Raw genomic sequence first — 72,089 nt, 5'->3', positions numbered from 1 at the left:
TACGTCAATTCTATGTGAAACCTTCTTGCACATGCACTAACCCCTGATGTTCTCCTGTTAATCACTGTCTGTTAATTTGTCTATTCGCCTGGCCTAGAAGAACCAAGCAGCCACAAATAAAGGACTTGTATGCATGCATATAAGCAAAACCAATGGACATAAGACACTGGGGGGTAGGGGAGGCCAGGGGATTGTCAAGGGTGGGGGGAAAAAATTAGACATATGTAATACTCTTTGTAATACTTTAAGCAACAAAAAAAAAAGGAAAAAAAATGTTAATGAGGTATTTTACCTTCAAGTTTTGCACAAAGTCTTCTTAGTTTGATGTCTCTCACAGGCCATCTCACTAAGGATTGAGTACTAAATTGTATCTTTTTAAATCAGGAATGCTGAGTCTGTATTTGCATTCCCTAACATTTGATAAAATAGATTCATTGGCACACTCAAGGTGTTCTAAACAATAACCAAAGTATATGTTACCTTGATAGATTAAAATAAAAACTCAGCTCCTCAAGTGCACTGCATATATTTCAAGGGCTTAATCATCACATGGGGTTGGTGGCTACCGTACTGGACAAGGAGTCCCTGACCATCTGCTATGTGCAGCACAGGAGGTACTACAAGGCTGAGTACCTTGTTTCCAGGGGTGGGGAGGGACTTCTGTTGGTGAAACTGGTCCCAGGGGAGATGTGGCAAGCACTGGTCAAGGGGAGACACTGCAAGGGCAGATGCTGCAGCTCTGTTTGCCTGTGTGGCAGCTGCAGCCACAATTAGGGACACAGCAGGGAACCTTTGTTTGGGCCCCAGTGTCCCCAACCTCAGTCCAGGGCTCACTAAGTTTTGTGCTGAGCAGAGGTCTCTGGGCTCTGCAAACCTCCAAGTGGGGTGTGTGTCGGGGGTGTGGGGTGAGGCTCCGGGCTCCCTAAACTGCTCCTTATATTTGATTTGCACCCATAGATGAGAAAGTGAATCATGCACAGGTATCATGAATGTTTGTTTACCAGCTGTTGTCAACCTCTGGGTCAGGAACAATGGAACTACATCCTGCATATCAGATATGTACATTACTATTCATAACAGTAGCAAACTTACAGTTATGAAGTAGCAACGAAAATAATCTTATGGTGGGGGGTCACCACAACATGAGGAAATTTATTAAAAGGTCGCAGCATTAGGAATGTTGAGAACACTGGTTTAGACAGTTGTGGAACTTTGGAACAAACCTTGGCTCACACTTATTGGGTCCTGTGGTCTCAGCTCTTCGCCCTGAATAACTCTGCTCAGGGGCCTTGTCTCCATGGGGAGCCGCTCCCAGATTTATTTTTAAACATATATACCAGACACACCCTCTTGGCCAGGTCCCAAGGAGGCAGGACACTCTCTGAGGTCCCACCTTTAGGGGTCTGAAGTGAGGGGGGACAGTGAAGACAGTCCAGGCTCAGAGAAGGCCTCTGAATGAATAGGCATGAACACCTTCCCACCTCCACCGCCAACACAGGACACCCTGCTGAGACCAATAACCCCAGGGGTAGGCTGCCCTGTCCAGCTCTGGGCTCAGGAGGCACTCTGAGAGCCTCTAGCATGTCTGGGTCCCTGTGCTCCTCACCACCCTTGATTCCTGCACAGGCATAGTTTGTTTCTTGGGTGACCAGTTATTTCATTGAGGCTCAACTGGAGCCATGGTCCTGGACTTGCAATCTGCCTGTGCCTTTGTCTTCATTTTCAAGTTCATGAACTCTCTCTTCATGACTCAACCTCCCTCAGCATTCAGGTCTCTGAAGCAGAAGCTCCAGAAGAGCCAGTGACACTGGGTGGGGAGGAGTGCGGGTTATAATGAGGTGGCCTAGCCCCAATAAGGCAGGGCCACTGCCTCTCAACTTCTGATGGATCCTGTCAGTTTGTAGCCTTCAGGGATCTCAGACCATTCCTCTGGCTACCGGTTCGGCACTCCAGCCTCTCTGATCATCTCTAGGCTCCAGCGTGGAAGGGGGGTGATGTCATTGTTTCATATCCCATCTGTGGCACTTACCACAGTGCCTCAAGGAACTGGGGGAAATGAGAGCAAACCTGCCTGAGCTCCCAGGATTCCTGCTCACTGAATTCCTGTTTCCCTGTGTCCAGGGACATTTATGTCTCCATGGCTGGAGTTCTCTCTGAACTCCTCTCACCTCTCATCATGGACACGAGGAACCTACTCCAGTTTGGTGGCCCCTTGAAAAAGAAGCGTACCACAAGAGACACCACAGATGAGAACTTCCTTTAGGCTCTCTGTCTCCTTTGACACAACAATCAGTCAATATTTCATGAGGACTGAGCTGGGGGAGAGTTGGAGGGACAAATCCTGTGCACTGTACAGAACTGACCCCCCCCCCCCCAAGGCCCTACCCGCTGCCCTCGTACCAAGCTTGGCACAGTATCCTTTCCATCTTGATGAAATATTTCCCAATTGGCTCCTTTGCCCCATCTATCAAAAGATAGCATGGGGCTTTGTCTGGTGAGCAACTTCCTCCTAACTGCATTCACCTAATTTGCCTGGATGAAAGCATGAAGAAATTCATCCACCCACAGGTGTCATGAATGTGGAGTCTATGAGGAACTTCTGAACAAACTTGGGCTTGTGCTTCTGGAGCCTTGTGTACCCGGTTCTTCTCTCTTCCGTATTTTCCCAAACTCAGAGTATAGCCATCAGTCCCAGCTTGAGGAATCTCCTTGCCCCTCCTGGAGCAGAGCCTCACAGGGACCAGGCGGAGCCTCTCCTCTCTCAGGTGGAGTCACACCCTGATCACCTGTCCTTCAATTCTGTAATGCCAGGTAGGTGCTGTGCCCAGTGCCTCCTTAGACATCAAGGAAGGAAAGGGCAGAAAGTTGAGAGGTGCCAATGGATGTCACCCAGGCTCCACATGGAAAGCATCTTCCTGCCCGTGATGGGAGGGAAGGAATTCCTAAAACAAAGAACCACATGGGAACCAGTGTGGGAATTCATAAGCGACGTCCTAAAATGTCTTTGATTGTAGGAGGAAAATGTCCTCTTTGGTTTATGGTAAGGCATAATTCAATGGGAAGCACTAGCTAGACTGTGAGCAAGGTTATACTGATGGATATTTTTAGGTCCTTCCCTTACTTTGTGTGCAGTCCTAAGCAGTGGGAACAGACTCTCAGGTTTCCATTAATATTAAAAGTATTTCAAGAAAAGGACAGCCAGGTCAATTTAAACGCTGTTTAAAAGTTGGTTTGGGGTAGCTCCTGTGTCTGGAACACCTCCATGTGCTACTGTGCAAAAAATCCTGAGAACAGCCTCTCAGAGCCCTGTATGTGTGTGTGTGTGTGTGTGTGTGTGTGTGTGTCACTGTGCAGGACTGGAAGGCTGGTTCCAGAGCCTAGGTAATGAGGCCACAAAGATATCCTGGTGTTAATCCCTGGGATCTGGGAATGTTACCTAATAAGGCAAAAGGGAGTTTGCAGATGGGATGAAGGCTTTGAGATGGGGACTGGGATTGTTAATTGTATGCCTTGGTTTCACAGCCCACAGGAGAGGACAGCAGCCCAACCTAAACATGATTTCTGGGTGTGTCTCTGAGCTAGTTTCAAGAGAAGTTTAGCATTTGAAGTGGTGGACCCTAAAAGGATATCACCCTCCCTATGTGCACAGCATCAATGCACTGAGAACCTGACTAGAACAAAAGGAGGAACTCACCCCTATATTCATGAATCACTGTAGGGTTGGGACATCACATCCCATCTCACAGGCCTCTGTCCTCACACTGGATCTTAAACCATCAGCTCCTCCGGTTCTCAGGTCCTTAGTCTCAGGCCAAATTAGACCAACAGCTTTCCTGGGCCCCCCAGCTTGCAGATCTTGGGGTTTCTCAGTCTTTGTAATCACACCAGCCAAGTCCTCATATACTCCTGCTGCTCTGAAGAACCCTGACTAATACAGTGGATTACCAATGTGTGCATGCAGAGTTGGGGACAGAAGATGAGCAGGAGATGGGACCACAGAGCAGAGATTGGAGTCATGTTGCTACAGCCATGGAATGCTGGTGACCTAGCAACTGGAGGAGCCAGGAAACAGACTCTCCCTGGAATCTCCACAAGGAACCAGTGCATCTCTCACCTTGACTTCTGCTATTCTAAGCCCCTGGGTCTTCTCAATCCCACAGAGCCTTTGCTTCTTTGTACAATATTTTTCTCCTCACAATTTGAGAGGTCAGTGTGTCTTCACCTGGCACCATGTTTCTCATCCAACCTTGCTATTCGGTGTTTTTAGGTAATGTGTCCTCAGCCTTGAGCCAAGAGCTGCCTCACAAGCAGCACCATGGTGCCTAGTCTATGGTGGGGCATACTAATAAGCCCTGATAATAGCATCTGGGCCACCTGGTGTGGCAGGCAACACCTTCCAGTCTAGAGGAAGTTGATGGACAAAGGGCAATGGGCTCACCGGGAAATAGAAGGGGTCAAGGAACCTGGTGCTGAGCTGGAAGGGACAGAAGATGGGAAGGAAGTAATCTGGGAATTGCCCCTTCCCCCTCAGCTGCCTTCCCTGAGGAATGCAGTCTTGGGACCCCAGGGGGATGTATAGTCTTAGGACCCTAGGGGCACAAGAGCCTGGATGTGGGGAAGGTACTTGCTGGGCTTTATGCTGTCCTGGGATGAAGTTTGAAGTGCTGCTTCCCTGCGAGCCCATGAGGTCCCCAAATTGTTGTGCCCGATACATCATCTCTTAAAAGAGCTAATACATTCATGGGCTCTGCTTCAGAATAAAACAACTGCAAAGACAGAGGATGGAGCCATGCAGAGGAGCCATCCTCACTAAGGGGAATAAGAAGGAGTGGAGGGCAATATGGAGACCCCAGCTCTGCCATTGACACCCAGGAAATGGAGTGCCCGAACCTGCCTCAGTCAAGCTGTCTTTACCTTTGCCCACACCACACAAAGGGAAGTCCGGGGATAGCTCATCCAGGAGACACCAGGACTCCCCGAAGAGAAAAGGTAGGTATCCCTTGACTGGCTCCATTACTGCATGCTGTCCTGGGCTCTGTCTGACCTTACTTAGAGTATATGAAAGAGTTTGACTGTTTTGAAAGCATTTACTGATTGAATTTAGGGAGAGAGGGGAGGAGAGAGAAGGACGTGGAGGTTTTGTTCTGATTTCCTAAGCACTCATTAAGAATTCCTGTATGTGCACTGGCCAGGCATCAAACACCCAACCTTGCCATACCAGGATGATGCTGTGACCCACTAAGCCACCCAGCCAGGGCAAGAGCTTCATTCTTGGGAAAGCTCTTCTTTCCAGGGTTGCAGGTGTATGTAGACTCCAGGTCAGTATGGAGTGGAATGTGTTGAGGCAGGTGAAGGAAGCAGATTTGCATGGAGGCCCCTCCCTCCTCTGAGGCAGGGGAGTGGATAAGAGAAGTGTGTGGAGCCAGGCTCAGGCTTGGGGTGTCAGAAGGCAGCATTGTTGGTGTAGCTCCACCATGACCTGGCCTCTGCTCCTGCTCACCCTCCTCACTCAGGGCCCAGGTGAGGCCTCTGTGGAAGGGACCGTGGGTTCACCTTGGCCTGATTCTTTGCCTCCTCTTCAGGCTCACCAGGTCCCCAGCACTGCACCCACCAGTGAGGGCTTTTGCTGTTTTCAGGGCCCTTGGACCAGTCTGCCCTGACTCAGCCTCACTCAGTGTCCAGGGCTCTGGGACAGGCAGTCTCCTCCACCTGTGCCAGACACAGCGATGATTTTAGTTGTTATGATCATGTCTCCTAGTAAAAAGAATGACCAGGCATGGCCCTAAACTGCTGGTTTATAAAATCCAAAAATGGCCATCAGTGATCCCTTATTTATTCTCTTGATAAAAATGTGGAAAAAGAGCTACACTGCCCAGGCCTGGGCTGCCATTGCAGGATGGGGCTGATTAGTACTGTTGTTCTTCACATGAGCCATGGCACTACCCACTGCCGGAGTCCATTCATTGTCTTCACTAGCTGAGTTTAGACAGAGACCCCCCCAAAAGCTAGTAGCCCTTGAAAGTCCTAGTAAAGGTCAGGGCTTGAAAGTCCTAGCAAAGGTCAGGGCTGTGTACCACCCAGTTAATCTAGGAACCACTCAGTTAATTTAGGTAATAATAGTTGAAGCATCCCCACCTTAGTTCCCTTAATTCCTTAGATACTTATGTAGATCCTTCTTGATTATTGTTAATCAGATACTCCCAGAAATCTATTGATGGGCTAATCAGATACTTTGTCTATTCCTGGAAATTTTCTGCTGATCTGTGTGTCATTGAAACCTCCTTACCCTAAGGGCTACTCCAGATCAATAAAAGATTGGAGCTGCCTGACCAAGGAGGAAGTCCTTCAGGACTTGCCGCCTGGTCCCCCAATATTGCAAAATTATCTCGCGTCTTTTTCTCTCATTTGCTGTGTGGCTCCTCTTTCAGATACCGAACCCTACTCCACGCAGAACGTGGAGGGAGTCTCACTCGACAATCCACAGTGGTGCTTGTTTGTGGGAACGTGAGACCAACACCTGCCCTGCGCTCACAGGCTCCCTCCTTGCTCTGAAGATGCTTCACCACCCCGAGCAGGTGCTCATGCAACATGGCTCTGAGGAAAATTCATCCTCTCTCTGTCCTTCCTCCTCTCACAAAGCATTGAGAGCACAGTTGTTTTCTTCAGATAGTGTTCTCTCTCACACACAATCCCAAAGCAAACTCTCCGTTACTGGCTGGTTGTCTTTACTTGTGTTTTGTGCTTCCAGATGACCACTCATTCAACCTTTCATTGTAACAGCCACAAGGAGGCCCCTCGTGTGCTTATTGGGTAGGTTTCCCACAATCCTCTGGGAAATGCCCACTTTAAATCCCTTGGCCTCTTGAAGGGACAGAACGGAACTTGAAAGAACTAAGCAGAACTAAGCAGCAATGCACCCTACTCCCTCTTCAAGGACGAAGCAGGGACATACTCTTCTCCCTCTCCTCTATCTTGTCTTGCAAGGCTGGGCCCTCAGCCCAAGCCGCTCCCCCCCGAGAGTGACCCACAAGAATGCTGGTATTGTCCTAACTCTCCCAACCACCCACCTGAGTGGACCAATGAAGCTCCAGAAATGTAGCTACGGTCCTAATAAGGCTACAGTGGAGGATGGCTCCAACCTTCAGAATATGATGGTCACTTCCTGACCCTTATGCTGCAAAACCCTGACCAATCTCTGTAACTCACGCCACCCCTAAAGCCCACCCCAAATAGCTAGCCCTATATAACCTTGTTCTCCTGGGACACTCTCTCTCGCCTCACTGCTGTGCCGGATAGAGGCTGGGAGCCAATTCTAGAATTGATCAATAAAGACTCGTTGCTTTTGCATTGGAGGAGGCTTCCTGGTGGTGGATTATTGGGGACCCCGAGCTCTGGGCATAACACTCTCATACCTGTGCAGACCACCTGGATTCAGTTCTCCACAAATGAAGTGGGAATGAGAATAAAGGAAAAAAATTTACTTCCTTCTCTTCCTTCCTCCCCTCCTTCCAATTTGATTTTCTGTCTTTTTATGCTCCCAATACTTCCCAGAACCTAGGAAGTTTTGAGGCTGGGTTTTGAGTGAAAGCTTCTGTGTCCTCTCAGAATCACCTCTGCACTCAGGTATCTAAAGGATGCTTCTAAAAGCAGCCCATGGCAGCTTGGATCTTGCAGAATCTGTGGGAGGTGGCCCCATTCCTCAGGGGTCCCCACAGATTTCCGTGATGCTGCAACACATTTCCAGTGATAATCCCAGTTAAAGTGCATCAAACAGTACAAGTACACATAACTATCAGGCCAAGAAGTTCAGGACTGTTGAAGGAAGCTGGGCCAAGGTGCCACAAGCCCTGGTGTGTGACCTCATGATCCAAAGGCTGTAAGCCATCTCTGACTTCCAGCCCTGCAGATGTCAGCTCTTAGAAATGACATGGATGATCACCCTACCTGGAAGTTAAGTCTTTGCTATAATTTTCTCCATTTAAGTCACTTGGTGACATTTTCCCAAGTACTGCTTTGTATACCATCATGCTTTAATCGCCCAAGCTGCAACAGTGACCCATGTGGACCCTCTCCAGTTGTATCACAGTGCAGTGGGAAAGGGTCCCTGCTAATGAAGATGCGGAGAAGATCCTGAGTCACAGCCCCACATCTGTGTAAAGCCGGTCAGAGGGGTGAGCCTGCCTGTAGGGTGTGTGTGTTTGTGTCTGTGTGTGTTTGTGTGTGTGTGTGTGTGTGTGTGTGTGTGTGTGTGTGTGTGTGTGTGAGGGGGCGGGGGGCGAGCAATGTAGCTATGCTGGACACCAGTACGAACCAGAGAGTAATGGCTCTGCTGACCCTCCACCGTGGCATCTGAGATTGGTTGTGGCGCCTGACTGTAACAGCAGGGCCCATAGGTTGCATGTTATTTCGATGTTCATAGGACTGTGGGATCCCCCACTGGTCCTTCTAGTGTTTCTCCTCAAAGGTGGACCACCATTTCCTTTTAAGAAGGTAGTCACTATTTCCTAAGAGGGACTATTACCAGGAGAACCAGGACAAGCTGTTGGGTGCTCAGGGTCTCTCTGATGAGACCTTGCTGGAATAAGAAGCACACTGTTCCCTGGGTATTTGGGGTCTCAGATGGTAGACATGGTCCCTGCATTTCTCAAGTAACAGCATTGGACACCTGTTTAATTTTTATTGGATGTGGAAGAAGGGTCATTTTTGATGGAGGGATTAGAAGTGCTTTAGGTGTCACTATGGCCAATGTACTCATCACTCTTCTCCCATAAGATTCAGTCAGAGACTCAGCACCACAGAGCATGACCTTTCATGTGTCACAGAACCTCCGTGTCAGGTGCCTCTCTCTTTATCATGTACTATTTCCGGATGTTTCATCTTTCTCCCTAGTTGGCATTCTGAAAGGAAATTATTACATTTCTTTGACCTGAAAGTATGGGTTTGGGAATAAATATTAGTGTGTTTAAATGTATTTGTTTAGCTCTATTGGTTATTAACTATTTTAGCAAGGGGTCCTTTTGCCTGCTCTGGCAGCCATCATGCTTAGCATGTCTACGTCACGTGTTATCATGTGGGCACATGGGTAGAGGATGGTGTTAAATGAGAGTGGTTACTCCTGAAGCACTGGCCCTGGGTCCCTGTGGTCCTGACAGAACAAGGCGCAATGAACGAGGACAAGGTGCAACTCCATGAAGGTCAGAGGTCTGCTTCCTGCAGGAAGGATGAGGATAACTGGAATGTGCCCAGGGCTTCCCACACTTTTCCCAGGAGATGAGGATTCAGTCTACTTGGTCCACAGGTCCAGCTGATGGATTTAAGAACAGGTCAGGGATTAGTACCATTTCACTGTTATCTCACACCAAAGACATTACTGTGGAAACTGACTTAATGGAGCACATACAGGTTTAGGCACTGACACTGAAGCCATGGTATCACATAGAATATTGTCACTGCCTAACATATCCAATTTACACGGCTCTGCTCCATCACAGATGTCTGACCTCCCTTAGCCAAGGTGTCACCACCCTTTGCTCTTCAGAATGTCTGTGCTGTGGTATGAACAATAATACCAACTTTGTGCCCTAGCTTTGTGGGAGCATCTTGATCCATAGGACTTCCAGTCATTACCTGAGTACAGTGCCATGTCAATCTGGCAAGGACCACTCGGTTCTGACTTGTCTGTTCTCCAAATCCAACTCTTTCCAGAAGAATACACCCCGCCAACCATCTCTCTGTGCATGAGGCAGATTTTGCCACCAGAATTCACATGGCTCAGAGGTGAGGATTCCCAGTGGATCATGTTGGGGATACAGTGAAGAACATGGTGTGCCCCATTTGAGATCCTGCCACACTCTTAGGAGAAGACCTGGGGTTAGGTTTCTTGCCAAGTCACCTCCCTGAATCTCAAACTCAGGATCCCACTTCGTGTTTTCCTCTCAGTGCAATCAATCCTACTGAGCTCTCTCCATCATGGGTATTGTGACCTTCAACGTTGTGGGAAGTCATTCTGTCTTCCCTTGATCCCATTTTCTTTTCACCCACTTGCCCTCCTGCAATTGATTTTACTCAACGTCTAATGTCTCCTCAGGCAAGGCAAAGAGCTACCTCAGGAGCACTAACCCTCTGCCAAAACTACCTAGAAACAAGCAAAATGGTCCTAAGGGGAGGGTCTGGTCCACCTCCTGTGGCCGGTGACAGCCCATGCGAAAGGAAGTGGGATACAAAGGTAACTGAGCTCAGATGCATGTAGGAGTTATCGAGGGGCCAGGTACTGAGCTGGATTGGACTTGAAAGAGTAAGAGAAGCAGACAGAGCAGAGTCTTCCACCTCCCTCTCAGCTGCCTTCTCTGACTCTCAGGTTGAATCATCTTAGGCTGTCAGGGGGCACCGCTGTCCTCATATGGGGAGGAAGTTGGCTGTGGTTTACCCCTGACCTGTATGAAGTCCTCACTGGTGTTTAACAGGAGATTCTCTTGAGTCTGTGTCTGCCACAGAGGTGTATGCCCTGTGTCTGCTGTGTCCCAACATTTCAAATTCCCAATATTTCTACTTCTGGAAGTGGCAATAACGGGCCCCGAGCATCAGACACTATGCAGATTGGGACAAGGGGGGCATAAGGACTCATTGCAACTGAGAGTGTCAAGGAAATGGCTGAGAAAGAATAAAAGGGTCCAGATTTGTCCTTGGTTCTGGAGTAACCAAGCGATTGGATGTTTTCCGAGACAACCTCAGTCACTGTCCGCACTTTCCTCCCAGTGTCACATGAGGGAAGTCCTCAATTCCTCAGTCAAGTACCATGTTGATGCCCACAGGAGGAAAGACAAGGACATCCGAGGTTGGATCCAGTCACCAGGTCTCAGTGTGTCCTGAGTAAGAAGAAACACTCAAACTATTCCCATTCTCTCATGTTGGCTCACCAGATTGTGTTCTTGGTCTTTTCAGGGTCCTGTGTCCTTGTCTGCCCTCAGGGTCCTGTGCCTTTTCTGGCACACCTGGAAAGTAGGTCACCATCTGCTTGCTGGAAGAAGTAATGGCACTGGGTGTTACATTTATGTCTCCTGGTACCATTTATGTCTCTGACATGGCCCCTAACCTCCTGATTTATGGGGTCACACTGGCCCTCAGGAATCCCTGAGCACTTCTCTGGCCCCAAGTCTGGCAACACAGCCATGCTGACCATGCCTGGGCTGAAGTTGGAGGACAAGGCTGATCATTACTGTTGCTCACACACAAGGAGTGACACTCTTTACACAGTGGAGCCAGCTCATGGGACAGTGGGAACTCAACTGGCCTTGTACTCACAGGCTCCCTTCGAGCCCTGAAGATGCTTCCACAGCCTTCATTCACAATGGGCTGGAGAAACATTGCAGGAGCCTCTCTCACCATGGCACGCAAACCGTCTCTCTAGCTTATTCTTTTGGGACAGTGACAGTTTCCTCTTTACCAGTGTGTCAGAGTCCAAGAACATGCAACTCTTTCCACCTCTTCAACTGCAGTCATGGGGAGAAGAGGGCGAGCATGCATGGGGCCATTTTACAGCTCTCAGGAGAATCTCCACTTTAAGTGCTTTCATCTCTACTGCAGAGCAGAGCGCCAGAGATGGATTTTCTTCTACTGTTGCCCACTTCAATTCTGAGTGCCCAGGCTCTCTTGGCAGGATGGCCCTCCTCAGTGGGTGGTCCCTCTCTGGGCCCGTTGTTGAAAGAAGAGCAACTGAGAAAATGGGACTGTGTTGCTGAGGGACTGAGGAGAGTCAGGTGCTCTCAGTTTTTTGGGATACCTCATTGTGACACCATATCCAAGGAGGCTGAGCAGTAAAGGTCTGGAGTTGCAACTCTGTTTTACGGAGAATGTCCTCTCCCTTAGAGCAATGGACTCCTAATCTGGAGGCGGTTCTCACAATGCCTGTCTCCCTATCACCTGGCCTCTTTCCAAAATGGCTCCTTTTTCCCCACAAGGGAAGAGATACCGGGTGTGTGTGTGCCCTCTTTGCAAGGACCCTCAAGGGGTCTGCGATACGTCGATGAGTTTCTACCTGGCACATATGTATTTCTGCTGTGTATATACAATGCCAAGAACTGTATGCATGTCTCAATCAGCCTGGCAGAAGCACTGGAAAAACTGCACTGTGACCGATTCTTGCCATTTTTCCAGGATTTCCCCGGTTTTAGCACTGAAAGCGTATATCTTAGCAAGGTCCTCATTCTCAGGGCAATTAGGATAGGTGTTCATGGTGAACATTAATTTAATGGTGATCTCGAGTGGGCTACGGGGTTCTGGGATTACACATTATTTCTGGGTGTATCTGTGAGGGTGTTCCTGGCTGTGACCGACATGTCACTGGCTGACTCAGTTTAGCAGACACATTGCCCTCCCGTGAGATTGAGCTCAAACAACCCGCTGAGGATCTGAGAAGAACAAAAGGCCAGGTAAGAAGGATCTGACCCCCCCTGTGTCTCATGGATTGAATGGGGACATCTCATCTCACCTTCTCCTGCCCTCAGACTGAAATTTACATAATCTTCTCCCCTGGTTCTCAGGCCTTTGTAGTGAAATTGAGTGGCAACACCAGCTTTCCTGTCTCTGTAGCTTAGTGGGCAGCTCCTGGGACTTTCCTGCCTCAGTAATCAATAACCATGTGAGAGCCTATTTTATATATCCAGGGTGGAGCAAAAGTAGCTTAACAGTTGTTCATGTGGAAAAGAATACCATGATTAATAATACAGGCATAAACTCTGTGTTTCCCATACTCATAGCTGTAAACCTGCCTGTGCCCCATCCGTGTGTTTCTGAGTCAGGACAGACGGAGCCCAATGACAGAGCTGAGGGAATCAAGCCCGCCTTAGTGTGTCCTTACTTTCCTACTGCAGGAGTTACAGTGCTGAAGGCAGAGGAATCATAGGACATCCCCCATTGCTGTGTGGGACAAAGGTAACAAGAAGATCACAGGATGGCTGGGGTTAGGGCGATCCAAATCCTGCCCTTCTCAGGGACCACGGGCAGAGCTGGAGATTGGAAATTCTCCCTCAACCCCTTCTTGATCCCGCTCTGTTGGGAGATGCTTACTGGCTCTTCCAGAAAAGGAATTATCCTGACACAATCAACATTGATACAAACAGTAAACATTCTTTGTGTCCCACTTAGGAAGGGCTCAGCATGCAGCTAATGAGACTCTACACAGCAAAGGATAAGAACGAAAGTACCTTTCCCAACTACAGGCCCTTGCTGACCCCTTGTGGCCTTAGATAGTGAATACCGAGCACCATGCTCTGCTCCTACTCCTGTCCTCCCTCCCCAGCTCATGACCAGGGCCCGGGCCCCTCTGATCCAATTCATGATCCTTTAAAGTCCGCCAGAAAGGCTTATGTTGGGCAAAGATGTGTCGCCCATGGTAAAGCCTTTCTTCTTTGAAAGCAAGGATATACCTTCGCACAGACCCCAGTCCATTTTGAGATGTGTCAACAGCACCCTCTCCTTAATGGTTTCCCCACCTTGGTAGGAACACCTTGGAACTTAGAGGGGATGGAAGCCACCTCTGATGCCCAGAGAAGACCTCTGACAGAGCATGGAACTATCGACTCCCCACAGGTCTCTGGGTAATGAGAATCCCATGGAGCTTGTCCTAGAGGTTAGCTCATGTCAGCTATCCACAAACCAGTGAACCATGATGATCAGGGTTGCTACCTTCTGGGTCTAGTTCCACGGCTTCTGGTTTAGCAGTGATGGCAACTAGAAAACGTCACCTGTCTTCTGTGCTGACAAGGGTAGGTGTCTGAGAAAATTGCAATGTCAGTGACTACCCAAGTCAAAGGTATTGAGAACCTATGGATCGGGAGCTAACATCAGGCCCCTGTCCTCCTGAAGTGTACACAGCCCCTGTCCCCTGAAAACGTATAACATGTCCTTTTTCTTTCCATTTTTTTTTCATGGCAGTTATTTTTTAAAAATCTTTATTGTTGAAAGTATTACATATGTCTGTTTCCTTCCCCCCAGCGACCCTTCCAGGCCACTCCAGCTCCCTTCGCCAGGCCCTGACCACCCCCATTGTCTGCTTCTGTGGGTTGTGCATACATTCACACAAGGTCCTTGGTTGGTTATGTCTCAGCCATCACCCACTCACCCTCCCCTGCCTTCCCTGTGAGTTTCCACAGCCTGTCCATGCTTCCATGTCTCCGCCTCCATGATTTTTAAATCAATGTATTTTGTTCATGAGATTCCAAATAAGAGTGAGATCACACGATACTTGTGTAGTTCTGGCTTGCTTATTCCCTGAGCATAATGCTCTATAGGTCCACCCATGCTTAGCAAATGAAAGAGTTCTTCCTTTTTTTCTGCTGAGTAGTATTCCATTGTGTCAATGTACAGCAGTTTCTTTGTCTTATCCACTCACCTGTTGATAGGCACTTAGGTGCTTTCCAAATCTTAGCAATTGTAAATTATGCTGCTATGAATATAGGGGAACATATATCCTTTCTGATGTGTGTTTTGGGTTTCCTAAAATATATTCCTAGAAGTGAGATGGCAGGGTCATATGGGAGTTCCGTTTTCAATTTTTTTATGGACATGCTATTTTGTTTGTCATTATGGCTGCACCAGTCTGCTTTCCCATCATCAGTGTTCTAGGGTTCCCTTTCCTCCACAACCTTGCCAGCACTTGTCATTTGTCGATGGTACCCATTCTGACAGGAGTGAGGTGATTCCTCATTGTCCTTTTAATTTGCTCAATGTCCTTTTGGTTTCTGGTGTGTTGAAGGTGCTCTTTACATATTGACCTTTATACTCTACGTTCATATTTAGGGTTTTGTAGTAGCTAATAATTAGATTTGCCTCATAATTTTTGTTGAGTTCAAAGATCCATTTATTTGACTTATGAAGAATAATTGATGGTCATTCCCTTTTTGCTACTTTCTAAGCACAACAAAATGTAGTTTGTGTAGACGTTATTCCTCAATTTCTTCTTTCAACAGATATTTACACGTGTGCCTTCTGAGTGCTAAGTACGAGAAACACCATATTTTATTCAGCAATGAGTTTTGTGGTAAAGACAACAGATATTCAAGGAAAAGAAAGTAAGTACTATTATGCACAAGAATGTTGAGAAGGAAAATAAGGGTGGTAATTTAGGCGGAATCAGTGGGGGCACTTGAAAACGCTTTTATTCATAATAAATCAAGGGAACCAAGGGGTATTAGCTAAATCTTGAATGTTGGGGATGTGGCAGAGGTGGGTAGATCTCGAGGGAATATTTTAGACCCAGAATATGTGAATGGCTCTTATGGCTGTCACTCTGTATCAGGGCCCCTGTGTAGCAGAAATTTTATTGGGATTTGTTTACAAAAGAAATACCAAATTTTCCTTCTGAAGTTGTTTATGTGCATCAGTTACTATCCCATCAGTTATGTTTACACAGCCAATTTGACTTTGGGACATCAGCGAATTTAAGCATTTATGATAATGAAAATGCTACATTTTAAAATGTTATATTCATAGACCCATTTAAGTAAAAATAGCTGAGTGATGTAAACATACGATAGATTATGTAATGATTCTATTTCATAATAGAAGAGATGAAATCATTTTAAACTGTAAGCAAAGAATGCAATTCAAATGGAGAATTTTTACTTCTGGCATTTTAACCGGAGAAGTAATAAAAATAATACAGACTATAAGTAAAATAACAAATCACTCTGAACGAATGATTCAATACTTTATTTCCAAGCTAGTACACACTTGTTGACCACCTGGGCACACTTTAAAATGAATAAAAGCTGACAATGCAAAAATGAAGAGAGGGCAATGCATGTAATCTCTCATCATATGGGAGACATGTAAAACTTTGCTTATTTCTAGGGGGCATTTGCATAACTTTTAATAATCAATATATATGGCCCACACTTTTTCCTCCACCTTAGTGGTTTCCTGAGTCCGCACCCCATCTAATTAGCAGCTCCAGCCAAGCTGTTTGTAGCAGATTTTCCATATGCATGGCCTGGCCTGGCTCAGGCTTCTGACTCTCTAACACCTATCAAACAAGGAGCAGCTGGCATCAGAAAAAAATGTTAAAAACAACCCAAGATCCAGCACTAGCAGAAATCTGCATTGCTTCATGCTGGGTTTCTCCAGGGCATTTCCAAGCCCAATGAAAATAGCAGCTGGTGGTGGGCATGGTTGGAAGGTGCTGTGTCCAGCTTCACAGACCCCTCTCTTGCAGGATACAGGGTGTCCCGTGCCTCACCCATTCAGTGGTACCAGCATTGTGAATGAGAAGCCTCCATGCACAGGCACCAGGACAGGAGCCCCAGCTTCTTCTACTGGTTCTCTGACCACAGTGTGGCAGCATCTGGCAGGATTGCTGAGGTGGGATGTTGCTGGCCATGCCAGCATGCAGCTTCCTGTGTCAGCCTGCTGCTGGGGATTCTATTCGGGTCCCTGTGCTCTCCTAACCCAGGTCTGTTTGCCCTACCAGATCATCAACAAGGACCTGTGGCTCAATGCCCTGAAGAACTATGAGTGGGCGATGGCCCCCAGTGAGCAGACAACTCGAGTTAGGAGGGGCCGCCTGGGTCTCCCCCGGTGTGCTGCCAGGTTCCTGGGCCATTGCTTTTCTCTCACAAGGACACCTGGATGCTGGGAGGGATACAGCCTGTGACACCAGGGCTGCAGGGTGTGTGCCTGAGACAGGAACTACCAGTACAACAAGGGCAGTGCAATTCCAGCTCAGCCAGGGGGCTTAGGCAGGAGGAGGGAGTGTGCATGTCCACTGTCACTCAGAGTCAAAGCAGATTCCTTGAGCCACTCCTCTGCGCTCTCCCTCTAGGCGGCCCACAGCACCTTCAGGCCTTGCCACCTGGCCCTCAACAGGGGCTGCCATGACATGTTCTTCCTATACTCCTTTCCACAGGTGTCGGCAAATCCTCCTCATGCTGAGGCCTAGGCTGCAGCGGTGCCACGCCACATTGCACTATTGCTGCACACCACCATCTCCTATTTCCCCAGGGTCTCCTCTTCCTCCTGGGGCCACTGGGATCGGCCTGCTCCTTATCAGTATCTTAGGGGGCAAAGTGTGGGCCACAGAGCTGGAGGAATCCTTGTTTTGCAGCCTTGTCAGAGGTTCTTCAATCCGTTTATCCATTTAGGTTTTCCAAGGAGAATACCTCATTTGTGTACCCTCCCTAACTGGAAAACAGGGCAGCATGCCATGACGAAATAACACACTGCTTCATTTTTTATGCAGTTCACTTCAAAGACTTTATGTACGTATGGTCATAGACACCCTGGGAAATCTGGGCCATGAATATAACTCACCATCCAAACACATTGCTTTGTATGTTTGTAGTAAAGTCAGACAAATTCAATTTTGTGGGAAATTTTATTCTGAAAATTTTAACACAACAAGTATTCAAATTAAACATTAAGTATATTGTAATTAAATTAACACTTATGAAAAAACCTTGAATAATTCAAATTTTGCATTCTCTGCAGAAATTTCATAAAGGGTCGATAATTCTTGCTTCTTCCCCATCCCACCGTTTGCTTTTAGTCATTCTTAAATAAAAGAAGGCAATGTCTTTACAAATTAAATGTCAACCAAACCTTAGCATTATTTTTTATTTCAGTGTCTACTTCCTTTGTCACAGGGGCTTCCCCTATGACTCCTCCAGAGGAGCTCAGTAGTTTAGCTACTGCACTGTATGATTCACTCTCTCCTGCGTAGATGGTGAATCCTATGATCCCCGCCAGCACCACGCTCAGGACCTCTTACAGGGGTGTCCCATCGGCTGTTGCAGTAATTGTTATTCCCACTCCATCATATCCACCTCATCTGCGGCTGTAATAATCATCCCAGCGACTCCTTCCACCATAAGTCAGAGGGGCCCTCATATTGGTGGTGCTCCACCTGAGCTTCCTGGAAAGTCAGTGACCAGATAACAATACTTTAACATCTTAAGGAATAATTTTAAGTCAGTATGACATGACCCTAGTAAAGCCTTAAATAGTTGGAAAACCTATGCTTTTATACATACACCTGTGCTAAAAATATGTCAGTATTGCTGAGGCAGGCAAGGGAGCTTACATTTATCTAAAATACAGCTGAAGAATAATGTTTTAACTGAAATAATTGATTATGAATATATGTGAAGGCACATTTTCTGGAAACAGGCTGAAATCCTGACCTTCGTATTATTTCTATGCTTCACACTGTCAAATTCTCCTTCTGAAAAAGAAAAAAGTGAAAAGAACCCCCTGGATGTTGTGCCTAAGTGTGTCGAGCACCAGCCTTTGCACTGCAGGATACCGGGTTTGACTCCAGGTCAAGGGCATGACCCTGATTTTCAGGGTCCATTCCTGTCGCTGGATGGGGATTGTACATGAAGAAACGAAACAAAGTATCTCTCTCACATTGATGTAGAGTTCTCTCAGCCCCACTCCCTCCGTACCACTCTCCCGAGGTCAATGATATATATCCTCAGGTGAGAAAAAAAAAAAGAAAAAGAAAATGTTGTACTTTGTTTCATTAATAAAGACAATAAATGAGTGTGATCCTTCACCCCTGAAAGAATTGCACTGTTCCAAATGAACTGCTAACAAAAGAAAACAAGACCTCCCAGATAATACAAAACCCATACTGCATATAGTCCTCCCTGTGGCAAATGGAAGTAAAATTAGAGTAAATCACAAGGTGGCCTGTTAAATCCAATCCTGTCACTTACACACAGTCTGTCTGGACACTTACCATAGCTCTCATATGAACCTCTGTAAGAGCCTCCAGTTCGATATTCAGAATAATATCTACCAGGACTGCTGCCACAGGCATCACAATCACTACGATAAAAAAACACGGTATTAACTTTGTCCAAGTTAACAACTGCAGTGTGCTACTAGATAAAAAGAGAGAAGGCTTTTAAACACCCGTGTCTCCTACAGGAGTGCTTATCTCCAGAACCTGAAAGGCCATGGTCACAGTGTGCATCCTCCCTAGATGGTGGGCCATAATGCTTCCTGACTCGGGAACCTGGATCAGCTCTGCCGGAATAACTGAAGGAAATAAAGCAGAAGTATTTTGAAATCACCTTCTAAGATACAGAACAGGGACACACTCTGACTACACAGATAGGAAAATGCCAATGGGCAGAAGGCTTCAAGAGACATTTCTCCAAAGAAGATACACAAACAGCTAACAAGCTCATGAAAGGATGGGTCATTAGGGAAGTGCCAATCAACTAAAATGAGATACTTTATTCCTAAGTAGGTTCCAATGTTTGAAGAGGAAAACATCAGGAAATGTTGGGGATTTAGAACAACTGGAATCCTGTGCACAAGGAACAGGAAGGTGACAAGGTCTGGCTGCTGTTGGAAATAATGGAAATTAGGACTCTGAATATACTACATGCTACTTAGTCGGTCAATGGTAAATATTTAGTGTTATGATAGATGAATTTCACCTCACCAACAACAGTACCTAGCATATATTAGGTGTCCTTATGTTTTGTTGCCGGTTACCTATAACTAGTAGTGCCATCATCATTTCTTGGAGACAAATGGTAATTTCTCCTGGAAGGGGTTTTCTCTTTGCAAGGAACGCCTGCATAATTCTCTCTCACACATGACAGCTGTCCTATAAATGACAAATACTTACCTGAGGGTATCACAATGGAGATCAGTGTTTTAAGGAAAAAGCAACTATTCAAAGCACCACTTTATTTCCTCTTTCAATGAAAATGTTTACATTTCCTCTAAGACTCCAATAAGCTCATGGTTAAATGCACTGTAGAATGTTATTCTGGAATGTATTATCTTTTGACATCTTGTCCTCCCTCTATATCTTCCTTAATTTCTTAAATTACCATCGGTGGGAAAAACCTGTCCACTCCTGAACAAAGTGAAAGCAATTTCCATGATGTCCACATACATATTTATCAGTGCCTTCCTATATCTTGACACGCATTTGTCAATTTTTCTCCTTCTCTACTTTGCACTGTCTTTCTCACAATCTCTTGTCGACATTACTAAAAGATTCTTAATCGTCCTGCTACACTCACTCACCATGCACTTTCACTGATGAACTAATAATTTCTTCATTATGCAAGCATTGAATTATTAGCTTCTCGGTGAAAACACTTTCCATTGCTCCCGGAAGTCCATAATATGCCAAGTAATGCACATGCAATTTCAAAATCAACTTCCTCACTTATCTAAGAACATTTCAAGGTATACTTTCAAAAACATTTTGGACAGAGGACAAGCCTTGTGCTCTTGTTGTGCACTTGGGTATATCTATATATCCTATCTAATAAAAAAACAATATGCAAATTAATCATCACTCTGTCACAAAGATGACAGCAGCCACAGAGCTGGAGCAAGCAGGAGGCTTGGGTTTCCCCAGGCGATGGAGCAAGCCAAGCTTCCCATCTGCCCTGGCTGGCCATGGGCTCTGCTCAAGGCTACAAAGTTTCACTAATAGAAGATAAATAAATCCCCAATATCTGCTTCCAGCCAGCGCTGGTTTCCACTCAAGAAGAGTCTGGGAGCTTGGGAATCCGGGGGGCGTGGCCAGCCTGAACATGGCTTTCAGCCCCTCACCCAGGCTGGCCAGGCATGCCAGCGGGAACCCAAGCTTGATCCGGGACAACCTTCAGGGCATACCAGACAGCACCCACCCATGCACCAGGCCTCTATCCTATATACTAAAAGGGTAATATGCAAATTGACCCTAACAGCAGAACAACTGGGAATGACTGGTCCCTACGACACATACTGACCACCAGAGGGCAGACGCTCAATGCAGGAGCTGCCCCCAGTGGTCACTGTGCTCCCACAGGGGGCGTGCTGCTCAGCCACAAGCCTGGCTGATGGCTGCCAGCACAGCGGTGGTGGTTGGAGCCTCTCCTGCCTCCTCAGCAGCACTAAGGATGTCCGACTGCGGCTTAGGCCTACTCCACACTGGCAAGTGGACATCCCGGGCTGTCAGAAGGTTGTCTGACTGCTAGGTTAGGCCCAGTCTCCTGGGGAGTGAGCCTAAGCCAGCAGGTGGACATTCCTCGAGGTGTCCCAGACCACAAGAGAGCACAGGCCAGGCTGAGCGACCCCCTCAGAGTGCAAAAATATTGTGCACCAGGCCTCTAGTCTACACTAAGAAAACAGAAAGATGCAAATCAACCATCATTCCATCACTCTGCTACACCCACAAGACACGCCCACCAGCCAATCGGGAGGAACTATACAAATGAATCCAAGTAAGATGGCGGTGGCCACAGAGCTGGAGCAAATAGGAGGCTTGGGTTTCCCCTGGCGATGAGGAAAGCAAAGCTTCCCACCAGCCCTGACTGGCCCTGGGCTCCGATAAAGGCTACAAAGTTTCAATTATAAACTACCCCCAAAAAAACAATAAATCCCCCAAAAACTAAAAAAAGGAGAGTCTGGGAGCTTGGGTCACCAGGGGGTTAAAAACAGCTCTCAGCCCCTCACCCCGGCTGGCCAGGCATACCAGCAGGATCCTCACCCTGATCCGGGACACCCTTCAGGGCAAACTAGGCAGCCCCTACTGGTGCACCAGGCCTCTGTCCTATATAACAAAAGGGTAATAGGCAAATTAACTCTATCAGCAGAACAACTGGAAATTACTGATCACTATTACACACGCTGACCCCCAGGGAGAAGATGTTCAATGCAGGAGCTGTCCCCCTGGTTGTCAGTGCACTCCCACAGGGGGAGCTCTACTCAGTCACAAGCCAGGCTGATGGGGGCCAGCGCAGTGGTGGTGTTGGGAGCCTCTCAAGCCTTCTCAGCAGTGCTAAGGTCGTCCTACTGCAGCTTACGCCTTCTCCCTGCTGGCAAGTGGACATTCCTGAGGGCTCTCGGGTGGCCAGAAGGATGTCTGACTTCCAGCTGAGGTGGACATGCTAAGCCAGCAGGTGGACAACCCCCGAGGGAGTCCCAGACTGCAAGAGGGTACAAGCTGGGCTGACGGGCCTCCCCGAGTGAACAAATTTTTGTGCACCAGGCCTCTGGTCTACACTAGTAAAGGACAAACTTGCAAATTGACCGTACCTTCACTACACCTAAGCCATGCCCACCCGCCAATCAGAGTGACTATATGCAAATTAAACCAACCAATAAGGCAGCTGGCAGCCATGGAGCTGGAGCGAGCAGGAGGCTTGGTTGCCCCAGTGATGGAGGAAGCCAAGCTTCCTGCTTGCCATGACCGGATCTGAGCTCCACTCAAGGCAACAAATTTTCAATTATAGAAGATAAATAAATCCCAGATTCCTGCTTTAAGGTGGCCGTGGCCTCGGAGCTGGAGCGAGCAGGAGGCTTGGGCTGCCCCTGGTATGGAGGAAGCCAAGCCTCCCGCCCGCCCTGGCTGGCTCTGAGCTACACTCAAGGCTACAAATTGTCAATTATACTAGGTAAATAAATCCCAGAATATAAAAAAAAAACAAAGACAAAAACAAAAAAGAGGAGAGGCTGGGAGCTTCCATCGCCAGGGTCTTGGCCAACCTAAAAGCAGCCCTCAGCCCCTCACCCAGGCTGGCCAAACCTTCATGGGGTTAGCGTATCCACTGGGGTGGGGCTTGACCAGCCTGAAAGAGCCATCAGTCCCTCATCCAGGCTGGCCAGGCACTCCAGTGGGCACCCCCACACTGACGGGTGTGTGACCTGCTGCAAACAGCAATCATCCCCTCATCCAGGCTGGCCAGGCAGCCCAGTGGGGACCCCAACCCTGATCCAGGACACCCTTCAGGGCAAACCAGCTGGCCCCCACCCGTGCACCAGACTTCTATCCTATATAGTAAAAGGGTACTATGCCTCTCAGCACCGGGATCAGCTGAGCCTCGAGGCCTCCCGGCACCGGGATCAGCGTGACAGGGGCAGCGCCCAAACCCCCTGATCACCCTGAGGCTCTGTGTGTGACAGGGGGCGGGGTCATAACCTCCGTATGTGCCCTCTCTGATCGTGTCAGGGGAAGGTGCCCTAACTCCCCAATCAGCCCTGCTCTGAGCCCGACCAGGGGCTGCACCTAGGATTTGGGCCTGCCCTCTGCCACCCGGGAGCAGGCCTAAGCCAGCAGGTCGTTATCTCCCGAGGGGTCCCAGACTGCGAGAGGGCACAGGCCGGGCTGAGGGGACCCACCCTCCCCCTCGAGTGCACAAATTTTTGTACACCGGGCCTCTAAACTATATATAAAAGACTAAGTGACCAACTGTATGTCTTTGTGACCATCAGACCCACAGCCAGTATACATGATGTGCACTGGCAATCTACATTTATAAAAGGCAAATATGCTAAGTGTCCATCTGGGTAATGACATCATGTAGCAATGCCCGGCTTCCTCTCCCCAGCAACTCACCTCCTTGCAGTTTCTTCAGTCCTGGAACATGACTTGGTTTAGAGCCAGGTGGGAATATTTTACACTAACCAAATGTCTGTGAAGCATTTTCCCGTGTGTCTTTTGATCCTCACAGAAGTCGTGGAATAGATAGATGGTAGACTCGGTGGTATCCTATTTTCTCTTCATTAGCCAGAAAACAGAGATTTAGAAAGCTGAGAAACTTGACCTGACTGAAAATAAGGAAGAAATGATGGAACTTGTAAATGACTTCAGGTTTTCTCACTGTGAAGAATATAGTCAAACACTGCTGCAGTTAAATGGTTTACTCTTTGTTCTCCCTGGGTGAGCTACAATAATAACCTGCTTTGTGTTGAAATTTACTGCTGTGTTGCTCACAATTACCTGAAAGAGAAGTTGCGCTGCTTCACTGGGTTGGAAAAAATTTAGCTACCTTAGACAGCAGGTCTAATTAAGCAAGTTTACACCCTCTCGCGCTCTCTCTGTCACTCTAGGTTGACCTGCCCATGTGCGAAACATATGCAGCTCTTGCTGGCGCCAATGGTATGCATGTGTTTCAATTTGTCATGGTCAATCCTGAATTTGGTTGACACTTCTATTATAGAGAAAGGGCAAATAGCGGCATTACAATATTTCTTCTAATTAATTCCTTAGTATTAATTAGTATTTCCTTAGTATTAATTAATTAATTAGGGCCACAAGTATTCTAATAGTGGCAAGATGTCATCTGTGAATAGTAAGGTTTTATTGGGCCCAAAGCCTAAGGGACCATTATGAGTCGTTGCTATGATGCACACTGACCAGCAGGTGGCAGATGCTCAACACAGGAGCTTCCCCCTGGTGGTCAGGGAGCTCCCAGAGTGGGACCCTTGCTCAGGCAGAAGCCAGGCTCATACCTGGAGAGTGCAGCTGTGGCAGCAGGAGCCTTCGCTGCCTATGCCACAGTGCTACCAATTGGTGGTGGCAGGTGGAGTGGGGCTTGGATGAGCGGGAACACAGCACCTGGCTCCAGCTTGGGCTCCTGCCCACCTGCCTGCCGTTTTGTGCACTGCTACATCCCTCAGGAGATGTCAGACCTAACCTGGCAGTCCCACATCTCCCAAGGGGTCCCAGATTGTGTGAGGCCGCAGGCCAAGCTGTGGGATGACACCGGTGCTTGAATTTCATTCACCGGGCCTCTAATCATTTCATAATTTATCAACCATTTAGCATGGTTCTCTTCTAATGCTGAATAATTTAAAGGTAGAAACTGAATTTTGGTAATGATGGCCATTGAGATTTAACTGCTCTTTAGCGGTATTATTTAATGGCTTATATGAAGGGCACTAATCTCCTTCAAAGATGAGAAATATTACATTCCCATAAATATTACTATGTTCCAGTGCTAATTTTCCACTAATGCCACTAAGTGAGCCTTTCACTAATTTTCTTTGCTCACTAGCTCATCCAAAATTGAAATGGGCAGGCTGCTTGACTATATTCAAGTGCAGAGGCATATTCTTCTTAACTACACTGATGCTCTCAATACTTACATTTTTCCAACATAATTTATAGTGAGGGTCTCTATGTTAGATTTTAAAACATCTCTTTACTAATATGAATAAGTCACTTTTACCTGATTTCTTCACAACTATGTGCATGCAATGATTTGGAACTTGCAATGCCTGACTCTTTCAAGTGTGCCTTCCCACCCTTGTTTTCATTAAAACACCATCAGAACCCACATTAATCACTTTTCAGTCTGTTAAGAAAATGCAGACCATCCTCGGGTTACATTGGACTCGAAGTACATCATTTTGTGGTTACAGTGCCATCCTCTGAGTATTTATTTTAAAAAAACTTCCATCATTTATATGTATTTACATATGTGCTTTATGTTTTTTATTATTTACTAGAGGCAAGGTGCACAAAAATTTGTGCACTGGAGTGGGGCCCCTGAGCCCAGCTTGGCCCCTATCACATACTGGGAGCCCTCAGGGGATGTCCTACTCCCTGCTCCATGCTCCCTTTGGGGAGTGGGCCTAAGCCACAGCCTGGCCTCCCTTTGTGGGCGGCGACCGGGCTGATCAGTCGAAGACATCAGCTCAATCACCCCGCTGTTGCAGCCACTGCCAGTCAACCTCAGCCACCAAGGTGTTTTCATCAACACGGACTCCAGTCCCTTTACTATGAAAAAAATGACAACATTTTTTAGGCATTCTCAAGATGTGTCTTTCATAGGATATGACATTTCTTTCTTTCTTCCTTTTCTTCCTTCCTTCCTTCCTTCCTTCCTTCCTTCCTTCCTTCCTTCTTTCCTTCCTTCCTTCTCACCTGAGAATATGTTTCCATTGATTTTTCAAGAATGTGGAAGAGAAAGGGAAAGACAGAGAGAAACATCAAAGTGAGAGGAACACTTTGATTGGTTGCCGCCTGCATGAGCCCTGACCTGGGCCCAGGCCAGGGAGGAGCCTGCAACCTATGTACATGCCCTTAGCCAGAATTGAACCAAGACTCAGCAGTGGGCAGGCCAAGGCATTATCCACTCAGCAAAACCAGCAAGGATAGGATATGATATTTCTTACCCCTCCAGCAGTGGACCTTCCTTTTCTCTCCAGGAGTGCGGTAAAAATCCCTACATCACCTATTTTGATTCTTATTACCCAATTTACTAAGAATATTACCAGTGGCATAGAGGGAGCTTAACCAATGAGCAGTCAGAAAAGGTGTTTCCTCTGGAGTTCACACCAATTGCCGGCTTGGTCCCTGCCCAGGCCTAATGCCTGTGGTCCAGTCATTAGCTCTGGGCAGGGGACCACCAACTCCCTCAATCGCCTGCTCAGACCCTGCTCCCCATGATCACTGGCTCTGCCCCTGCTCCCCGCCTTCGCCAGCTGCCTCCCTGCTCCCCGAAATTGCTGGCTCTGCACCTGCACAGGGCTAATGCCTCTGGCCGGGGCATTAGGCCTGGGCAGGGGACCCCCAACTCCCCAGGATTGCCAGCTACACCCCTGCCAAGGCCTAATGCCATGGGCAGGAGACCCCATGCTCCCCTCAATCACAGGCTCCTCCCCTGCTCAAAACTAACGCCTCTAGCAAAGGCATTAGACCTGGGAAGGCACCAATAGTACCCCTGCAATTACCGGCTCCAGCCCTCCCCAGGCCTAATGCCTCTGGCAAAGGCATTAGGCCTGGGCAGAGGACCCCCAGCTCCCACCATCGCCAACCCCTCTCCTGCTCCCCACCATCGCTGGCTTACCCCCTGCTACCCAACATCCCAGCTCCGCCCTTGCCCAGGCCTAACACTTCTGACCAAGGCATCAGGCCCTGGCAGGGGAACTCTCAGCTCTGATTGCAGGCTCCAATAGCCTATAGCCATTGGGCACCTACTTATGCAAATTAACCGCCATCTTTGTTGGTGGTTAATTTGCATATCATGCTGATTAGCCAATGGGAGGTTAAGGGAAGATACTGTCAGTTACCCTGTTTGTCTATTATTAGATAGGATTTAGCACAAGTAAAGGTCAGGAATCATTATTTTACTTTTAATTTTTTACTTTTATATTTTATTTTTTTTTTATTGTTTCACCTCATTACTGCTGTGTATGTGTGCTCCATGTGAGTGATGTAGATGCTTATCTAGGTGGGTTCTGACTTACGGCAAAAATCATTATGACGTGCTGCAGGAATAGATCTTAAATGTAACATGAGGACCTATTGTACTTATATTCTCCTGATTAAGATGTCGTTATTTGGTCTTCATATTTCCTCATTAAGTACATGATTGTTGGAAGCACAAAGTATATCTTTATATATCTATGTGATTCTTAGACTATTAATTCAATAAGAAATAAAAACTGGGGTGGGGGGGAAGCTGGGAAGGTCAAAGGGAGAAAACAAAAAAAAAAGGACACATCTCTAATACGCTTTGAAATACTTTAAGGAATAAAAAAAAAATAAAAAAATGAAAGCCATATCCTTATAAAAAGATCTGGCCTTATAATTAAATGGCTTAATACATTTTAGAGTAGGGAACCTTTCCAAAGTATTCTCAGAAGAACATGGCTTGAAATCCAGGGTGTATCCTTTAACACCCTATTGGAAACAAGAGCCTTAGTTGGGCTCCATCATGATCCAAACAGAGACAGAAACAGCAAGAGACATGGCAGGTTTCTGTTACTATATTCCTACTGAGCATCCCTCAATGCACATTTCCTGATGGTGCTATTGATCAGAATGTGCACTCACAGGACATTAGGGCCTTCATGCACAACTCCGTCATGAAACCACATGAAAGAGAAGCCTATTGGACAAGAATGTTAGCAGGGACTTTACAATGCAGAGGGATTCTGAAGAAGATTGAAAAAGGTGGCAGAACCCTAGCCAGTTTGGAACAGTGGACAGATCACTGGCCTTCAGCCTGAAGGGCTCAGATTTGATTCAGGTCAAGGACACTTGCCTGGGTGTGGGCTCAATCTCCAGTCTGGGGCTTGCAGGAGGAACTGATCAAAGAATCGCTCTCATCACTGATGTTTCTAACTCTCACAAGCTCTCCTTTCCTCTCTGAGATAAGTACAAATATATTTAAAAGAATGGTGGCAGAATCATGGATGATGCAGGGACATGCTCCCAGGAACAAACTGTATTCCAACTAAAATACAGAACAACTTCCTGAATAATCAATGGAAAACTCACAGGAGAGAATCCTGACACCCGAGGACTGAAGGTGGAGGCCACTTAGACACTGGTAGGAGGAGAGGAGGCTTGAAGGGGCGGGCCTGAAACCCACAGACAGCAACTGAAGTCTTGGAGAGATATCTCAGCTGTGGAGGACTGCCACTGAGAACTCTGGGTCTATTCCCCAAGCTGCGCCTCCTAGCAGAGAGCACCAGAACTGAGGAGGGTACCCATATAACCTGTGGATGTGAATAGCAGCAGGGCACTGTCTGCCAGGGAGAGACAGCTAGAAATTCAGGTATACTCTTAAAGGGCCAGCACACAAATTTCCCTGTGGATCCACACACCTTGTGCCCTGGCAAAGGGAGGGTGAAGTGGACTGAAGCTGTGAAGGAAAAAGCCAGAACTGGGGAGTCAAGGGTTCCAGCACAGAAGACAGACACTTCAAGTTTCCTGGGAGGAGTCATTTCCTCATGCAGCAGAGAAAATCTTTCCCATGCAGATATTTGCCTTTCCTGGAGGAGTGACAATTAACACACACTACTGGGAAAAACCTTGCCCGGAGGACACTTAAGAGATTATAAATAACAATAAACCTACACACAAAAGCAACTGCCCCACCCTGTTGAAACAAACTCTTGCTATAACCTGAGGACCCTTGCCTTGGAAGCAAGTTAAGTTGGAATCCTATCAGTCTATAGACAGAGGAGGTCTCTGGAGGCTTTGAGTCTTTGCCTGAACAAATTAGTCAGAAACATCCTTTAACAATGTTCTGCACTAGAGACTGAGAGGCACAGAGGATCTACCTAACTTGTCAGCACACACCCACACAGAAAGCCAGAAAGAGGAAATAAATAAACAACCCCCAAATGAGAGAACTAGAGAATTCCCCAGATATAGAGGGAGATGAAGCACAGAGAAGACATTTATCTGAATCTGACTTCAGGGTTATGAAGGTAAAAGAGCTCAACAGCATGAAAAAAGATATAGTGACTATGAAAAGAAGAACAGTCCTAGATATAAAATGACATAATACAAACAGGAGGACCACTTACATAACAGTATTAGAATAGCGAGTGTGCCAAAAGAGGCAGGAGGGGAGAAAAGCGTAGAGACGGTCTTTGAAAAAACAATGGCAGAACACTTTCCAAACGTGGTAAAGAAAAATCCCACACAAGGTCAAGAGCCAAAGAGAACCCAAAAGAAGAAGTACCCAAACACGTGCCCAGACACATCATAATTAAAATGCCAAAAATTAAAGACAAGGAGAGAATCTTCAAGGCAGCAATTAAAAAGAAAACTGTTAGCTACGAAGTCGTCCCCATAAGGATGAGTCCTGATATCTCATCTGAAACTCTACAGGCCAGAGGGATTGGCATGAAGTACTCAAGTTAATGGAAAGAGAGGATCTGAGACCAAGATTACTATATACGGCAATTCTTTCCTTCAAAATAGACAGTCAAATACAGAGCTTCATAGACAGAAAAAGGCTAAAAGAGTAAATTGTCACCAAGCCAGCATTACAAGAAATGCAAAGGGATTGCTGTAATGAGAATGAGAAACAGAGACAGAAACTTAGCCATACAGAAAGATAATGGAAAGAAATAAATACCTATCAATAATAACTCTAAATATAAATAGGTAAATGCTCCAATCAAAAGGCATAGGGTATCAAAATGGATACAATAATATGATGCAACTATATGCTGTATACAGGAGTGCCATCTGAAAACAAAAGACACACAAAGGATTGGAGTGAAGGAATGGGAAAATTTCCATGCAAATGGAAAGAAAAAAAGGCTGGAGTACCAATATTCAAATCAGACAAAATAGACTTTTTAATAAAGGCCATCACAAGAGACAGAAAGGTCACTGCCTGATACCAAAGCGATCAACCAGCAGAAAATATTACCCTAGGAAATAAATATTCATCCAACATAGGAATATATGTATATCTCCTATCTAATAAAAGAGAAACATGGTAATAGGCATACGACCAGTACTCTTCCCTTTGGCTATCAGCGAGATATGCAAATTAGCTGCCTGCCAAGATGGTGGCCGGCAGCCAGGCAGCTTGAAACTAACATGAGGCTTGCTTGCTTCAGTGACAGAGGACACCAACGTTCCCAGCCTGCCTTGCTGGCCTCTGAGCTTGCAGTTTAAGAAACATTGTAACAAATATAGAAGCTAAACAAAGCCCCAGAAACATGCTTTCAGTGAGCCTGGGATCTCAGAGCTGGAGTTCTATATTGTTTCGATTATAGAACCCAAACAAACCAGATATCTTCTTTCAGCAGCAGAGGCCTCAGAGCTGGAGCCAGAGCTAAAGCTGGCCCAGAATAAAAACAAAAGAAAAAAAAAAGCATTTGGGAGCTTCAGTCGGCCAGAAAACAGCCCTCAGCCCCTCACCCAGCCTGGCCACGCACCCCAGTGGGGACCCCCACCCTGATCCAGGACACCCTTCAGGTCAAACCAGCCAGCCCCACCCATGCATCAGGCCTCTATCCTATACAGTAAAAGGGTAATATGCCTCCCAGCACCGGGATCAGCAGAGCTGAGAGGGCTCCCGGCACGCACGGGGATCAGCGTGACAGGGGGCAGCACCCAAAACCCCTGATCGCCCTGAGGCTCCATGTGTAACAGGGGATGGGACCTCAACCTCCCTATCCGCTGTGCTCTGTCCATGACAGGGGAAGGCGCCCCAACCCCCTGGTCAGCCCTGCTTGGTGCCTGATGGGGGGAGCTCCCCAACCCCCTGATCGCCCTGCGGCTCTGTGTGTGACAGGGTGCGGCGCCTCAAACCCCTGATCAGCCCTGCTCTGTGTTTGACAGGGTGCTGGGCCCCACCCTCTTCTCCCCCTCGGGCCCTGCTCTGTGTGTGACGGGGTAGAGCCATAACCTTCCCATCAGCCCAGCCCTGAGTGTGACTGGGGGCGGTGTCCCAACCCCCCAATCGGCCCTACCCTGAGCATGAGTGAGGGTGGCATCGCAACCTCCCAATCTGCCCTGCTTTGTGCATGACAGGAGAAGGCGCCCCAACTCCCCAATCAGCCCTGCTCTGAGCCCGACCAGGGGCTGAACCTAGGGATTGGGCCTGCCCTCTGCCACCCAGGAGTAGGCCTAAGCCAGCAGGTCGTTTTCTCCTGAGGGGTCCCAGACTGCAGGGGGTACAGACCCGGCTGATGGACCCCCCTTTCCCCACCAAGTGCACAAATTTTTGTGCACCGGTCCTCTAGTATATACATGCCAATTCAAAGCTATATGCCAAAATGCTGGACAATGTGGATGAATTAGATGAAGTCAGTAAAAAATGCGAACTACAAAAATTGATTCAAAAAGAATTACTTATACATCTGAAACAAACAAACAAAAATCAAACAAAGAGACTTCCAGGGGACTTTAATGGAGAGCCTGAAAACAGGACAGTCATAGTAGCAGACTTTTATCACTCCTATCACTTCACTGGATAGATCTTCCATGTGACAAGACAATGATTCAGAGACTCTAAAGGACACACTGCATCAGATGGATTTAATTGACATTTTAGAACGTTCACCCCAACAGAGCAGAATATACTTTCTTCTCAAGTGCACAGGGGTCATTCCCAAAGGTAGACCACATGGTAGGACACATAACAAGTCCCTACAAGTTCAAGAAGATTTAAATCATATAAAGCATCTTCTTGGATCACAGTGGAATGAAATGAGAAATCAACTAGCGTAAAAACACCCAAAAACATTTAAACACTTAGAGGCTAAATAGCATGCTATTAAACAATGAATTTGTTACAATGAGATCAAGAAAATATCAAAGACTTTTTGGAAAAAAAGGAAAATGAACAAATAACAACACAATATCTCTGGGAAACAGAAAAGCAGTCCTGAGAGGGAACTTCATAGCACTATAGACCTATCTCAGAAAATAACAAAAATCAGCAATAAACTATTTATCCCTACAACTGAAGAATTAGAAAGAAACCAACAAGAAGAGCCCAGAGTAAGTAGCGGAAGGAAAAAATAAAGATTACAGTAGAAAAAAAAAATTCAATGAAACCAAAAACTGGTTACATGAAAGGATAAACAAAATTGATAAACCATTAGCAAGACTCATTAAGAAACAAACACACATGATTCCAATAAGTAAAATCAGAAACAAGAGTGGAGGAGTAAGCACTGGCACCACAGAAATTCAAAGGATTGTAAGAAAATACTATGAACAACTATATGCCAAAATGCTGGACAATGTGGATGAAATAGATGAAGTCAGTAAAAAATGCAAACTACCAAAACTGATTCAGAAAGAATTAAGAAACCTGAATAGGCTCATAACAACTGATGAAATAGAAGCAGTAATCAAAACACTTCCAACCAACAAAAGCTCAGGTCTGGACAGCTTCACAGGGGAGTTCTACCAAACAGTCAGAAAACTACAATCTATACTCCTCAAACTGTTTCAGAAAACCCAAGAGGAAAGAATACTTCCAAACTCTTTGTATGAGGTCAGCATTATTCTAATTCCAAAAGAAGGTAAAGACACTACAAAGAAAGAGAATTACAGGCCAATAAAGCTGATAATGACAGATACTAAAATCCTCAACCAAGTATTAGCAAATCACATCCAGCATTATATTAAAGGACCAAATGACATGATCAAGTGGGATATATTCCAGGGATGCAAGGCTGGTATGATATTCACAAATCAATAAATGTGATACAACTCATAAACAAACTGAAGGTTAAAAATCACGTGATCATATTGATAGACACAGAAAAAGAATTGGAAAAAACCCAACCCCAAATTTTGATAAAAAGTCTCAGCAATGTGGTAATAGAGGGAGCATACTCAACATGATAAAGGCCATATATGAGAAACCCACAGCCAACATCATACTCAATAGGCAAAAACTAAAACCATTTCCCATGAAAGAACAGGAACATGACAGTGATGCCAATTTTCACCATTCCTGTTCAACATAGTACAGGAAGTGCTACCATAGTGCTCAGACATGAAGAAATAAAAGTCATCCCAACCGGAAAAGCACATAATAAATGAATTTGGTCATGAATCAGGATACAAAATTAACACCCATAAATATATGTAATTTAATTTACCAAGAATGAACTCCCAAAAAGATAAACTAAGAAAAGAATCCCACTTACCATTGCAATAAAGGAATTAAGGAAAAAACTCAAGGAAGTAAAAGAACTGCACTTGGAAAATGACAGAATATTGAAAAGGAGATAAAGATATCAAACAGTGGACTAATATACCATGTTGATGGGTTGGCAGAATTAACATTATTAAGAGGTCCATACTACCCAAAGCAATTTATAGATTCAATGTAATCTCCATTAATATACCAACAGAATATTTCACAGACAAAGAACAAACCCTCCAAAAATTCATATGGAGTGAAAATAGCCTCAGCAATCCAGGGAACTACAAAAAAAATATGGAAGGCTCACAACACCAGATATTAAGCTATAATATAAAGCCACCATTCTCAAAACTGCCTGCTACTGGCACTAGAAAAGACATATATACCCCTGAAACAGAACAGAGAACCCAGAAGTGGACCCAAGTCATTACGCTGTATTATTAATTTACAAAGGAGGCGAGAGCATTCAATGGAGTCAAGACAGTCTCTTTGATTTCTACAAGATGGCGGCGATATAGGCAGACGCATCCCAGGTCTTGTGCCAGAGCAGATGGATTAAGCAGCTGAAACTAATAACACCCACCGCGAATTGGGGAAATTACTCAGCTGGTGAGACGGTTTGCAGTAGGGAAGGGCAGAGCTCCCCTGGAAAGGTAAAAGAACCAGGGATCTGGGCAGGAAAGTTTGCCAGACTCTGAGCCCAGAGGGTCAGAGGGAGACCGCATGGCACTGGGACAGGCACAGCCCCTGACTGGGGAAAAGAGATCCGCGGGATTCCTGGCACAGGGGGATTTGAGATCTGGGTTCTGTGATTATGGAGGACTGAGCCTAGAGGGGGCTGCCTCAACAGCTGAACAGACCATGCAGTGCTAGTAAGAGAGGAGCTTACAGAAATTCAGACTTCCTCTTTTCTGTGGCCAGCATTTGTTTGTTTATTTTCACTGAACCCTGTTCATAGGACATTTCAGATACAGACACTCACCTGTGCTGAAGAGAGGGAGAAGGTGCAGATGAGTGGAATCTGGGGAGAGGCTGGGGAGAAAGGGGGCGCCGGGAGAGGTGCCAGCGAATTTAGTGCTGAGACACCCCTGGGACCAGGACTCGGGCAGCCATTCTTTCCGGAGTGTGGGACTCCTCCACCTAGCCCCCAGGCAAGGAGCACAGCCACACCCAGATTAGACCCTGAACGAGATGAAGGATTAAAATAATCTGATCAGTCCCTGGGCGTTAACAGGGTCTGGCCTATAGAGGGACTTTCAGTCCCAGCAATAACATAGACCAGGGCCACGAGTAAAGAACCAGTTCTGGGGAGTTGACCTCCCCAAACCAGTTTTAAGTGCAATAGAGAAAATAAACCCTTGCTACTGGATAGAGAAGCTGTATAGCCTCAGAGGCCAACCCAAAAATACTGCCACCCAGAGGCTGAGCCACAACCTTAATCTCAGCTAAACACAAATTAAGGCAGTCTGGGACACAAATACGGCCTGCTTTAAAATCAGGACTATGGTTTACAACACTGAGGAACAGTGTATCGCAGGGAAATTCAACACTCCCCTGAATAACTGGCAAGACCAAGGCGAGCCAGACTGAAGAGTAGAAGAACCGAATTACCTTCACATTTGCAATTTTTTTTTCTTTTTTCACCTTTTAACTAAGAAAGCAATTTTTTTTCTTCTTTTTCCATCAGCTGATTTTATCCTTTTAATTACCACATTTTTATGTTTAACCAGTATTATTGCTGCTACCACTTTACCATTTTTTTAAAGTGACATTTTATTGTCTCTCTATTTTATTTTGGGATTAGTGTTCTCCATTCTATTTTCATCGTTCCTATAGCATCAATTTTCCCAACCTCAATTTTACCTCTATGCTAAAACCCTCTTCCCCACTTTTCCCTTTTTGTTGTCCTGTTTCTCTTACCCTATTCCTGCTTTAGATTTTCCTGATTCCTTCTTTTTCCCCCTGTCAAAATTTCACCCTAATTATATATCCTATTTCCACTCCACTGCTCTAAATCCTTATACACCTATCCCTTATCTTTCTTCACTATCCAAAATTTTTTCCCTTCTTTTATCTTTCTATGTTTTGTTGCTGTTTGCTTGATTGTTGAGTATTTTGGCTTTTTTTGTTGTTGTTGTTGTTTGTGTGTGTGTGTGTGTGTGTGTGTGTGTGTGTGTGGTTTAGGACTGATTGTGAGGTTGTTTTGCCTTTTCCTTTTTTTTTCTTTTGCTGGCTTTTCCCCTCTCTCCACCCCCGCTCCCCGTCAGTTATTTTTGTGCTTCTGTTTTCCCTTGCCTCTCTTGATATTATTGATTATTTGTAGTTTGCATTCATCTCCAGTGATCTGTTGCTGGAATCTGTTGGGATTAGTGGCGGTTCTATCAGAGTTTTCTCCTCATACAAATAGTCTCTTCCCCTCTTCTACTTCGTTCTCTCTTTTCACTCTTTTTTTTTTTTCCGCGTCATTTTTCCCAATTTCATTTTTGAACTCCTTTTTTTTCTTACTTTTCTTTTCTTTTCTCTCTTTTGTATTTTTCTCATCTTTCTTCCTTATCCCCTAATCCTCTTAATTTGGGCAGTCACCTTTATTTGGGGTTATTAATATTGTGAATATATTTGTCTTTAGTGCCTGGTACGTTGTGGCTTGATTTGTTGCACTATGTGCCCTTAAATCAAGGCAGCAGATCCAAGCCGCAGCAGCCTCCTGATCACCATACCCTCTGAGGATCAACAGCTGTATGTGAAGCCTCCCCCCACCAGCAAGAAGAGCCACCAAAGCTGTGAACAGCACACATAAGAGGAGCTGCCAACTGAGGAAAAGCTGCTATCGCAACCGCCCGAGGAGCAACCACAGCCCAAGGAGCCACTGCCACCCAGGGAGCAGCTCATGAATGACTCAACGTCTAGATATGTCAGTCAGATCAAACATGGGTAGACAAAGAAATCCCGAAAGGAAAGAAAAGGAGGATTCGCCAGAAAACCAGCTAAGTGATACAGAGGCATGCAACATGAGAGGAAAAGAATTCAGAATAAGGGTCCTAGAGTCCATAAACCGAATGGAGGAAAAAATCAAAAACATATAGAAGAACCAAGAAAAAACAGATTAAAAAATCAACTACTTAAGCAAGAATCAAGAAGTAAGAGATAAAAAAATCAACAACTTAAGTAAGACCCAAGAAGAAATGAAGAGTGATATAGCTGCAATGAAAAACTCCATTGAAAGTATCAACAGTAGACTAGGAGAAGCGGAGGACCAAATTAGTGAATTAGAAGACAAGGAAGCAAACACACCCAAACTGTACTGCAATTGGATAAAAAAATTAAAAGACAGGAGGAGAGCGTAAGTGACATTGGGACAACATGAAACGAAACAACATATGGATAATAGGGGTGCCAGAACAACAGAAAGAGGAACAAGGATTAGAAAACCTATTGGAAGAAATAATATCAGAAAACTGCCCTGTGTTGGGGAAGAAAAAAGTCACACAAGCCCAGAGAGTACCAAACAAGGTGAACCCAAAAAGACTGACACAAGACACATCATAATTATCATGGCAACTGTTCAGGACAAAGAGAGAATCTTACAGGCTGCAAGAGAGAGACGGAAAGTTACATACAAGGGATCTCCCATTAGATTATCCAATGATTTCTCAACAGAAACACATCAGGCCAGAAAAGAATGGACAGAAATTTACAAAGTGATGCAAAGCAAAGGACTGAATCCAAAAATACTCTATCAAAGGCTATCATGCAAAATTGAAGGGGAAATAGGAAGCTTCACAGACAAAAAAAGGCTACGAGAGTTTATCACCACCAAGCCGGCAATGCAAGAAATTCTAAAGGGACTGGTGTAAAAAAAGGAACAAAAAGCTCAGAAAGAAAACAGCCACACACACACACAAAAAAATGGCTACAAACATGTACCTTTCAATAATAACTTTAAACTTAAATGGACTAAATGCTCCAACCAAAAGACATCGAGTGGCTGAATGGATAAAAAAAACATGACCCGCCGAAGCTGGTTTGGCTCAGTGGATAGAGCGTCGGCCTGCGGACTGAAAGGTCCCAGGTTCGATTCCGGTCAAGGGCATGTACCTGGGTTGCGGGCACGTCTCCAGTAGGAGATGTGCAGGAGGCAGCTGATCGATGTTTCTCTCTCATCGATGTTTCTGACTCTCTATCTCTCTCCCTTCCTCTCTGTAAAAAATCAATAAAATATATTTAAAAAAAACAAAAACAAAACATGACCCATACATTTGTTGTCTACAAGAGACCCTCCTCAGAAGAAGGGACTCACACAGACTGAAAGTGAAGGGATGGAAAAATATCTTTCAGGCAAATGGAAAGGAAAAGAAAGCTGGGGTAGCAATACTTATATCGGACAAAATAGACCTCAAAGTGAAGGCCATAACAAGAGATAAGGAAGGCCACTTCATAATACTAAACGGATCAATACATCAAGAAGATATAACCCTGGTAAACATATATTCACCCAATGCAGGAGCACACAAATACATAAAAATAACTCCTGGAAGATATCAAAGGAGAGATCGACAACAATGCAATCATAGAGGGGGACTTTAATACACCACTGACATCACTGGATAAATCCTCTAGGCAAAAAATCAGCAGAGAAACAGCCATCCTAAATGACTCACTAAATCAGATGGACTTAATTGACATCTTCAGAACGCTTCACCCCACAGCCAAGGAATATACATTCTACTCAAGTGCTCTTGAGACACATTCAAAAATAGACCACATATAGGGTCACAAACAAAGTCTCCCCAAATTCAAGAAGATTGAAATCATACCAAGCATCTTCTCAGACCACGATGGCATAATATTAGAAATAAACTACAATAAAAACAACCCCAAATACTCAAACACTTGGAAGCTGAAGAGCATGTTATTAAATATTGATTGGGTTACCAATGAGATCAAAGAAGAAATTAAAAACATCCTGGAAACTAATGACAATGAAAACACTACAATCCAAAACCTATGGGACACATAGAAAGCAGTCCTGAGAGGGAAGTTTATAGCTCTACAGGCCTATCTCAAAAAACAAGAAAAAATGGTAGTAAATCATCTAACTTACATCTCAAAGAATTAGAAAGAGAGCAACAACAACAACAAAAAAAAAAACCCAGAGTGAGCAGAAGCAAGGAGATAATAAAGATTCGCACAGAAATAAATGACATAGAGACCAAAAAAATAATACAGAAAATCAATGAAACTAAGAGCTGGTTCTTCGAAAGGATAAACAAGATTGACAAACCTCTAGCCAGACTCACCAAGAAGCAGAGAGATAGGACCCAAATAAACAAAATCAGAAACGATAGGGGTAAAATAACCACAGACCCCACAGAAATACAAATGATTGTTAAAAAATACTGTGGACAGCTCTACTCCAAAAAACTAGACAACCTGGAGGAAATGGATAAATTCCTAGAAAAATACAACATTCCAAAACTCAATCAGGAAGAATCTAAAAATCTCAACAGGCCAATAACTATGGAAGAAATTGAAGCAGTCATCAAAAAGCTTCCAGCAAACAAAAGCCCAGGACCAGATGGCCTCACAGGGGAATTTTACCAAACATTCAAGGAAGTACTAAAACCTATCCTCCTCAGACTACTACAAAAAATTCAGGAGGAAGGAACACTTCCAAGCTCATTCTATGAAGCCAGCATCACCCTAATACCAAAACCAGGTAAAGACAACACAATGAAAGAGAATTAAAGGCCAATACCCTCATGAACATAGACGCGAAAATCCTCAACACAATCTTAGCAATCGGATCCACTCGGTGGGGAGAGGGGTTATCTCATGCCAGCCTGTGCCCTCTCGCAGTCTGGGACCTCTCAGGACATAATGACCTGCTGGCTTAGGCCTGCTCCTGGGTGGCAGATGGCAGGCCTAATCCCTAGATGCAGTCCTTGGTCGGGTTCAGAGCAGGGCCGATTAGGGAGTTGGGGCGCCGCCCGCTGTCATGCACAGAGCAGGGTGGATCAGGAAGTTGCAATGCCACCCTCAGGCACACTCAAGGCATGGTCGATGGGGAGGTTGCGGCGCCACCCCTTGTCATGCACAGAGCAGGGCCAACAGGGGATTGGGGTGCTGCCCCTTGTCAAGCACAGAGCAGGGTCCATCAGGTGGGTTGGGGCTCCCCCCTGTCACTCACAGAGTAGGGCCGATAGGGAGGTTGAGGCCCCGCCCCCTGTCCACACAGAGCCTCAGGGCGATCAGGGGGTTTGGGCGCTGCCCCCTGTCACACTGATCCCGGTGCCGGGAGGCCTCGAGGCTCTGCTGATCCCAGTGCTGGGAGGCATATTACCATTTTACTATATAGAATAGAGGCCTGGTGCACTGGTGGGGGCTGGCTGGTTTGCCCTGAAGGGTGTCCTGGATCAGGGTGGCGGTCCCCACTGGGGTGCCAGGCCAGTCTGGATGAGGGGATGATGGCTGTTTGCAGCTGGTCACACACCCTTCACGGTGGGGGTCCCCACTGGGGTGCCTGGCCAGTCTCAGTGAGGGGCTGAGGGCTGTTTTCAGGCTGGGACTGAAGCTCCCAACTGCTCCTTCTTTTTTTTTTTTTTATTCTGAGCCCCTTTTAGCTCTGAGGCTCCAGCTCTTAGGCCTCCACTCTAGAAAGCAGGTGTCTGGTTTGTTTGGGTACTATAATCGAAACTCTGCATCAACTCCAGCTCTGAGATCCCAGCCGGCTGAAAGCTGGTTTCTGGGGTTTTGTTTAGCTTCTATATGTTACAATGTTTTTTAAACTGCAAGCTCAGAGGCTGCAAGGCAGGCGGGGAATGTTGCAGTCCTCTGGCATGGAAGCAAGCAAGCCTCATGTTCAGTTTAAGCTGCCTGGCTGCCGGCAGCCATCTTGGCTGGAAGTTAATTTGCATATCACCCTGATTAGCTAATGGGAAGGGTAGCAGTCGTACGCCAATTACCATGTTTCTCTTTTATTAGGTAGGATATGCACACACACATATACATACATACGTATATATATGTATATGTATATGTGGGTGTGTGTATATATATATATAGATATGTATATATGTATGTATGTATATATATATATATATATATATATATATATATATATCTCATAGAGGGCTAATGAACTTTGATATTCAGCAAGGCTGAAAATCAGCATTATATTACCCTTCAGTTGGCAAAATGGTTGAAGGAAATCTCCTAACCTGATAACCCTTTTAATGTTTAGCATACTTGACTGCTGACATGCCTGTTTGCTTTGCTAAAGGGCATATATGAGAAACCTAAAGCCAAGTCAATGAAAGCTGGTGGGTGCAGGGTTTGAGAGAGCTTCTCCGCTAGAAAGAAAGGTCTCAGCCTGGCTCCCCCATGTCTTCTAAATTTCTATTTGTTGTCTAGTGTATTCATTTGTGTTCAGCTGCTTTTCCAGATCCTGAATCCTTGCTGCAAAAGGTTGCAGCATTCTGGCGCCCAATGTGGGGCATCTGGAGAGGAAATTTCACCAGAGTGAAAAATGAAGACATTTCACCAGAAAGCTGAGAAGTGCACTGAAAAGGTGGGGAAAATTCTCTGTGCACAAAGCCCATGCCAGCTTTGGAAATTGTGAAACATAAAGTGGGCGGAAAATCTTTCTTTTCTGACAGGCTATAATGAGGGAAAGTTTGATTATAAAGCAAAATAAATAAATAAATAAATAAATAAATAAATAATTGTAAACGTTTACTTGTATGCTCAAGGATAAAGAAATTAAAATATCAAAAGGTACTCTCTGAGATCAGGCTCAAGGAAAAATGTAACATTGCCATCTTGAACTATGTGGGCTCTTGTTCGCACTGCATTATGCCTAATTCGTATTGGGGATCAAAAGTCTGTAATACCTAAGCCCTGGGTCCTCCACCTCTAGTGTGGAAAGGCACAGCAGCTAGAGAAAACGGGGTTAACAGTCATTTTACAAAAGGACCCTTTAATGCTTTGTCTGAAAATTACCATATGACACCTTGGGACAGGCAGATTTTAGCTAAAATAACTTGAGAGGACAGCCAATGCCATGAAGAGCAGAATAAGATCGATGAAAACTACTCTGATTCATTAAGCCTTGTCTCTATGTTATGAGCGCATGTCAGTTGATTATTATTAATCTGTTTTGGTTGTTTATTGTTAGTCTATTAAGCATGCCTTCAATTTAATTTAATAAGAAAAGAAACAGTAGATGGACAGGCCATTACTAAATATCTAAAACACCTCCCAACCCATTAATTACTAGTCTTTTGGTGATCCTGTAAAATGTATGCCCAGTCTCGAGAGTGTTATTAAAAGTCTCATTTTATTTCCCAGACTGTCATTTGAAATTTGGATAGATGAGACATTCCTCACAATTTAAGGGATATCTCTGGGATTTCTGTACCCATGAAGAGAAAAACACTAGGTTAAGAGAAGTCGCACCCCACCCGATTTTGGGTGCCTCTTGGACTGACCCCCATCTCTTCATAGATGCTATAGGACAAACCCAAGACTGTTTTTCTTTATAAGATGGTGAAAATGACACAAGGAAAATATACAGGCTGTGTTTAAGCAATAAGATTAGTGTTTCTATAAGAAGGGGCAGTTCTTAAATAATAATGGTCCATATTCCAAGGTTAATATTAAAGCCAATGAAAGCCAGTAAGTTTTCTCTGCTGCAAAATTTGCCAAAGTGAAACGCCCTTAGATGGTGATAACCGCTACCGTTTCATTGTCTAATCAGGGAGATATGCAAATTAACTGCCAACTAAGATGGCAGTGAACCGCCACCAAAGATGGCGGTTAATTTGCATATGTAGGCACAATGCAGGGAGGCGAAAGGGAAAGCATGAAGAAGCCCCCTGTCGCTGACAGGGATCGGAAACCCAGGGGGGAGCTCAGAGCCCTGCACCCCATCCATGGTCAGAGAATTGGGCACCTTTGCCACCCTGGCCAGTGATTGCGGAAGTAGGGTTGGAGCCAGCGATGGGAGCTGGGCACGGGCAAAGCCGGTAGTCCCAGCAGCTAGGGGTCCCTTGCCTGGGCCTAAAGCAGAGCCCGCGATCACGGGGCCGCTGCCGCTGCCGCTGCGGGTACCCGCTGCCCAGGCCGGATGCCTTGGCCAGAGGCGTTATCCTGGGCAGGGGCAGAGCCTGCAATCGTGGGGAGCTGGGGATCACCTGCCCAGACCTAATGCCTCAGCCAGAGGCGTTAGGCCTGGGCAGGGGCAGAGCGGGAGATCGTGGGGAGCTCGGGGTCCCCTGCCCAGGCCTACTGCCTTGGCCAGAGGCGTTAGGCCTGGGCAGGGGCAGAGCCACCTGCAACTGAGGGGAGCTGTGGGTCCCCTGCCCAAACCTGACATCTCTGCCAGAGGCCTCAGGCCTGGGCAAGGGGCCGATCTGGTGATTGGTGATCAGAGGGTGATGAGGGTCAACTCCTCTGGCCGAGGCATCAGGCCTGGACGGGGGATGGAGCCAGCAATTGGAGGGGGCTGGGGGCCTTCTGCCGAGGCTTGTTGCCTGGGCCAGAGGCATCAGGCCTGGATGGGGGGTGGATCCAGTGATTGGGGGGATATGAGGGTCCCCTTGCCTAGGCCTGAATCCTGGGTCAGAGGCGTCAGGCTTGGGTGGGGGGTGGAGCAAGCGATCAGAGGGAGAGGGGGGTCCCCTGCCCAGGCATAATTCCTGGCCAGAGGCCTCAGGCCTGGGCGCAGGCCAGAGCCAGTGATCGGGGGGAGATGTGGGTCCCTTGTCCAAGCCTGACACCTCTGGCGGAGGTGTCAGGCCTGGGCATGGGGCCGATCCTGTTATTGGAGGGTGATGGGGGTCAACGTCTGAGGGCTCCCAGTAAGTGAGAGGGGGCAGGCTGGGCTGAGAGACACTATCCCCCCTCACCCCAGTGCATGAATTTCGTGCACCGGGCCCATAGTTATAAATAAATATATTGATGGTGAGGGTGCAGTCCCTGAGGAGAGGGCGGACTGCACTCTCTGTTGGAGGAAAGGGCCAGTGGATCTTCTCCCTGTAAAAGCAGAGAACCTGGAAAAGCACTCTCAGATGTTATCTCTGAAGGAAAAATGTGGTGGTTTTAAAATTCCAATGGCTACAGGCCTTCTTCCTTTCTCCCCCTACTTCTTTGGCAACCTCATATGTCTAAACATACTTTTCCAAAGTCTTTGGTAACTTAAAAAATTGGAGTTGCTTACATTAAGTAAAAAAACTTATTAAAACTCTAAAGGTTTTGAAATAACAAAATTTTGCAATATTTATTTGAGTTTGACTCGAATGAAAAAACAAAGGACAGATTTGAATCTATTAATTAAATAAGTCTTTGTTAATTTTATTGGAAATATATCCCTAAAAATGTGAAGGTATTACTAAACTAAGAAATGCTAAGTATTTAACTTACCACCTAAAATTTAAGGCTTCCAAGAGTTAAAAGTTCAAATTAAATTGGGAGAAATTATGTGCTCGTAATGATACAATGCATAAAGTTTAGAAATTCATTATCAAGAAAAATATTTCATGTGATTTCTCTGGAAAAACTTAGTAGTACAAAGTATATTGTAGTCCTTATGTGTACTATGTGTGGTAAAATGTCAACCTAGGATATAATATTTTATTGGACTGATTAAAAAAGAGGATTAATTCTATGGTCTGAACCAAATTTTTAATAAAAAAAACAGTTTAAATTTTCTTGATCTATTTTAGCATAATTACAACAAACGTATAATGTATGTTTGGGTTACACATATTTGTGATAGTCTTTCCATGTTAAATTTCAAGACTTTAACCAAGAGATAGCTTTGAAACTTTTCAAGTTCCCTGGAATAATTCAAGGGTTTACTCTCTTCTTAAAAGAAATATTTTAGAAAAGAAATATTTTCAAACCAAATTACCCCGATCTAATATACTTGAAATCACTTGAAGCTTCATCAAATAAAAATTAATAGCTGTGTTCTCTTTACATGCATGTATTTTAAATGTTATAAAAGTTTCACCCTCTAAGGGAGGGCAGGACAAAGTTGCTGAATACTTCTTAAGCAAAATCAGATTATTCAGCAGCAGAATTTTAAGATGGGAGACCTGACAGCCAGATCTTTAGATAGGCCCGGGGGTAGTGCAACATCTGGACTTCATAGGTCAAATGTATAAGTTTACTTACTTTGCTTTCTCAATAAAGATGCGTACTTTAGTGACTAAATAAATTAGCTTTTTACAATATAATCATGGTCTCATATAAACTCAGTTATACGAGAAGCAGATATTTTATTAGCAATTGGTTCTAACACAGTCCAGAGTAAAATTTCTGTACCTATGCAATAACCAAAAGAATGCTGTTCAAAAGTAAATTTTAAGCTCAAAAAAAGGAGAAATTTTTAAATCTCTTCTGCTACTATTTACAAGGAAAACAAAAAGTTATTATTGGAGCATTAAATCTCACCATTAATAAGACACCATAGAAAAAAAGGAGTTACTTTGACTTAATCTGTATGCATTGCACAATTGGCCAACATACCTCTTATTGGTATTTCTTAAAAGGAACCAAGTTTGTAGCTCTATTTAAAAGAAAAAAAAATGTTTTTAAAAGAAACTCCCTAAATGTGGCCTAGAAATTACTCTGGGAGAAAAAACAGGAGCAGATTCCCTTCAAAGATCTAGAAAACTGTAATTAAAAATAAATGTATTAGGCCTCATAAAGAAAAGTAAACCATTTGCATTTTGCCTCCGTAAACAACACTTATGTCAATATACGCAAAGACTGATAGCAAAAACCCCATTAGTGTCATTTACTGTCCCCACCCAATGACAAAGTTAGGAAATAAGCCTTATTTTTGACTGATTTAAATTAGCAAATGAAAATAAAAGAATATTCAGGGGAACTTAGTTGGAATAGGCAGAAACCTATTCCTGGAGCAGTCACTGTTTTTACTGATAGTTCATCTCATGGTAAAGCTGCTTATAATGCAAAGAATTCAGACCAAGTCATTCAGACCAGTCATACTTCTGTGCAAAGAATCGAATTAGAAACGATCAAGGCTGACTTGCAGGATTTCCAAAAGCCTCTTCATATTATCTCTGATCTGCCTATGCTGCTGGCTTGGTAAACAGAACTGCAACTACTCAATTTAAATGTCTGTGACCGATGCCTATCTATACTATTTGAACAAGTCCTGGTCCTTTAACAAAAGGAAATGCATAGGCCTATCAATTAGTTATTTTATTAAACAGGCCACAGAATCTCATCAACTTTTACATCAGCCTGCCAAAATATTGTACAGCAGGCAAAACAGATTATCAAGAAATGTCCCCCTTGCATGTTATATCTGCTACAAGGGCCTCTAAATCCCAACTTGAAAAACAAAAGTGGGGGAATAGTGAAGAAATCTCCTGTAAGTAGACTACACCAAGCCTTAATTACTTTAAAATTTTTCCTTGTAATGCTGATGGCAAGACACCCATAGAATTACACTGGTGTCAGAATAAGCCAAACCAAAATGGTCTGGTTAAATGGAAAGATACCGAGTCTGGTTTATAGAAGGGTCCCTTTATTAACCTCTGGTCGAGGATATACTTGTGTGTTTCCATAAAACTCCTCCAAGCCTGGATGGTTCCTGCAACATGAATCTGAGGGAGGAACTGACCAGACTACTGCAACCACAGATAGCAGAGGCCCCAAGCAAAACGCTGAGGAGTCAGAGGAGAACCATCCAGAGATAGGGGATGGTGAAGACGCCTTGCCATGCTAGCACTCATCATCGGTGCATTGGTGTAGGTTGCCCATGACAAAGCCAAAAAAATTCAGACCTACATTGTCATTTCTCACCATTTGTCCACCATCCAGAACTCGAACATCATTGCTGTCATGTCACAAGCTAACTGTGACTGGGAAAGGGATCCATAAAAAAACTAATGGCCCCAAAAGAAGCCTGCTATGAATGAATTCCTTAAATACCTGACAATAATATTTAGAAGGACATGAAAGAACTCAATCCTTGTCGTCGAATCTCCCTACGTTTCCTTTTTAGAGTAACCGCTATTGTCTTTCTTTCTTGTTCTTCTATGTTTGCTTCCAGTCTGAAGATGCAGAATGAAAAGTCTTAAAAGGATCTGAGCCCAGCTAATGGCAGACAACTTTCTAAACTAATTAAGAAAGCAAAAAGGGGGAAATGTCAGACCAGCAAAGACCAACAGTAGTGAACATATCAAAGCGAGAATCCTACAGCAGGCGAATGGACTTTGATATTCAGCATGGCGGAAAATCAGCATTTTGCTACCCTGCTGTTGGCAAAATGGCTGTAAGCAACCTCCTACCATGATAATACTTTTATTGTTTACCAAACTTTACCATCGATATGCCTGTATGCTTTGCTAAAGGGCAAATGTGTATTAAAGTAAATAAAAACTGATGGGTCCTGGGTTTCAGAGAGCCTCGTTACTAGAGAGAAATACCTTCACCTGGCTCCCCCACGCCTTCTAAATATGTAATTGTTGTCTAGTGTATTCATTTCAGTTCATACACTTTTGCAGTTCCTGAATCTTTGCTGCAAAAGGATGCTGCAGGGAAGGTAGTGGAAGGTGGGGTTAGAGAGATCAACTAAAGGACTTGAGGCATGCATATGAGCCTGACTAATGGACACTGACACCAGTGGAGGTGATGACATGAGTAGGAGGTAGGAGGGACAAATGGGGGATAAGGACACATATGTAATAACTTAATCAATAAAGAAAAAATAGCCCTAGCTGGTTAGGCACTGTGGATAGACTATTGGCCTCCAGACTGAAGGGTCCCAGTTTTGATTCTGGCCAAAGACACATGCCTGGGTTGTGGGCTTTGTCCCCAGTGTGAGGCATGCAGGTGGCAGAGAATCAATGATTCTCACGCATCATTCATGTTGCAATCTCTCTCCGTCTCCCTTTCTCACTGAAATCAATAAAAGATATTTCAAACAATAAAAGAATAAACAGATGAATAAAATAGAGCCAGAGTAAAAAATATATGTTTTATAATATAATAAAAGGAATCCTATTATTTTCATATATTTAATAATTCCTACAACCTTTGTGATAAAATAGGTTTGCACTGTTTTGGTAATATTATATTTAATATTTTTTCCTTAACATATTAATGTTTATTGCATGTAACACTATATTATAACAGACTAATATGCAAATTGTCCCTTCAAACAGGAGTTTGACCAGGAGATCCACCATGGGGTGGCACAGCCTGGCTAGCATCCCGGGCTGCACCCTGCAGGCAGCCCCACACTGTTCTGTCCACGGCCCCCCTCCACCCCCTCAATGATTGAGGACCCACCAGCCAGTAATCTGCCCACAGCCCCTTCCCCTGGCCTTCATCTTCCCCCATCTGATCCCCCACTCGATCTGGGTGGAGCCAGCCGGCCAAACACCTGTATCCCCTCCCCTTGGCCAACCTGGCGATTGGGGTGTGCAGGCCGGAAACCACCCATGCATGAATTGTACACTGGGTCTCCAGTATTATTATATTTAAAATTGTTTTTCTTGGAGTATTAATGCTTATTGCATGTAAAATCATTACATTTAAAATAGTTTTTCTGGAAATATTAACATTTATTGAATGTAACATTATGACACTAAAACCATTTTTCTTAAAATATTAAAAAAGTAAATATAAAAAAGAGGGACACTGTATCAACATGGATTAAAAGGATTGCGTTCTTCACTCTGGTGTTATCTACTTATTACCTCACTAATCAGAAGATGAAGAATTATTCCTAACAATGAAACAATAAGATAGTGTTTAGTACAGATGCCCATCCACTACTCACTTTCCACATGGCTTCCAGAAATTAAAGTGTAGCATTCCTTTTAAAACAGCTCATTACTCAAATCCATGAGAGACTGTACCATTTACCTTGACTTCCCATCCCAGTAATGCTTTGCCTTGGATCAGAATGGGCAGGTCTTGTAGGTGGAGGATCCCAACTTCTTGAAGATGGAGTTCTTTTCAGCGGAAGGGAATCCACCCTGCAGCCACTTCTGTGAAGATTAATTGTATGTCCGCCATCCTCTGTGTCATAAATAACATCATTCTACTTGAGTAAGGTCAACATTTGTTAAATGGTCAAGTCTGGTTATTGTGTATAAATATTTACTAAACAGGATCATGGTCATAAGCATGCTGGTTAGCACAAAATGATAAAATTCTATCTTCACATGTCTTCAGTACAGTGCTCAGAGTTATTGAAAATCAGTTTGGATAACTGAGAAAGAACTGAAGCAGAATTATATATACGTGCCAATAAAACAAAACAAAACACAAACACACACACACACACACACACACACACACACACACACACACACACCGGAATTTGAATGCAGAGAATCCAAATATACTAAGTGAAAGAAGTTATTTAAAAGATACAAGAAAACAGTCTCAACTAGTCATCAAACTAATTTCATCTCAATAAAAGCTTTTAAAACATGCAATGTCATAATTAAAAATTAAAATATAAAAAGTCAAAACATGATGCATTACAAAAAAGTGTTATTTCACAAATGTTATCATATAATTCCTACAGTTCATTTATAAAATAACTCTTTGATCAGAATACTACACTCTATTTTAATAGTATTTAAAGAAAACATGTTGAATAATACATAATTAACAATCACTGTTTTCATTTTCAAATAGGAATGAGGCTTATCTTCCAATTCTGTAATTCGTCATGGGAAAGAAGAACTATGAGCATCCTCATATGTGGCCAAATATGAACTGGCAAACTCTTCTCAGTATCACCCAGATGGTAAAAACAGGAACATTCACCTTCATCTTGCACAAACCCTGCAATAACATTTTAGGAAATTTTCCCTGAAATGTCACACACCTAATTATCACAAATGGACACTAAATCTTTGAAATTAGGAAAACTGGTTAATATGAAACCAACTTTTCCTCCTACAGATATATTGAAATGAATATACTTTCCTTTCATAGTCAGTCAAATAAGTAAATAGATAAATTAATTAAAAGACAACTCCCTGAAAATAGCTCCTCAACATGTTTATTCATGTTTCATATTCCTCATATACAAGAAAGAAAGAAGGAAAGAAAGACCAATAAACTTGGTGAATCATTGGTTTTTAGCCTTTTCCTGAGTCAGAGACCCCTTTGTGAATCTATTTAATACCATAGACATTTCTCTTATGTAGTTTCCAAATGGAAAGTTTTCTACATCAAACGTAAGTACAAGATCATCTTATCAAATTAATAACAGAGATTATTATTTTACACAGTACAGGGTTGCACATTCCTATACTCAAAACTAGTATTTCAAATCCAATTCTAAATAATGAAGTGTGTGTCCTTGACGTTTATATAGTTAGACCAACTTTTATTTCAGTGGGAATTTTCCAAGGTGAACTGATGTCCTTTTTTAGATGAAAGAAGGGTACTTTCAGAACAAATTCTTAGTAGTTCAATAAGTATGAATCTTCACTTTAAACCTACATGACTTCCTGTTCCCAAAGTGTAACATTCTAACATAAGATCAATAGAATTGAGTTCTTCAGAGAACAGTTGAAGTGACTAGAGGCAAACAGTAATGCTAAAATAGACTGAATTTAGCTTGAGGTTTAAATCGTATCCCTGTAAGGTCATTAAGAGTGTTTTACAAATTACATATTGCATTCATTATTAGAAGTGCTATACCTCTTTAGCAATTACAAATCATCTTGATCATCAGTATACATTCTCAATCTAATGAACGGTATCATTTCTTTTGCTTTGAATGATATGAATGAAATTGAGGTGTATCTCTTCATTCAATGTTACTGTTTTCACATAAATAATGGTTTCATGCTCATATCTTTTTTTAATTTTTTAAAAACATTTGAGTTACTGACAGTAACTTTATGAATTTAAAGTTATTGAATTTATGGAAGTTAATATGATCACATAGGCACTCTTTATTGAATTTATGGAAGTTAATATGATCACATAGGCTTCAGGTACACAAGTCTATGACACCTCATTTGCATATTGTATTATGTGTTTACCTAAGTCAGATCTCCTACCATCCCTAGATTTTGAAACATTACCTAAGTGTTTTCCACCTGAGGGATGTCCTTTTGCTTCTCTTACTTCCTCTCTTTCACTTCTCAGACTTCTCACATCACCTCTATTTCTTGATGGAAGTGGTGCGCTCTGCCCACCCCCACTTTGAAAAGATGGTTTCTTGGTGTAGTCTACTTTAGTTGTTTTTCCACCCACAGACTAAAATGAGTACACATAATATCAACACTACATAACATTTAACCTGAACAAATGAGCAACTGTTTGAAACCTACTTATTATTGCAACTAAAATCAAGATCTACCTCAAATTCTTCTCCCAAACCAAGTGTTTCCTTCAAAAATGACAGAGTCCTTTTTCATGGTAAGTTTATGAAACACTTCATTATTAACAATATTCTATTGAAGTATTCAACACAAAAACATATATTTTGGTTAATAAAATTCCTCCAAAGACCCCTAGTAATAAGGACTAAAATGTATGTTGGTTAATAAAAGTCCTCCAAAGACCCCTAGTAATAAGGACGAAAATGTCTCACATTCCAGGGGAAAGCACATAAATTCCATTCTTGTTTTTTAGTAGGCTTATTCTTGGTTATCTGGAGAGAGGGATAGAGAGATGGAAACATAGATGAAAGAGAAATATTTTGATCAGCGGCTTCCTTAAATGGCTCCTACTGGCAAACCAGCCAGCACCCTGGGCATGTGTCCTCACCCGATATAGATGATGAGACATCTTGGTTCACAATTCTATCCTCAACCATTGAGCAATACTGACTGGGCAATGTGGATTACTTTTTAGAATGTGTCTGTTACTTCATTTATGTTTAGACACATCTATTTCATGTTTTCCAGTGCACCCGGCTTACATAAACTATTTATTTTTTAAAACAAACAATCATTCATTCAAAATGATTAGGTACTTTATTCCTCCTCTACCGCTTCTCAGGTTTCTTACTTTTACTATTTCTTCAGTAAAAATGACAGAAAACAATGTCCAGTATGAATGCAACTCTGTATACATAGTTCTGATTTGTTTCTCCATTCTATTTTTAATCGGCTCTTTGCACAATCTTTAGTATTTTTATGTTACTGCACAGTTTGATGTTAAATATGATTCTAAGAAAACAAACCATCTTGAAGGGGAGAGCTTCTATGACTAAGAATCCAGCCTAACCTCTACCCAGATGGGCCTCACACATCACCTGAGAGCCACTCTGGCCAAAGACTTTTTACGGCAGCAGCAGACCCACGGACACCGGGACTCCAGCCCCCCACCAGTGCCATTGCCTCCTGTGAGTCTTGGAGTGTACAATTGAATTGCGGATCCACTCTGTGGTCATTGGCCCATCACACCCTGGTACCTGGGTTCTGACATGATAGCTAAAATGGGGAGACAAACAAACAACACCCAAAGGACAGAAAAGTAGGAATTGCCAGAAGAGGAACTCAATTAAATGGAGACATACAATATGTTCGAAAGGAATTCAGAATAAGGGTCATAAAGTTCATACACCAGATGCATGGGAAATCCACAACTTACATAAGAATCAAGGACAAATGAAAAAAATTGATAATAGCTACAATAAAATATACGATGGAAGGTTTCAATAGTAGACTAGATGTAGCAAAGGATTGAATCAGCGATTTAGGAGACAGGGCAGAGTAACACACCTGGAACAACACAATCTGAACAGCAACTTGAGAGAAAAAATAGAAAGCAGGTGGATATCCTAAGGGAGATTGGGGATAACATGAAACAAATAACATGTGTATAATAAGGGTGTCAGAAGGAGAAGATGAGGAACAAGGATTAGGAAACCTATTAGAAGAAATAATCACAAAACCTTCCTGATCTTGGGAAGAAAAAGTCACACAAGCACAGACAGTCCCAAACAAGATGAAACCAATAAGACCTATACCAAGACACATTGTAATTATAATGGCAAACAATAATGACACAAACAGAACCTTAAAGGCTGCAAGAGAGAGACAGAGAGTCACCTACAAAGGCTCTCCTGTTAGATTATCAAATGATTTTTAACAGAAACACATCAGGCCAGAAGGGAATGAAAGGAAATATACAAAGTGATGCAAAACAAGGGACCAAATCCAGAAATACTTATCCAGCAAGGCAATCATTCAAGACTATAGGGGAATTCAGTGTCTTTACAGAAAAAAAAAATCTAAGGGAGTGTTTCACTACTAAACCATCAATGCAAGAAATGCTGAAGGGACTGTTGTAAAAAGAAGGAATAGAAGAGACAGAAGAAACACAGGCATAAAGAAAAAAGTGGCAACATATCAGTACCTATCAAAATAACCTTAAACCTAAATGGACTAAACACTCCATTCAAAAGATATATAATGGCCAAAATTATAATAAAACAAGACCCATATATATCCTGTCTATGAGAGACACACCTCAGAATAAGGACTCACATGGACTGAAAGTGGAAGGAGAGAAATACTTTTCAGGCAAAGAAGGGGAAAAAACTAGGTGATCAATAATTATATTTGAAGAAATAAATCTCAAGAAGCCAAGATGGCGATGGAATAGGCATACACATCCCAGGGCACATCCTGGAGCAAATGGAGTGAGCAGCTGAAACTAATAAAACCCACCCGGAATTGGCAAAGTACACTCAGGTGGTCAGACAGTTTACAGCCAGGAAGAGCAGAGTTCCTCTGGTAAGGTAAAAACCAGGGATCTGGGCAGGAAAGTTTGCCACACCTCTGAGCCCAGAAAGGGTATAAGCACCCCTATGTTCATAGCAGCACAGTTCACCATAGCTAAGACCTGGAAACAGTCTAAGTGCCCATCAGCAGATGAATGGATTAGAAAACGGTGGTATATCTACATGATGGAATACTATGCTGTTGTAAAAAAGAAGGAATTCTTGCCATTTGCAGCAGCATGGATGGAACTGGAGAACATTATGCTAAGTGAAATAAGCCAGTCGATGAAGGAAAAATACCACATGATCTCACTCATTTATGGATAATAAAGACCATTATAAACTTATGAACAAAAATAGATACAGAGGCAGAGCAGCTTCGAACAGACTGTCAAACTACAGCGGGAAGGCCGGGGAGGGTTGGGGGGCAGGTGGGGAGAGTAAGAGATCACCCGAAAGACTTCTATGCATGCATATAAGCATAACCAATGGACATAAGACACTGGGAGTTAGGGGAGGCCAGGGGATAGTCAGGGAGGGGAAGAAAGAGGAGACATATGTAATACCCTTTGTAATACTTTAAGCAATAAAACAATTTAGAAAAGAGAGAAAAAAGAAATCTCAAAGTAAAGGTCATAAAAAAGAGATAAGACCGATTGCTATGATGTGCTCTGACACCCAGGGAGTAGACTCTCAATGCAAGAGCTGCCCTTGGGGATCAGTGAGCTCCCACAGGGCAGCGCCATTCAGCTGGATCCTGTGCTGACGACTGGCCAGTGGAGCAGCAGTGGCAGGAATCTCTCCCACCTCCACAGAGGTGCTAAGCATGTTTGGCAACTGGGACTAAGCCTAAGACATCATTCGGACATCCCCTGAGGTCTCCCAGGCTGTCAGAGGGTGAGGGACTCCGCCAAGTGTACAAAGTTCGTTCACTGGGCCTCTTATATTGCTAATAAACTACAATAAGATATAACAAAATTCAAATACTTGGAGGCTAAATAGTCTTTTATTAAATAAATGGAGGCCCAGGGTATGAATTCCTGTATGGAAGCAGTCTGGTTGGCCTCCCCAGATGGGGGCACATGGGGCCAGGCCTGCAGCGGTTAGTGGCCATTGGCGGTTAACCAGAAGGCCATGCCTCCAATCTGGGCGTTAGAGCATATAGGGGGTGTGGCTGACCAGGGGAAAGGCTGTGAGTGGTTTGCTTATCAGTCCTGCCCCGAATGGGGGATTGGGGGCCGATGGGAAGCAAGGTTGGTCAGGGATATGGCCGATTGGGGCCCAGATAAGACTGCTTGGCTGCCGCAATGCAAGTCATAGCCACCAGCTATTCTGGTCATTCTGCCATTCCGGTCACAGGGCTTTTATGTACAAAGATAGATAACTGGGTTACCGAAGAGATTAAAGTAGAAATTAAAATCATCCTGGAAGTAAATGAAAATTAAAAATAAAAGTCCAAAATCTATGGGACACACTGAAAGTAGTCCTTAGAGGGAACTTCATAGCATTACAGGCCTAACTCAAAGAACAAGAAAAACAGTTAACAAATTATCTAACCCGCACAACTTAAAAAGTTAGACAGAGCAACAAGCAAAGCCCAAACTGAGCAGCAGGAAGGAATAATGAAGATCACAGCAGAAATAAATGACATAGAGACCAAAAACCGCACAAAAGATTAATAAAGACATGAGCTATTTCTTTGAAAGGATAAACCAGATTGACTAAGCTCTAGCTAGGCTCACCAACAGGACCCCAGTAAACAAAATCAGAAATGAAAGAGGCAAAATAGCAAAAGACCCCACAGATATAAAAAGGATTGTAAATAAATACTATGGACAACTCTACTCCAACAAACTGATCAACCCTGAAGAAATGGACATATTCCTAGAAAAATACAATCTTCCTAAACTCAGTTAGGAAGAATAAAACATAGGACCACGCCAATAACTACTCAGGAAATTCAAGCAGTCACAAAAATAACTTGCAGCAAACAAAAGCCTGGGCGAGACGGCTTCACAGGGACTTTTACCAAGTGTTCAAAGAAAAACTAAAACCTTCTTCCTCAGACTATTCCATAAAATTCAAAGGAAGTACCATTTCCCAACACTTCCTATGAAGCCAGCATTACTCTAATCCCAAAGCCAGATAGAGAAAACACAAAGAAAGAAAAATGCAGGCCAATATATCTCTGATGACCATAGATGTTACAATCCTCAACAGAACTCTAACAAATGCGATGCAACATTACATTGAAATGAGCATACACCATGCCAAAGCGGATATATTCTGGGGAAGTAGGATGAGTCAACATCCAGAAATCAGTAAGTGTGATGCATCACATAAACAAATTGAGAGAGATTCATATCCATTGGTGCAGGAAAAGCATTTGACAAAATCCAACACCCAATTTTGATAAAAACTCTAAGCAAACTGGGCATAGAGGGATCATACCTCAACATTAAAAAAGCCTTATGTGACAAAACTACAGACAACATCATACTCAATGGGCAAAAACAATTACTCTAAGAAGAGGAACAAGACAGGGATGCCCACTCTCACCACTTCTGTTCGACAGAGTACTGGTAGTGCTAGGCAATGCAGTCAGACAAGAAGAAGTCAAACAAGGCATGCAAAGTGGAAAAGAGGAAGTAAAACTGTCATAATTCTCGAAGATGGCATGGTATTGTCCATAGAAATACCTAAAGACTCCACCAAAAAAACTAGGAGATTTAATATATGAATTTGGCAATGTAGCAGGGTACAAAATTAACACCCAGAATTCTATGGCTTTTTGATACACGGATAATGAACTCAGAAATAGAAACAAACAAACAAAAATGCCATTTAGCAGTGCAACAAAAATTTAAGAAACCTAGGAATAAACTTAACTAAGGAGGTAAAAACCTGTTCTTGGAAAACTACAGGAAATTGAAAAAAGTGATAGAGGAAGACTAAAGCAAATAGAAGAACATACCATATTCATGGTTTGGTACAATCAACATCATTAAAATGTTCATAGTACCCAAAGCAATGTACAGTTTTAATGTATTAACCATTAAAATGTCAATGGCGTATCTCACAGACCTAGAAGAAAGTTTCCAAAAATTCCTATGAATTTAAGAAAAGACCCCAAATAGTTACAGCAATCTGGACAAAGAAGAACAAATTTGGAGGGATCACAATACCAGATATCAAGCTATACTACAAGCCACCATTCTCAGAACTGCCTCTTACTGGAACTAAAACAGACATAAAGACCAATGGGACAGAACAGAGAACATAGAAGTCGACCCTAACCATTATGCTCAATTAATATTTGACAAAGGGAGGCAAAAGCATAGAATGGAGTCATACAGTCTCTTCAATAATTGATGTTGGAACCTGGAAGGCAGTCAGGCCTAGGCAGGGCTGGGTAGGTGGGGAGGTGCGGGGCGGTGCGGGGCGCAGCGGGGCAGGGCGCGGCGGGGCGGCTGCGCACTGGGCTAGGACTCTGCTGGCACAGGCACTGCACTGGAGACTCTTGCCCTTCCCGCGGGGTCTGGGGCCTCCCAGCAGGGCCCCATGGAGGACCTTAGCCTGGACAGCTGCAGAGAGGAGGACGCGGCGCCAGGCGCCAAGGGGTGGCCCGAACCCCAGGCGAGGGTGCACTTCCGCGTGACAAGGTTCATCATGGAGGCAGGTGTCAAGCTAGGGATGCAGTCCATTCCCCTCGCCACCGCCTGTGCCATTTACCATAAGTTCTTCTGCGAGATCAACCTGGACGCCTATGACCCCTACTTGGTCGCCATGTCTGCCCTTTACTTGGCTGGCAAAGTGGAAGAACAGCCCCTGCGAACCCGTGACATCATCAACGTGTCCAACAGGTACTTCCACCCAGGCAGCGAGCCCTTGGAGATGGACTCCCTAGTCTGGGTGATCCAGGACAGCATTGTGCAGTGCGAGCTCCTTGTGCTGCGGGTACTGCGCTTCCAAGTCTCCTTTCAGCACCCACACAGGTACCTGCTCCACTACCTGATTTCTCTCAAGAACTGGCTGAATCCTTACAGCTGGAAACGGACCCCCATCTCCGTCACTGCCTGGGCCCTGCTGCGGGACAGCTACCGCGGGGGGCTGTGCTTCCGGTTCCAGGCTCAGCACATAGCGGTGGCGGTGCTCCACCTGGCCCTGCAGGTCTATGGGGTCCAGGTGCCCGCTGAGGCCATGGCCAAGAAGCCATGGTGGCAGGTGTTTAGTGGAGACCTTACCAAGCCAATCATTGATAACATTGTGTCTGATCTCACTCACATTTATACCATGGACACAGAGATCCCCAAAGACAAGCCTGGGACACTCGGCTGCCAGGGGACAGCGCCACCACATCGCCCTGAGGGCCGGTCCCCAGAGCACTGGCAGGGAGGACTGGTTTTGTGCTGCTGGAGACAGGCCGGTGAAGGCGATGACATGCTGCCACTTTGATTCTCAGGCTTTGACTCTCCCTGGCAGCCAAGGTCCAGATGGGGATGGGCGCTGCACCTCCCGCGGGCAGGAGGGTGCCGCGGGCAGGAGGGTGCTGCGGGCAGCTCTGAGGCCTCCGGGTCTGCTTTTGTCCTTTGAAAGGACGCAGACTACAGCCGAGGTTTGGGATCAGTGGAAGGAAAATCAAAGAATGGATGGGACTGTGCCCCAGGGGATTTTTTTAAAGGCCAGATTTAGAGAAAGTATTACTCAATTATCATAGAGGAAATTTTATTTTGTTTCATTGAAGATATTACAAAGCCAAAATAAAAACATAATAATAATTGGTGTTGGACTTATAGCACAGATACATGCAAAAAAAATTAGTCTAGACCACCAACTTACACCATACACAAGTATAAATTGGGAATGAATAAAGGACTTAAAAGTAAGTGGGTAACCATGAAAATCTTAGAAGAAGCAAAATAGCAGGCATCTGTCTCAGCAATACCTTTACTGATACAGCTCCTAGGGCAATGGAAACTGAGGAGAAAAGAAACAAATGGGACGACGTCAAATTAAAACACTTCTGCAGAGAAGAAGCTGCCAACAAATACAACAACAACAACAACAACAAAACAAGGAAGTCCACTGCCTGGGAGAAGATATTTGCCAATGTTATATCAGATAAGGACCTATTCTCCAAAATTCATACTGAACTCATCCACTAAACAAAAGGAAGATCAACATTCCAATAAAATACTGGGCACCACCACCACGAAGGCCCCTTCTGACTTATGGTGGCCCAGTTCCTGTGATGATTATTACAGCCACACAGGAGATGGGTATGATGGGGGCACGGCAATTACTGCAACAGCCGATGGGACACCCCTGTAAGAGGTCCTGAGTGTGGTGCTGGCGGCGATCACAGGATACACCATGTATGCAAGAGAGAGTGAATCATGCAGTACAGTAGCTCACCTGATTGGGCACTTGGGGAGTCAGAGGGGAAGCCCCTGTGACAGAAGAATTAGACACTGAAAATAAAAATGATAAGGTACAGACAATATTTTATTGTAAGCAATTTGGCTTCTGTTATTTAAGAATGACAAAAAGCAAATGGTAGGTTTGGGGGAAGCATCAAGAATTGTAGGTACCATTATGAAGTTTCAGGATTGGAGGCAAGGTTTGAATTGTACAAGGTTGCTTCCTAAGTGCTGATTTAAATTACAATATACTTAAATGTTTAAATTTTACATATTGTATTGTTAACATATTCAGAATATAAGCACAACCAACAGACCAATAGAGGCAAGACACTGGGAGTGGGTGACAAGAACAAGAGACAAGAGATAGAGGAAGCCGGAGGGAAGGTCAGTAGAAAAAAAGAAAGAGACATATATATTACTTTTGGTAAAACCTTAAACACTAACATTACAAAAAATTTTCAGAAGAAAGTGTTCTCCAACATGGGATTTCTTGTCTGATTTTACTACAAACACAGAAAAGCAGTCTGTTTGGATGGTGAGTTATATTCATGGCCCTAAATTTCCCAGGGTGTCTATGACCATATGTGCATGAAGTCTTTGAAGTGAACTGCATACAAAATGAAGCAGTGTGTTATTTCGTCATGGCATGCGGCCCTGTTTTCCAGGTAGGAAGGGTAAACAAATGAGGTATTCTCCTTGGAAAACCTAAATGGATAAAAGGATTGAAGAACCTCTGACAAGGCTGCAAAACAAGGATTCCTCCAGCTCTGTGGCCCACACTTTGCCCCCTAAGATACTGATAAGGAGCAGGCCGATCCCACTGGCCCCAGGAGGAAGAGGAGACCTTGGGGAAATGGGAGATGGTGGTGAGCAGCAACAGGGCAATGTGGCATGGCAGCACAGCAGCCTAGGCCTCGGCATGAGGAAGATCCGCAGACACCTGTGGAAAGGAGTATAGGAAGAACATGTCATGCCAGCCCCTGTTGAGGGGCAGGTGGAAAGGCCTGAAGGTGCTGTGGGTGGCCTAGAGGGAGAGTTCAGAGGAGGGGCTGAGGTAATCTGCTTTGACTCTGAGTGACAGTGGACATGCACACTCCCTCCTCCTGCCTAAGCCCCCCTGCCTGAGCTGGAATTGCACTGCCCTTGTTGTACTGGTAGTTCCTGTCTCAGGCACACACCCTGCGGCCCTGGTGTCACAGGCTGTATCCCTCCCAGCATCCAGGTGTCCCTGTGAGAGAAAAATACTGGCCCAGGAACCTGGCAGCACACCAGGGGAGAGCCCCAGCAGCCCCTCCTCACCTGTCCTGTCCACTCACTCAGGGCCATCGTCCTCTCATAGTACTCTAGGGGATTGAGCCACAGGTCCTTGGTGATGATCTGGTAGGGCAAACAGAGCTTGGTCAGGAGAACACAGGGACCCGAATAGAAACCCAAGCAGCAGGCGGACACAGGAAGCTGCATGCTGGCATGGCCAGTGACATCCCACCTCAGCAATCCTGCCAGATGCTGTCACACTGTGGTCAGAGAACCAGTAGAAGAAGCTGGCGCTGCTGTCCTGGAGCCTGTGGCTGTAGACTTCTCGTTCACAATGCTGGTACCACTGAATGGGAGTGGCACGGGACAACCTGTATCCTGCAGGAGAGGGGTATGTGAAGCTGGGTACATCACCTTCCATCCCTGCCCACCACCAGCTGCAGCCCATGCAGGGAGCCTCCTCTTACCTGTGAGGGTGATGAAATACTCCTTCACAATCACATGGTTGCGGAAGTAGGGGTTGCTGCGGAAGTACAGGCTAATGGTGCAGCAACCCCAGGGATGCCTGACTTCCCTCACCTGCAGAAGGAAAGTGGATCCAGGGAGTGAAATCGCAGCCCAGTGCTGCCGCCTGTAGCTGTTTTCAGGGACAGGCCATTTCCCCACCTGCCCTCCACTACTCCTTGGAGCAGGTGCACTTACCTTCAAATCAATCACATGGCCGAGCATATTTTTATCTTGGACGCTGATCATGGCCGACAACTCTGGGTGGTTGACAAACTGCTTTGGGTCAAGGAGCCTGCAACCTGGGAGCAGGGAATGGACCAGCTAGAAAGAGCAGCCTGGCCTGGCCTCTCCTTCCCTTAAGGCCACTCTTTCCACATAAATGGCAGAAAGGGGCACAGCACCACCCTGTTTCCTGACAGACCCTGATGCCCACCAGATTGTTTTGTGCTGAGGGCTTGACAGGTAACACATCACACATTCTTGCTTCTGACTGAGGAATTGGACATAGAGACGGCCTGTAGGGCAGCGTTAGTTAGTCCCAGAACAGCCCGTGCAACACAGCCCTGTCTGTGGGCATCAGCCCCTGGTGTATGCGTGCCTCTGCCTTGGAGCTCTGCCCCTGGACACCCTGGTAATGCTTCTATGGTGCCTGTACAAGACAGAGGGTGTCTCCAGGATCCTGGGCCAGACCGGGGCGCACTGCCCCTAGCTTGTCCTCAATGTTCTTTTCTAGGGGAACCATCCCCGCTTACACCATTCTCCTGCACTGTCCCATGCTCCTTGTGATCCTGCTCCTCTACCCTCAAGGATACAGCTGTGAGCCAGAACCCAGGGATGCGCCGGATATTGAGGCTTCTCCGTTTGAAATAGGGCTTGAGCCTCTGCCGAGTCCTGCACCTGAGCCGAGAGAAGGCCCTGCTGGCTTGCTCGTTCATGGGCTCCATCTCCAATTGAAGGGCCTGGAGCACCTCCAGAGGGGACCAGGTGACTTGGCCCCGGGCCCTGACTGGGCCTGCTCCTGCTGCACTGGCTCCTCTTCTTCTGGCTTTGCTTTGGCCTTGGACTGAGGCTCCACCTCTCCCACCTGTTCCACTGCCTCCATGGTGCACTTGCCCTCCCCCTGCAGGACAAACTGCTCCCCTGCAATTAATTGCTCCTCCATCCACCCCTCCTCCTGGTGGTCACTCCCTTGTGGGTCACCTGGATCCTGTGCCTCCAGCCTCAGCTCTTCACTCACCACCTCCTCCTGCCTCCCCACCTGCAGATCTGGGAAAACCTCCTCACCTGCCCACTTGGCCTGCCATGGCACCACCTGCAGAAGGCCCTCTGTCCACAGGATAAACTGAGCCTGTGCCTGGAACACCTCCCCCAGGCCCTCCTTGTCTTCCCCTTGAGGAGCAAAGGTTCCCTGCTGCACCTCACTCTCCTCTCCCTGCACACACTGCTCTGCAGCCACCCAGTCCTCCCCTCTCCTGCACTCAAGATCAAGCCCAACATCCTGGCCTGTGTCCAACCTCAGCTCCAGGGTCTCAGCCTCCCCCACCTGCATGAAGTCCTCCCACTCCAGCCCCAAAGCTGCCCTCTGAACCTCCTGTGCCCTTGTGTCCTGGGTATCACCACTTTCCTGCACCGAGGTGAAGCTGAAAGCCTCCTGGATCATCCTGCTTGCCCTGTCCTTCCTAGTGCAATGGCCCTGGGGAGCACTGTGAATCCTCAGGCGCCCTGCAGCTGAAGGCCCCCTAATGGAACCGAGAGGAAGCGCGCTGCCCCCAGGAGCCCCTCAGACTCCCAACACAGCCTGACTCTGGATGCCCCCTGGCTCTGAGACTGGTGCTGTGAAGGAGCAGGTGGTGCAGAGCCTGCTGAGTCCAGGCAAGGTGCTTGCTCACTGGTGCATGCAACCAGGCCCTGGTGTGCTGACTGGGTGCACACTGGGCTCATGCACAGGCGCTGGTCATGTGAACATGTGGTACAGAAGGCACCTAGCCAGGCCCAGCCTGCTGTTTCTGGTTGGGCTCCTCAAAAGCCTCCTCCAATCACGGATGGGGCAGTGGGTGTCACCCTGCGCAACCCCGCCCCTCACTCAAAGCTCTGGTGTAGGTAGATGGTAACTCGGAGGTATCCTCTTATCTCTTCATGAGCCAGAAAACGGAGATTTTGAAAGCTTAGAATCTTGACCTGACTGAAAAGAAGGAAGAAATGGTGGAACTTGAAAATGACTTCAGGTTTTCTCACTGTGCTGAATGAAGTCAAAAACTGCTGCAGTGAAATATTTTACCCGTTGTTCTCCCCGCATGAACTACAATAATAATGTGCTTTGTGTTGACATTTACTGCTGTGTTGCTGACAATTACCTGGAAGAGAAGTTAAGGGGATTCAATGGGTTGGAAAAAGTTGAGCTAAATCAGAAAGCAGGTCTAATTAAGCAAGTTTATTCTCTATCTATCTAAAGACACACACACACACACACACACACACACACACAGACACTTATATGGCTAAGGTGACTCGTGCATGTGCCATACGTTTGAAGCTCTTGCTGGCGCCAATTGCATGCATGTGTTTCAAATCTTCATTGTCAATCAGAATTTGGTTGACACTGCTATTATAGAGAAAGGGCAAATAGCAGTACTAAAATATTTCTTCTAATTAATCTCCTTTCAATGGGCACAAATCCATGCACCTGGCCACGTGGTATTCTAATAGTGGCAAGATATCATCCGTGACTACTAATATTCTATTGGGCCAGGACATGCCAAATTGGTCACACATATCTATATATATAAAAGTGTAAGCGACATTATGAGTGGTTGGTACTATGAACACCGACCACCTGGACGCAGACGCTCAACACAGGAGCTTCCCCCAGGTGGTCAAGGCTCTCCCACAGCGAGAGCATCACTCAGCCAGAAGGCGGGCTAATGGCTGGAAAGTGCAGCTGTGACAGCAAGAGCCTCTAATGCCTATGTGCCTATGTGACAAGGCTACGAAGCAGTGGTGGCAGGTGGAGTGGGGCTTGGATGAGCGGGAACAGAGCACCTGGCTCCAGCTTGGGCTCCTGCCCGGCTGCCTGCCCTTTCGTGCACTGCTACATCCCTCAGGAGGTGTCAGACCTAACCTGGCAGTCCCACATCTCCCAAGGGGTCCCAGATTGCGTGAGGGTGCAGACCAGGCTGTGGGACGCCACCGGTGCTTGAATTTCGTTCACCGGGCTTCTAGTCATTTTATTATTTATCACCAATTTAGCATGGTTCTCTTCTAATGCTGAATAATTTAAAGGTATAACCTGAATTTTGATAATGATGGCCATTGAGATTTTACTGCTCTTTAGAGGTATTATTTAATGGCTTATATGAAGGGCACTAATCTCCCTCAAAATATGAGAAATATTACATGTCCCACAAACAGTACTATGTTTCAGTGCTAATTCTTTCCACTAATGCCCCTAAGGGAGCCTTTCACTAATTTTCTTTGCTCACTAGCTCATCCAAAATTGAAATGGGAAGGCTGCTTGTCTATATTCAAGTGCAGAGGCATATTCTTCTTAACTACACTGATGCTATCAATACTTTCAATTTTCCAACATAATTTATAGTGAGGGTCTCTATGTTAGACTTTAAAACATCTCTTTACTAATATGAATAAGTCACTTTTAACTTATTTCTTCACAACTATGTGCACGCTCTGATTTAGCAACTTTCAATGCCTGACTCTTTCAAGTGTCCCTTTACACCCTACTTTTCATTAAAAACAGGCCATCTGAAACCACACTGATCACTTTTCAGCCTGTTGTGATAATTCAGACATTCCTTGGGTTACGTTGGTCTCGAAGTACATAAGTTTTGTGGTTACGTTGCCATTCCCCATTTATTTATTAAAAAAAAAAGTTTCATATTTCTACCTATGTACATATGTGCTTTATATTTTCTTATTATTCATTTACCACAAGAAAGGTCAGCAATTGTTATCTTTCTTCTAATTTTTTTTTTTACTGTTGCACACCATTACTGCTGTGTATGTGTGCTCCATGTGAGTGACATATGTGCTTATGTAGGTGGGTTCTGACTTCCGCGAATATTGCATTACATCCCACTGCAGGAACGCGTCAACAATGTAACGCGAGGAACTACTGTACTTGTATCCTATTGATTAAGATGTAGTTATTTGGTCTCCATATTTCTTCAATACGTATATGATTGTTGGAAGTACAAATTATATCTTTATATATTAATGTGTTAATTAGAATTTTCACTCAATAAAAATAAATGCCTTGTCCTTACAAAAAGATCTGGCCTTATAATTGAATGGCCTAATACATATTAGAGTAGGGCACGACTACCAAAGTTTCTCAGAAGAACATGGGTTGAAATGAAGAGTATATCCTGCCTACCCCTACTTGAAACAAGAGCCTTAGTTGAGCTCCATCATGATCCAAACAGAAACAGAAACAGTAAGATACATGGCAGGTTTCTGTTACTATACGCCTACTGAGCATGCCTCAGTGCACATTTCCTGACGGTGCTATTGATCAGAATGTGCACTCACAGGACATTAGGGCCTTCATGCACAACTCCATCCTGAAACCACATGAAAAGGAGCGTATTGGACAAGAATGTTAGCAGGGACTTTACAATGCAGAGGGATTCTGAAGAAGATTGAAAAAGGTGGCAGAACCCTAGCCAGTTGGGAACAGTGGACAGATCACCGACCTTCATACTGAAGGGCCCCAGTTTCGATTCAGGTCAAGGGCACTTGCCTGAGTGTGGGCTCAATCTCCAGTCTGGGGCTTGCAGGAGGGAGCTGCTCAATGAATCGCTCTCATGACTGATGTTTCTAACTCTCACTTGCTCTCTGTTTCTCTGAGATAAATAAAAATATATTTAAAAGAATGGTGTCAGAATAAGTGGATGCTACAGGGACATGCTCCCAGGAACAAACTGATATTCCAACTAAAATACAGAACAACTTCCTGAATAATCAATGGAAAACTCACAGGAGAGAACCCTGACACCCAGGACCGAAGGTGGAGGCCACTTAGACACTGGTAGGAGGAGAGGAGGCTTGAAGGGGCGGGCCTGACACCCACAGAAAGCAACTGAAGTCTCGGAGAGATATCTCAGCTGTGGAGGACTGCCACTGAGAACTCTGGGTCTAATCCCCAAGCTGGGCCTCCTAGCAGAGAGCACCAGAACTGAGGAGGGTACCCATATAACCTGTGGATGTGAATAGCAGCAGGGCACTGTCTGCCAGGGAGAGACAGCTAGAAATTCAGGTATACTCTTAAAGGGCCAGCACACAAATTTCCCTGTGGAGCCACATACCTTGTGCCCTGGCAAAGGGAGGGTGAAGTGGACTGGAGCTGTGAAGGAAAAAGCCAGAACTGGGGAGTCAAGGGTTCCAGCACAGAAGACAGACACTTCAAGTTTCCTGGGAGGAGTCATTTCCTCATGCAGCAGAGAAAATCTTTCCCATGCAGACATTTGCCTTTCCTGGAAAAGAGGCAATTAACACACACTACTGGGAAACACCTTGCCCTGAGGACACTTAAGAGATTATAAATAACAATAAACTTACACACAGAGGCAACTGCCCCACCCTGTTGAAACAAACACTTGCTATAACCTGAGGACCATTGCCTTGGAGGCAAGTTAAGTTGGAATCCTATCAGTCTATAGACAGAGGAGGTCTCTGGAGGCTTTGAGTCTTTGCCTGACCTACTTACTCAGAAACATCCTTTAACAATATTCTGCACTAGAGACTGATAGGCAGACAGGTCTACCTAACTTGTCACCACAAACCCACACAGAAAGCCAGAAAGAGGAAATAAATAAACAATCCTCAAATGAGAGAACTGGAGAATTCTCCAGATATTGAGAGAGATGAAGCACAGAGAAGACATTTATCTGAATCTGACCTCAGAGTTATGAAGGAAAAAGAGCTCAACAGCATATAAAAAGATATAGTGACTACGAAAAGAAGATATAAAATGACATAATACAAATAAAGAACACATTAGAAGGAATAGGCAGATATTAGGGAACGCTGAGGATCCAATCACTGATTTAGAACAGAGTTAAAAATATTACCCAATAAAAAAAAGACAGAAAAATTAAAATTTAAAACAAACAAACAAACAAACAGGAGGGCCACTTACATAACAGTATTAGAATAGCCAGTGTGCCAAAAGAGGCAGGAGGGTAGAAAGGCATAGAGAAGGTCTTTGAAGAAACAATGGCAGAACACTTACCTAACCTGGTAAAGGAAAATCCCACACAAGATCAAGAGCCAAAGAGAACCCCAAAGAAGAAGTACCCCAACAAACCCGTGATCAGACACATCATAATTAAAATGCCAAAAATTAAAGACAAAGAGAGAATCTTCAAGGCAGCAAGAGAAAACTGTTAGCTATGAAGGAGTTCCCATTAGGCTGACTCCTGATCTCTCATCAGAAACTCTACAGGCCAGAAGAAGATGGCATGAAGTACTCAAGTTAATGGAAAGCAAGGATCTGAGACCAAGATTACTATATCTGGCAATTCTTTCATTCAAAATAGACGGTCAAATACAGAGCTTCCTAGACAGAAAAAGGCTGAAGGAGTACATCATCTCCAAGCCAGCTTTACAAGAAATGCTACAGAGATTGCTGTAATGAGAAGGAGAAACAGAGACAGAAACTTAGCCACACAGAAACGAAATGGAAAGAAATAAATAAATACCTATGAATAATAACCCTAAATGTAAACAGGTCAATGCTCCAATCTAAAGGTGTAGTGGAGCAAAATGGATACAGAAACATGATGCAAGTATATGCTGTCTACAGGAGCACCAACTCAAAACAAAAGACACACACAGGATGAGAGTGAAGGAATGGGAAAAATTTCCATGCAAATGGAAAAGAAAAAAAAGGCCGAAGTAACAATACGCATAACAGAAAAAATAGACTTTAAAATAAAGGCCATCACAAGAAACATAAAGGTCACTACATGATACTAAAGGGACCAACCAACAAGACGATATAACCCTAGTAATCATATATTCAGCCAACATAGGAGCTCCTCAATATATATATCTCAAACAAACAAATAAACAAAAAATCAAAACAAACAAAAATTCTAGAAGACTTTAACAGAGAGTGTGACAAAAGGATAGTCACAGTAAGGTACTTTTATCACCCCTCTGACATCACTGGATAGATCTTCCATATGAAAAAATAACTAGGATGCAGAGCCTCTAAAGGACACACTGGATCCATTAGATTTAATTGACATTTTAGAATAGCGGTTCTCAACCTGTGGGTTGCGACCCCTTTGTGGGTCAAATGGCCCTTTCACCGGAGTCGCCTAAGTAAAGGGTGTCCCACAATTCACGCAAGAAGTAATTTTGATAGAAAACAAGGTTTATAATTAAAAACTGTACATTTTTATTGATTCATAAAGAAAGTAAAAGAACTGCACTTGGAAAACTACAGGACATTGAAATGGAGATAAAGATATCAACCAATGGATTCATATACCATGTTGATGGGTTGGTAGCCTTAACTTCATTAACATGTCCATACTACCCAAAGCAATCTATAGATTTATTGTAATCTCCATTAATATACCAACAGAATATTTCACAGACACAAAAAAATCCTCGAAAAAATTCAAATGGAGTAAAAATAGTCTGAGCAATCCTGAGGAAGAAGAAAAAAGTTGGCGGGCTCACAATACCAGATATTAAGCTATATTATAAAGCCACCATTCTCAAAACTGCCTGCTACTGGCACTAGAAAAGACATATACTCCACTGAAACAGAACAGAGAACCCAAAGTGGACCCAAGTCATTACGCTCTATTAATAATTTACAAAGGAGGAAAGAGCATTCAATGGAGTCAAGACAGTCTCTTCAATAAATGTTAGGAAAATTAGAAAGATACATGCAAAATAATGAAACTAGACCTCCAACTTACACCATTCACAAAAATAAACTCAGAATGGATCTACTTAAACATCAGATGAGAATCTATAAAAAAAAACTTATAAGATTGCCTATGTAGCAATATATCAGATATGTCTTCGCAGTATCTTTATTGATACAGCTCCAAAGGCAATGCACACAGAGGGGAAAATAAACAAGTGGACTACGTCAAAATAAAAACCTGCACAGCAAACAAAATCCTGAAGAAATCAACCAGAAAGCCCACTGCATAGGGAGAACATATTTGCCAATGGTATCTCGGATAAGTGTTGAATCTCCAAAGTTTTCAGGGAACTCAAAAAATTAACAATAGGAAGATAAACAATCCAATCAAAACATGGGCAAAGGACCTAAATTAACACTTTTTAAAAGGAGACCTATAAAAGGCCAAGAGACATACGAAAAATGCTCAAAGGCACGAACAGTCCAAGAGATGCAAATCAAAATGATAATGAGGTACCATCCACACCTGTCAGAATAGCTGTCAGAAAAAAATCAACAAACCACAAGTGCTGGTGAGGATGCAGAGAAAAAGCAACCCTTGTGCACTGCTGGTGGAAATGCAGACTGCTGCAACCACTGTGGAAAACCATATAGAGATTTCTTAAAAAATTAAAAATGGAGCTCCCCTTTGACCCAGTGTTCTCTCTTCTAGGTATATATCCCAAGAAATGAGAAAGGCCAATCAGGAAAGATATATGCAACTGTATGTTCATACCAGCCCAATTTACAATAGCTAAGAATTGGAAACAGTCTAAATGCCCATTAGCAGATGCACGGATGAATAAACTGTGGAACATCTATACAATGGAATACTCTACTGCTGTAACAAAGAATGAACTCGTATAATTTGACACAGCATGGATGGACTTGGAGAGCATTACACTAAGCAAATTAAGCCAGTCAGAGGACGATAAATATCACATTATCTCACTCATTTGTGGAATATAATGAACAACATTAGCTGATGAACAACAAGACATCCAGACACAAAGAAGCATTGATCACACTGTCAAACCTCAGAGTAAAGTGCTTGAGGCAAAGACCAACAGTAGTATGTGTGTGTGTGTATGTATATGTGTGTGTGTGTGTGTGTGTGTGTGTGTGTGTGTTTATGTATGGAGGGCTAATGAACTTTGACATGAACTTTGATATTCAGCAGGGCTGAAAATCAGCATTATATTACACGGCTGTTGGCAAAATGGCTGAAGGCAATCTTGCTAACCTGATGATTAAACTTTACTACTGATATGCCTGTCTTCTTTGCTAAAGGGCATATATGAGAAACCTACAGCCAAGTAAATGAAAGCTGATGGGTGCTGCATTTCAGAGAGCCTCTCCCCAAGAGAAAAAGGTCTCCACCTGGCTCCCCAATGCCTTCTAAATTTATAGTTGTTGTCTAGTGTATTCATTTTGTGCAGCTCCTTTCCCAGATCCTGAATCATTGCAGCAAAAGGTTGCAACATTCTGGCGCCCAATGTGGGACATCTGGAGAAGAAGTCTCACCAGAGCAAAAAAAGAAGACTGTCAAGGGCATGTACCTTGGTTGCGGGGACATACCCAGTGGGGACTGTGCAGGAGGCAGCTGATTGATGTTTCTCTCTCATTGATGTTTCTAACTCTCTATCGCTCTCCCTTCCTCTCTGTTAAAAATCAATAAAAATATCTTAAAAAAAAAAACACAAAAAAACTCATTCAAACATTAAATCTCACCATTAATAAGACACGATAAGTAAAAAGATAGTTTTACTTAATCTGTATGCATTACAGCATTGGCCAGCATATCTCTCTCCAATTGGTATTTCCGAAAAGAAACCAAGTTTGTAGCACTACTTAAAAGAAAGAAAAAGGCTTTTAAAAGAAACTCCATAACTGTGGCCTAGAAATTTCTCTGGAAGAAGAAACGGAAGGAGATTCCCTTCAAATATCTAGAAAACTGCATATAAAAATAAATGTATCAGGCCTCAAAAAGAAAACAACTTGCATTATGCTTTCCTAAAAAAAAAAAAATTATGTCAATATACTCAAAGACTGATAGCAGAAATCCAATTAGTGTCATTCACTGTCCCCACCCAATGAGAAAGGAAGATAGGAAATAAGCCTTGTTTTAGACTGATTTAAATTAGCAAATGGAAATAAAAGAATATTCAGGGGAACATAGTTGGAACAGGCAGAAACCTATTCCTGGAGAAGTCACTGTTTTTACTGATAGTTCATCTCATGGTAAAGCTGCTTATACTGCAATGAATTCAGACCAAGTCATGCAGACCAGTCATACTTCTGTGCAAAGAATCAAATTAGAAACGACCAAGGCTGACTTGCAGGATTTCCAAAAGCCTCTTCATATTCTCTCTTTATCTGCTTATGCTGCTGGCTTGGTAAACAGAACTGCAACTACTCAATTTCAATGGCTCAGTGACCGAAGCCTTTCTATACTATTTGAACAAGTCCTGGTCCTTTAACAAAAGGAAATGAATATGCCTGTCAGTTAGTTATTTTATTAAACAAGTCACAGAATTTCACAAGCTTTTACATCAGCCTGCCAAAATATTGTACAGCCGGCAAAACAGATTATGAAGAAATGCCCTCCTTGCATGTTACATCTACTACAAGGGCTCTAAAATCCCAACTTGGAAAACAAAAGTGGTGGAATAGTGAAGACATCTCTTGTAAGTAGACCACACCAAGCCTTAATTACTTTAAATTTTACCCTTGTAATACTGATGGCAAGACACCCATAGAATTACACTGGTGTCAGAATAAGCCAAAGCAAAATGGTCTGGTTAAATGGAAAGGTACCGAGTCTGGTTAAGGAAGGGTCCCTTTATTAACCTTTGGTCAAGGATATGCTTGTGTATTTCCAGAAAACTCCTCCAAGCCTGTGTGGATTCCTGCAACATGAATCTGAGAGAGGAACTGACCAGAGTACTCCAACTACAGATAGCAGTGCCCCACGCAACATGCTGAGGAGACAGAGGAGAAACATCTAGAGATGGGGGATGGTGACCACGCCTTGCCACGCTAGCAGTCATCAGCTGTGCCTATGTGCCGGTGGCTCTTGACAAAGCCCAAAGAGGTCAGACCTGCATTGTCATTTCTCACCGTTTGCCCACCATCCAGAACTCGAACATCATTGCTGTCATATCACAAGGGAACAGTGACTGGAAAGGGACCCATAAAGAACTGATAGCCCAAAAAGAAGCCTACTACGGACAAATTCCTTAAATACCTGAAAACGATATTTAAAAGGACATGAAAGAACTCAATCCTTTTCATTGAATCTCCTTACAGTTGCTTTTTAGAATAACCAATATTGTCTCTCTTTCTTGTTCTTCTATGTTTTCTTCCAGTCTGAAGAAGCAGAATCACAAGTCTTAAAAGGATCTGAGCCCAGAAGATGGCATACACCTTGCTAAATTAATTAAGAAAACAAAAAGGGGGAAATTGTGGGGTAAAGACCAAAAGTAGTTAACATATCAATGGGAGAAGTCCCACAGAAGGCGAATGGACTTTGATGTTCAGCATGGCAGAAAATCAGCATTTTGTTATCCTGTTGTGGGAAAAATGGCTGAAGGCAACCTCCTAACATGAAAATTCTTCTATTGTTTACCAAACTTTACCATTGATATGCCTGTTTGCTTTGCTAAAGGACAAATGTGTATTTAAGTAAATAAAAGCTGTTTTGTCTTGGGCTTCAGAGTGCCTCTCCATTAGAGAAAAAAGCCCACAGTACACAAAAAGAAAGAGATAATAAAGGTAAGGTCAGAACAGAAATAAATGACGTAGAGATGAAAAAAAAAATAATACAAAAGATCAATGAAACCAAGAGCTGGTTCTTGGAAAGAATAAACAACATTGATGAACTTCTAGTCAGGCTCAGCAAGAAACTAAGAGAGAGCACCCAAATAAACAAAAACAGAAATGAGAGATGTGATGTAACAAACGACCCCACAGATATACAAAGGATAGTAAAAAATTACAATGAACAACTCTACTACAACAAACTGGACAAGCTCAATAAAATGGACACATTCCTA

The sequence above is a fragment of the Myotis nattereri genome, assembly GCF_964212035.1.
Source record: "Myotis nattereri genome assembly, chromosome: Y".
NCBI lineage: Eukaryota > Metazoa > Chordata > Mammalia > Chiroptera > Vespertilionidae > Myotis > Myotis nattereri.
This window is presented reverse-complemented; position numbering follows the sequence as displayed.